Genomic DNA, 68,831 nt, shown 5'->3' with positions numbered 1-68,831 from the left:
TGAGGCAGGGTGAGATCAATGCTTTTTATAGCTTAGAGTTTGGTCCCTGCTGGTGGAGAGAAGATGCATTTTGTGAGAGTGTATGGTAATTGCTCTTCATAAGGATGATCTCAAAAGGTCAAGGGATGGGCCTTGAATAGCCCTAATGTCCCTGAAATAGTCTATTGTATAGCTATTGTCCATACATGTAAAGGAACCCTTCTTGACCCTATTCATACTTTTCTGCCTCTGGGATTTCCCAAGTGAAAACTGTATTCTACTTTATCCCCAGACCCAAGTCTACCTCTTTTAAGCTTCAACAACAAAATAGTTCAACATACATTTCTTGAGCTCCTACTATGTGCCAGGCATCGTGCTAGGTGCTGGGAATATAAATAACACACAGTCTCTTCTCTGGGGAGTCCACAGTCTAGTTTTTGAAAAATTTTCCTTCGCACTGACTTTTCGGATTTGGTAAATAAATCTGCATCTATACCCTTTATATTTTCATATGCATGGATCATAGTCTCAGCTTCCATCTTTCCACAATCTTTAAAATTTTGCCTCATATGGTAACCTCCATTTTCCCCTTGACCAATTTAGATAACTTTCTTTGGACCCTGATATGTCTTCTTAGGAGTTGAGTGACCAGAATTAGACACCATATTTCATACACAAATGCTATATGAATGTGTGTACAGGAGTAATGCTATGTTGTCTAACTTCCTTCATTTATCATTATTATTGCCATTCTTTCATACATCCAGTAGTTACTGAGTACCTATTAAGCACTATGTACTGTGCTGGGTGCTGAGAATGCAATGGTAAGTAAAATGGACACTGCTCTCATGAAACCTAGTCTGGGTATGTGTTGGGAGGACAGAAGCAAAGAATCCAAACAGTCACACAAATAGATATATAATTATAAACTGAGACAAATGTTATGAAGAAAAATGCCAGGTGCTGTAACAGTATAGAAATAAGGGCTTTGGTCTAGTCTGGAAGCTTCGGGAAATAGTTCCCTGAGGAAATGACATTTGACCTTAGATCTGAAGGATCAGTGGAAAGAGGTGAAGAAGAGAATGAGGGAAGAACATTCCAGACAGAGTAAAGAGTATGTGCAAAGATCCTGAGGTGGAAGGAACCAGGGGACTCCTGAGAATTGCAGGAAGGCCAATGAGGTTAAAGCACAGAGAATGAGGTTGTGTGGGATGGGCTGGAGAATTAACCAAAGGGCAGATCATGCAGGTCACTGCAGGCCAGGTAAGAATTTCAGTCTTTATCCTACAGAAGATCATGGAACCAAAGTCTTTACAGAAGAGCTTTTTTCCCCAGATTATTAATGCTGCTTATACTTGTCTTAAAGGAGAACAGTAATGATAGTCTGAACTATTAGGAACTTTCCCAGTTTCCTGGCATGGTGTGGCTATGTCTGGCTGGCCCTAGGGAGGCCCAAAGCTGATGAACCGGCCCCAGCCTGGCAGCCCTCAGGCAAGGGATGGCCACTGTCAGTATGGACAGAGGTGCAGGGGTGGAAGGTGGGTGGAGTGCTTTGCCTGAGGTATCAGCCCCACAGTGACATTTGGAACAGCCCCAAGCCTATGGCTCTTGTTCCTTGATAAGTCTATCATGTGTACCCCCCCCCATTTAAATGGTCTTCTCACCCTGCCACCCTTCCTACAGCAGCTGTGCGCCCCACCCAATCCGGGGAAGGCCTCTGGATAAGAACTCTGACTCTGCCCAGAACCTGAGGTCTTGGCCTTCTGGGTTCAGGCCTTAGTACTATCTGGAACCATGTATATACATATCCCTGATAGTTTTCCAGAGTTATTAATGGAAGCCATGGGAGAATAGGGTCATGATGGTTGGACTTGGTCTTTCTGAAGCCCTCTCTTTCCTTCCAGGCCTATCTTTGGAGAATGTGGTCTGGTGTAGTGACATCTACTGGCAAGGCTAGGCAGGTAAAAAAAATGACCAGATGCCCACTCATCCTCAAGTAATTTCCAGACTAGTAAGAAAATCATCCTTAACCCCTGAGATTGGGTTGGGTCAGTAACCTCAGTTGGTTAGAGCAAGACTAAGAAGAGCAGGGTTGTGAGTTTGGACCATGTATGTGCTGATTTACCTTAAATAGAGAAATTATTTTCCTAGTTGTAGCCCGCATCCCTCACCCTGGCAGTTGATTCACATTTGGGTACAATTAGTCACAAGGGAGACTGACTGAGCATGTGTAAGTGACTCAGAGAGAACCATTCGTAGCCCCAGTTCCTGGGAAAGCATCTCCCAACAAATGAAATGACCTTCAGTTTACAAACGGCAGAACGCAGGGTCATTTTTCACCCTCCTGAGGTTGACTGGTTTGCGAATTTTTTTCCTAGTACTCAGTTTCTCCTAGGTCATCAGGAAAATAGTGTCAACACGACCATCTTCAAAGTTTCTATAGTGGGCAAGAGTGACTACAGCTTTTAAAGCGGCCCCTCAGTTCTTGCTGAGGTAAGACATAACCTGCCTCCCCACTGCTTTCATCCATGTCATCTACACATTCTGTTCATAATATCATTCTCCTTCTCAATAGCATGCATACTTGACAAAGAGTTTACCACTAGAGGTAATAGGGAAGCCAGAGAGAAAGAGTGAGGAGAAACTACTAGAGAAATCATTATGAAGCAAATCTTCTGCTTTCTTAGTAACACTGATTCCATAGCTGAATGTGGCTCAGACAAAGCATCTATCTTTCATACAAACTTAAAAGAAAATCATCAAGACCTCAGTAGAGAAATGAGTAATACATAGGATTTCATGGAAGAGGAAACAGGACTAGTAAAGAAACACATGGAAGACTGAAGTCTATCCTAACTAGAAATAAAATGAAAAGCACATTTGAGGTGCAGTTTTCATTTTTTTACTAAACTTGCAAGATTTTATTAAGTGGTAACACTCAGTTCTGGGAATATCTTAAAATTGGTATCCTCCCACAATGATGGTGACACTTTAAATTTAGGCAAGTCTTTGGGGAAAGAAATAAAGCAATGTATAAGAGGCAGAAATAAAAACAGGAGAGCTACAGATGCATGCAGACTCTCACTGCAGCATTGACTTAAAAGACCTTCAATAATCCCAAATAGGGGAGTGAGAGCACATTATGTCACAGAGCCACATTGCAATGTCACATGGCAATTACAATTACAATTATGAGGACTACAGAGAAACATGGGAAATATTGAGAATGTGTAAAAAATGTGAAATTTCATGTAAACAATGAGTGCATTTATACAAAACATGTACATGTAATAAAATGTACACATGTGGAGAAAAATTGGAAGGCAATATGCAAAAAATAAAAATAGCTCTATGGCACCAGTGAGATTAAGGATGTCTTTTATTTTTTCAGACATTTATTTAGTGTTATTATACTGCGTTAGTAACTTTTGAAAAGGTGGAGGGGGTTGGTGCCGGTGAACGTCATACTCCCCCCGCCCCCTCCTATACACACTTGTCCTAAATCGTCAGCTGGAGGAGGAAAAGACCATGTGTGTTTATTCACAGTGTGCACTCAGCTCCTACCCAATGCCTAGCACTTATCAGATGCTCAATAAACGTAAGTTGAATGAATAAATGAAAATGCCTGCAGTCTAAAAAGTCTCAACCCATGATCACTGAGTACATTCCATCCTGGGGTATAAAGAATTTGGTTTTGCTAGAATTAAAAATAAAAAAAGAAGGCCCATCCATAACAGCAATTCCCTGGTTTTCTTGATAAGTGAATTTGGGCATGGAGAACCCAGGGAGAGACAGTCTGTTAAAGCAAACCCAATTACCACCCAGGAACATATGTTGCCCTGAGGCCTCTGCTGCCATAACAACGTTGCGTAACTATAACTACAGCCCTGGAGGCTTTGGCCCTGTCAAATAAGGAAAAGGATGTCTCCATTGTATGAGGGCTTTGTGCTCAGATTGGCTTCCCTAGGGAGCTTGGATTAGGGAAAGGGAGGTAGATAAGTGGAAGAAAGGAGGAGATGAAGGGCAGGAGTGGGAGAAGAACTGCTACTGAATCAGGATCAGAGTGATTTTTTTTTTTTTACTTTTAGCAATTTTCAAAATGCAGTTATTTGACTGTTTAGTTTTGGTCGTTATTTATAACCCCAGCTACAGAGGTGGGGAACGGTGACTGAGCCTGCTGGGATCTGTCCAATACCTTCCCCCAGGGCGGGGCTGGGGTGGGTGGTGGATAAGGTGATCCAAGAACCAAATTAACAAGTAACCAAGAAGGTAAGAGAAGTTCCAGGCCATCTCCAGCAAGAGTAAGAAAGGAGGGACCACTAATGACCTCACTGACTCTATTTTTTTTCAATTAAAAAAAAAATATTTAATTATTTATTTATTTCCACTGACTCTATTTTTAAGGCAGCTGTGAGTGAAAAGATTTTAATATGAATTATAGTCACATCAGCAAATTCTGAGATTCTTGCAGAGTGACAGAGACTAGGCCAATGCTTTTACTCAGAAGTTGCGAGATTGGCCTGGCTACACTAGCATTGTCTTTAAAAGGTCAAGGCATGCTTCCCCACCTTACAGGACAGTTATCTGCACACAGAGGAAACTGCTATCCCTAACCCCTCCTGGTCAAAAAGAGGCTTAGAGGTGAGAGGGTGGCTGGTTCTGAGCCAACACCTGGCAGTGGCCACCCCATTTACTGAGCCCTTTTAGATGCCAGCAAGGGAGAAGCTGGAGATGATGTGGCCAGCCAGGCAAGGCTCCCAACCTCCAGGAACTCCCAGGCCTTTGAAGCAAACAATGGACAACTACACTTTGTATTTGAAATATGGTACCCACCATTTTACTAGCAAGGGGAGCATTTGAAAGGAAGTTGAGGGATCTTTTAGGGAGCTTCAAATGTAACTAAGGAGACAAGATACAGGTATGAGAAAGAAACTTCACAAGAACATACACAAAAGATTACCCCCGCTACCCCTGCCCTGTTTGGTTCCTCCTCAGCTCTGGGTAAGGGTATTATTATGGAAGCGTTCTGACTGGTCTCCCTGCCACTCTGATCAGTCCCCCTCACAGCTTTCAGAAAGAGATCTCTAAAGTTCAAGTCAATCGTGGGAATCCTCTGATTAAAGTCCTTCAGAGATTCCCCCTCACCTCCAGCCCAGGCTCCTCAGCAGGGCATTCAAGGCTCTGCATGAACTGGTTCCCAAAACCATTCCTGCCTCTTCTTATGTCAACCACTCCAAATCCAGTCATGCCCTTAGTCACCCACACACAGTACTGCTCCACACCTCTGTGCTTTTGCACATGCTGTTCCCTCTGCATAGAAAGCCCTTACTCTCCTTGTCCTCTGGCAAACTTATTCGTCCTATGAAGTTCTACTTGTTTCACCTCCTCTATGCATCCTTTCCTAAACCCTCCTGATAAAACCGTCCACTTCCTCCTCTGTACCACACTTCTGAACCTTGCTCATCTTTCTATTTTTCCATTAATACTCTTATAGTGTTTTGGCACAACAAGCTTACTGGCCTGGGGAAACACGATGTTTTATCCATCTTGCTTTGACTCAATGCCTGATATATAATGCCTGGGTAATCATCTTGCTCAACAGACAAAAGCAAACAACCATCGAGACCATATAAAGCTATATTCACAAACATTAAGATGTTACTGCCATAACTAGGGTAACTGGAATAATAAATATCAGTAACAACAGCCATTTATTGCCAAAGTAGGAGCACTTACTCTGTCAGGAACTGTGCTAAGCTCTCTGTAACAATCATTTCCTTTAATCCTTATAACAACCCTGTGAAGTGGCTATTCACATCTCCACTTCACAGATGAGAAAACTGAGGCACAGGTAAAATTTTATAACTTGTCCAAGAGCAATGCAGACAGAAAGTGACAGAGCTAAAATTCAAATCCAGATCTGACACCAAACCCTGTACTGGACGCTAGAAGAGCTGATGCATAAAACAAATAGGAGTTACGTTCCTCTTACCTTTTAGGGAAGGAGAGAGGGAAACAGAACATCTACCAAACTGTATAAGGAAAAGTACACATAAAGCAGTAAGTGCAAAATAACATAAATCCCTATGCCCTAATACCTTAGGAAGAATAAATCAGGAAAGATCTTCTGAAGAAAGTAAATATTAAAGAAGGTTGCGAGATGCATCAAGGCAGGAAGAAAAGCCTGTGTGAAAGCATAAAAGCAGGAAGAGCAGTGGAGCTACCCATGTGAAGTCTGGCGGACGAGTATGGGCAGGGGGCAACTGGTAAAAGGCTTTGAAACGAACATCAGTTCCTGCTTTGAGCAGTAACTGTATCATGATGAAAATAAAACTCAAAGTAAAGATTATGTTTGGTTCAAAATAAGAAAGGAAGAGAGCAAAAAGCTTTTAGGATTTCCCCTTCCCCATTCTAAATATACCTAGCTAAAAAAAAAAAAAAAAGGGACTTCCCTGGTGGCGCAGTGGTTAAGAATCCACCTGCCAATGCAGGGGACACAGGTTCGATCCCTGGTCCAGGAAGATCCCACATGCCAGGGAGCAACTGAGCTCATGCGCCACAACTACTGAACTACTGAGCCCACATGCTGCAACTACTGAAGCCCATGCACCTAGAGGCTGTGCTCTGCAACAAGAGAAGCCACCACAATGAGAAGCCCACGCACCGCAACTAAGACCCAATGCAGCCCAAAAAAAAAGTATATATATATATATATATACACATCTAGCTGTTCGACTTTCATCTTCAGTACACACCTTTCTTACAATCACATTTCTACCTTCTTGGTGTTAGTTTTTTCATCTTTCTGCCAGAGGGTACACCTTCCCAGGACAAGAACCATGTCTAAAGGAAACTGTAAACTCTTTTAATGCTACCTGCAGTGTTTGAAAATTCAGTGTAAGGGATTAACTAATGTTGAACATCTGTAATGCTGGTGTTTGTATTTTGAATGGCTAAGTCAGGATTTTATTCTAAAACACTAATTTCTAGGGAGGGATACTTCACCATCTTTGAGTGCTATACATTCAGAGACTGTGAAACAGTAAACATTCTGATTGACTAGCAAGAATTTACTGTACATAGAGCATGGTCTGGGTACTATTTATTTATTTATTATTTTTGGATGCGTTGGGTCTTCGTTGCTGCGCGCGGGCTTTTCTCTAGTTGCAGGAAGCCGCGGCTACTCTTCGCTGCGGTGCGCAGGCTTCTCATTGCGGTGTCTTCTCTTGTTGTGGAGCACAGGCTCTAGGCGCACGGGTTTCAGTAGTTATGGCGCGTGGGCTCAGTACTTGTGGCTTGCGGGCTCTAGAGCACAGGCTCAGTAGTTGTGGCGCATGGGCTTAGTTGCTCTGCGGCATGTGGGATCTTCCCGGAACCCGGCTCGAACCTGTGTCCTCTGCATTGGCAGGTGGATTCTTAACCACTGTGCCACCAGGGAAGCCCAGCTCTGGGTAATATTAAGGATGGTATAAAAGAAATGAGATATGCTCTTAACATTAGAGCTCCTTACCAATAGTCGGGGAGCCACAACATCCAAGAGTAACCTCAGGAACACTCCAGTAAGTGCAAAATAACAGTAATAGTGTGAAATTAAACGCTTAAGTCCTGAGGGGATACAAAAGAAGAAGAAACAGGAGCCCTTTCTAAATAAGCTCTTATGTGCAATTCGACCTACGTAAGTTATTCAAAGGTATTTATAGTAAACACTAAAAGCTAAACACTAAATACTAAAAGCTGCCTGTGTTAACACCAGCCCAGGATATCTCCAAGGAGAGTACTAACCAAGGGTCTGGAACTTCAATTCTTCAGAGTCCTCTGTTCAGCACATTAATCAGATGTTTACCTTCTGCTGCTTTGTTCCTTAGCTCAGCTTCAGGGGGAAATCTCCATCTTACCTAGCCTCAGGTGAAACTGGGGTCCAGGATCCTAACTTAATGACTGAGCTGGCCTGGATTCCACCCCTGCTCTCTGGGCCAAGCCTTGGTCTTATCAAGGCTTTTCTTCCAGCGAGGCTAAATCCTCAATGCCTGCTGTCCACTTCCCAGCCTTTTCTTATGATTCTTCTAGCCTTACATCTTCCACAACTTCTCCTTTCAAGGCGCTCTCACTATTATTTAAAAATCAACGCCTTTCTGAGCTCCAGCTTTACTAAAAATATTCCTTCCTCTTCCCCCTTCCCCCAACTCCTGGCTCAAGCATCTGCATTTCGAGAGGTCACTTGGGCTAACGGGTTCAATGCTTCTCCGGCTCTGGTATGGCGCACACAAACACCCACACTCTCACCCTGCGGGCCACCCAAGGCTCTCAAACCCGTACAGAATGTGCTCACCACAGAACTAAATTGGCAGTTCTTTGGAGCTACAGCTTCTGGAGAATGGTTCTGTCTCCTTTCGCGAGTGAACGGATTAATTTACTTGCTGTTCGCTAAGGACAAGGACAATGTCTCCTCTACCAGACAAGAAACTTCCCGATGACAGACGCTACCCTTTCGTTCCTTTCACAAGCCCCCATTCTCACCACTCTGAGACACAGGATGGCTGTTAAAATATAGTTTCGTCCGCAAAATATCCCTTCCCAACTTTGAGTTTATGTCATAAACGGAAACGTCCTTTAGCCAATTCGGCGACGAAGGGGTTAAGCCTCAGCAACCTGATGGATTCTGGGGCTTTCCTTCCCCGACTTCCGTAAATTAAAACAACCGGGAAGGGAAATGTTGCCCAAGGTAAAGATGAGAACCGTTAACTTCAACTGTCGGGCTTCTGCCCCGAACAGGAATGGCTAGCCACGCCTACAAAGGGTGCCATTCCCCTAACTAAACACTGCTCACCCCGGTTTCCACCATCGGTGTCACTTCCTGACCAAGTCCAAAATGGCGCTCAGTAGCCTCACCAGAGGAACGAACCTCCCAGCATCCTCTCTGACCCGTAACGTCAGGTGACGGGAACCCCAGCCGGAAGTAGAGGAAAAAGCGCCTCAGCCCGCGGCGCCTGCGCAGAAGGTTGTAGACGCTGTGAAGCAGGAGGCACTTGGGATCGTACGCAGGATTGGGACTGCTACAGAGGCCGCCACGGAGCCCGCCGGAGCCACCGTTCCTACTGCTGCTGCCGCCGCTGCCCGAATCGGAACCGTCGGGCCGCAGCCGCCGGCAATGCCGCGAAGGAAGGTGAGAGGAACGGGACAGGAGGGATGGCGGGTTTCTAAGGACAGTCTTTTGAGCAACGTGACGCAGTTGGCCACGCCTCACAGTGGTTGGTTTCCAACTTCCCGCTACCCCGAACCTAGCTCAGCAACCCTCTCTTCTGTCCATACCCAACAGAAAAATGTGGGCCCGATCCTGGCCTCGGCCTATGCTTGCAACTATTCCCGCCCTCTGCTTGCCTGGCTCGGAGGCGTTCTTCTCGTTAATTGGTCGCTGAAACGTCTAGAAGCATATTGATTGGCTGGTGACACCGCCCATTTGGGCTCAACGGTCACCTCCCCGCGTGTGGGGGCGGTGTCTGGGCCCGGCCCCACCGCTCTCCGACTGGCGGTAGAGAACGATCCCTTTTCTCTTGATTGGCTGGGCTTGGCAGTCTGTCCTGTGGGGGCGCGGTTTAGCGGGGCCGCGATTGGGTGGCACGAATCCCCCTCCCTTCCGTCTGGAGATGCTCATAGGAGGAGAGGCGGGGTTTTGGAGCATCCTTCCTTTCCCCGCGGGGGACACAACAAAGCAGAGGACTGGGTGGTGGAGAACCAGCGCCCACTCCTAAGGGATCTCACTCTGGCCTTTTGCTCCTAAGCTGTAATTATTCCTTGTTTCCTTAGTTGGACAGAGCCTAGAAAATGCAGTTCGTAAGATCAGAAACTTTGTAGAATTAGATGGGACTTATGAGATCACCTATGGACACTCCCATCCCTTCTTTTCTCAGCTAAACAGAGGCTTATTGGAGTGCCCCAAGTTCCTCAATTAGGCAATGGCAGAGCCAGGACTACAGAACAAATCTAATTCAGTTCAACAAACGTTTATTGACTGCTTGCTACGTGCTGGTTGCTGGGGATTCAGAAATTAATTAGACATGATCTCTGGCTTAAGGAAATCAGAGTCTGATGGGGAAAACAGACATATAAATAACTGTAGAAGGATCTAGTAAATTCTCTACTTGGCAGTAATATACAAAGCTTAACGTCAAGGAAGTGGGAGAGCAATTAAGTCTGTTCTGGAATAAGATGGCAAGTAGATTGGTGAAAGCCAGAGAGAAGAACTGAGTTCCACGGTCAAGCCAGGAAGGGATGGTCAGAGATGATCAGAGATTCAGATATCTGGGTAATTGGACTAGATGACCTTTAAGATTCCCCTTTTAGTCTATCAATTTTCTGTGACCCTCTCTGGGGCCTCCACTCATTATCTGGGCAGATTAGACTTGAAATATTTGGAAAGTTGGGTGGTATTCTTGTTCATTTCTGCAGAAATGTTTCTCTTCACAGAGACTTTCAAATATTTACACCTTTTAATGTCTCCTAAAATGACGTACATTGATAGGTGGTATTTATGTTAAGGCTCACCAAATGCAGGAATAGTACTGGTGCCTTGGAATAGGCCCACAGTCCCCTTTCTGCAATTCCCAAATACAAAGAGCTCTTGAAAATGTAAATTTTTTAGTAACTTATTTGGTGGCAAAACCTGTCCTAAACTGTCCTGAGTTTTCGTGTGTCTCATTTAGTGTGATTGTTTACATATTTTGCTGCAGAAAGGGTGCTATTTGCAGGATATATGCAAATTATTCCCTTTCCAAAAATCTAAAAAGTTATGAATTCTAAACACAGCTGGTCCTAAGGGTTTTGAATAAAGAATTGGGGACTTGTAATTTGAAACTTTGGTGTTTTTTTATTTTTTAGCAAATACATTTCTCTTTCTGGTTTAGTAAAAGGTATAGTGTTAATGCTCAGTTGATAAAAGTTATCTTTATGGTTAATCATGCCTCAGGAGGCTAACAATTGACAATTATTAATTGAAAAGATGATTTTTTAAAACCTTTTGTTTTTGTATATCTATGCGTCTTCATGTGCAAGCCGCTCGCCCCCCCGCCCCGTTCTTAAAGCACTTTTGCCATTCATGTGGAGAAACTTCAAAAGTAGAAAAGAAAGAAGAATGTTACTCTTTTTCTCCTTAAGTTCTTTTGGGATCAGAGTTGTGGACCATGACATTTTGAATTAGTGTGTAGTTTTAAAAAATGTAATAGTTGTTCATGGAGACTTTGTACAAAAGCTACTCTGAATTTCAATGGGGTCTAGTGCTAACATTTGTCTCATTACCCTGGACTTTCTGTAAGGACATGGTTATGTCAACCAGACTGTTTTGAGTAGAATACTTTCCAGTTTGTGGTACTGACCTCCAGATGGACTTGTTTCAGAATTAACGATAATACAGTAAGAATTCTCTTTCTGTGTTTATTTAATAAGGGTGCATTATTTGTAGGTTGTTTCATTTAAATGCTCTAAATAAAGGAAAGTTGGCTGTGGAATCCTTTCTTAGGTTTGAACTTGGTGTTTTCAGTATCACAGTTCGTTTTTTTTCCAGTGTTAATTCAAACCCACAGAGTAAATGTTTCTGTGCTAATGTTTGGATCTATGGTGTTACAGAGGAATGCAGGCAGTAGTTCAGATGGAACCGAAGATTCCGATTTTTCTACAGATCTCGAGCACACAGACAGTTCAGAGAGTGATGGCACATCCCGGCGATCTGCCCGAGTCACCCGCTCCTCAGCCCGACTAAGCCAGAGTTCCCAAGGTAAAAGGCGGCTTCCTTCTTCCTGACCACACCTCACAGCTGACTGGACATCACATTATGGTGCTAGTTACTGTGGAAACTGGTCCCATGTCTTGATGTTGATGACAGAATCTGGTAAAATGCAGAGTAAATGACTGCGAAGTATCAGGTTTTAAAAAATGGTTCTGTTGGGGGTACTGTCCAATTTGTAGACCCAAAGGAACTATGTCTGGTTTAATAGGTGTGTGACACATGTATGTCCTGAGTCATTTAATTTTTTATAGATTAGTTTCCCTATCAGTAAAATGAGAATGCTGTCTTTTCACTTTCGTTAGAATGGTTTAGGCCTAGGGGCTTAAAATAGTCTCTTGAACTTGTTATTATAGGAGCCCCAATACTTTTAAAACCACGTTTAATTCTGTAATATAGTCAAGTTCAGGTAATAAATACAAATAGTTGACCTAACTATCAATTGTAAATACCGAGAATTTTGCTTTGGTAGTAAAAAATAGAGAATCTTGGTGTCGGAAGGTTCTCTAGTGCAATTAGCTATCTGGGCTTAGATTTGGAGGGTACCCTTAAACCCTCTTGGCTCTGCTCTGGGATTCCCTGGGGAAGAAGGAAAGTTGTAATGAATACAGAAAGCTGATGATCAACAGGCGATAATAAATTAAGAGGGAAAAATTATATTTAGATTAATTATACTTAGAGCACTTAAACAGTGTTGATTTGGTTAGTGCTTTGTATAAGCATGTTGCAAAATGAGAGAAAAACATCTCTTTTTTCAAGCAAGAAAGTGGGAACATTCTCTCTCAGCAACTGTTCCTGTATTTATTTATTTTTTTTTTAAATTTTTATTTATTTAATTATTTATGGCTGTGTTGGGTCTTCGTTTCTGTGCGGGCTTTCTCTAGTTGTGGCAAGTGGGGGCCACTCTTCATCGCGGTGCACGGGCCTCTCACTATCGCTGTCTCTCTTGTTGCGGAGCACAGGCTCCAGACGCGCAGGCTCAGTAATTGTGGCTCACGGGCCTAGTTGCTCCGTGGCATGTGGGATCTTCCCAGACCAGGGCTCGAACCCGTGTCCCCTGCATTGGCAGGCAGATTCTCAACCACTGCGCCACCAGGGAAGCCCCTTACTTTATTTTTGAATCTAATGTTTGAGCTGAAGTATAGATGTTGTCTCTTGATTTCTCAACTTTTAAGTTTTTATCTTTTGACATAATGGGAATATTGATAAATGGCTACTATAATTCAGGTACTATGCTATGTACTGGAATACCATGATACAAAAATCATACTTCTGCCCTCAAGGAGCTCACAGTTTAGTTCGGGATGTAAACTGGTATGGTAATGCATTGTGGAACGGGCTCTGAGAGAGGTTTGCATAGAGTACTGTGGAAGCCCAGATACGGAAATCTTGTGGGATCTAGTAGGAATTTACAAGTTGAAAGATGGGAAAGTGTTATTATAGGAAGAGGGTACAGTGTATGCAAAGGAATGGGCATAAGTGTTCTTAGAAAGTATAATTGGTCATGCCCTGGACACCTGAAAGTTGTAAATATTCAAAATAGCTAGGAATTACATGAGCTCTGGGTCTCTTTCTAGTTATACTTCATGACCACTGAGTCGCACAACTCCATGGGGCACCGTTCACAGTGTGGTCCATGTAAGATGACCCTCTCTAAAGCAAAATGTAGACTATCAATACATTGTGAATGGAGCCCCCTGGAGGTATGCAAACTGAAAACCTAGCTATGTGCTAACTTTTACACAAGAGTTTGAGAATTTCAGTTTTCTTCTTTGAAGAATCTGTAAGATATACATTTTAGGATTTTTTGTTGATTAAAATATGCTTTAATTTTAGCTCTGAATTTCTTTTATTCCTTTTTTGAGTGTCATCAGAGTGGAGATGAGAAAAGGCTACTGGGTGCTTCAGAATAGATTTCTCTATCCAAAAGAATTTTAAAAGTTGTAGTCTTGCCTTGCCCTTTACGAGTCTAATATTATTTTGCTTTAGGGTATCAGATAGGGTAATCAGGAAGAAAAAAAAGAGATCCTTAAGGAAAGGAAATATTCGTATATTGATATACCTTTAGTAGTAGAGCATCTGTTTTCTGGTGGGTTAGAGTAAGGGAAGAAAGAGAGGACGTAGCTAATATTTATAAAGCACTAGATTTAGCTACCTAGGGATTGTGTTAGGTGCCTTACATGAATTATTCCACTTACTCTCACACAAAATGTATGAGGAATATGCTACTAGTTTTTCCCCATTTTTTATAGATCAGGAAAGAGGCTTGGAGAGATTAACTTGCCCAAGATGCCACAGCTAGTTAGTATGATGAAGTGGAATTGAATCACGTTCAGTCTTGATTCCAGAGCCTAAACTATTAATTCCTTGCTGTATTGCATCTCTATACCTGATCTATTTTGCTTATATTTAGTTCAATAAAATGGATATTTTGAGGATTTGTTGGATTTTTTGAAATATGAAGAGGAGGGCCTACGTCCTAATAAGTCATACCGCTGGGAAATAAAACAGATTTCCTTCTTTTTTCTTTAATTGTTTTATTGTTTTTAAAAATCGGGATCAGATTCCAGTCCTGTTCGAAATTTGCAGTCTTTTGGCACTGAGGAGCCTGCTTATTCTACCAGGAGAGTGACGCGTAGTCAGCAGCAGCCTACCCCAGTGACTCCGAAAAAATACCCTCTTCGGCAGACTCGTTCATCTGGCTCAGAAACTGAGCAAGTGGTTGACTTTTCAGATAGAGGTGAGTGGGTGTGGTATGATTTGGACCCATTACAGAGAGGGTCTAGTCAGTTTCCTCTTAAGGGAGGCTTGGAGCCACTGCAGATAGATAGATGCCCAATACAAAATTCAGCTAGGTGAATGCTGTTTGTCTGATTCCTTTTTTGTGTCTTGCTGAGGTCAAGTTTGGTACTCTAGTACTCTTGAGGTCCAGAGTAGCTGGAGTATATTTGATTGGACCTGCAGTAGGCAAAAGGGACTGGGAACCTCTTACCCACAGATGAAGAAGGCTTAAAGCAGATTTTCTTATAGCCATGCTATAAATACATCTCTGAATTTCTGAAGAGGAGTGACCCATCAATAATGGGGAATGGTAAAGTATTGAGGTTGTGATTCAGCAGCCCAAATCAGAGGCCTTAGACCAAAGGCTTTAGGCTTTTAGCCTGCCAACACCCCACGGCATGTGTAACTTCCCCAACCAGGGATGGAACCACCAGCCCCTGCAGTGGAAGTGCAGAGTCTTAACCACTAGACCACCAGGGAAGTCTGGTCAGCAAAAAAGTTTTGTTGCCAGTATTTGAAAAAACAAAACAGTTCATGTAAAAACCTGAGTTATTAGTTTCTTTTAAAAAATGGAAAGCTCTGGGAACATTAGGTGGCCATTCACCACAGTAATAATTGGCTGGAACTGAGTAGTAGTTGTCCCCTTGAGAGGGACAATCAGCTCTCAGTTTGGCCTTGCTCAGCCCCGGTAGGCATTTGGTTTGCAACCCCTGATTTAGAGTTAGTCAGGTCCATTCACACTCTCACACCAAGTCTGTTCAGTGTCATCTAGAACTATTTTCATTTACCTTCCATCCTGTGTATCTCCTGGAAGGAGAGTGGGGTGGTAATGTTTTTTAAAGATTTATTCCCATCCAGTTTTGATTACCCATGATTTGGGGCTTGGGAGAAACACAGATAAGTAAAATGCATTAGGTAAACTCCAAATGGAATTTTAGTCAGGATTTAAAGTTGCAAAAGAGGAATGATGTTATTAGTTTCTCTTCATTTTCTATTCAGTTTTATGGCAGATAAGTGGCTAGAAGTTACTGGTTAAATCGTAGAAAGAGGATCTTGGAAAGCCCATAAGCTCTTCTGAATATAATAACCCTCTAAATAAAATAAACCCCATTCATGAGTTCTACCAATTGCTTTTACTTTAGAAACTAAAAATACAGCTGATCATGATGAGTCTCCACCTCGAACGCCAACTGGAAACGCCCCTTCTTCTGAGTCTGATATAGACATCTCCAGCCCCAACGTTTCTCACGATGAGAGCATTGCCAAGGACATGTCCTTGAAGGACTCGGGCAGTGATCTCTCTCATCGCCCCAAGCGCCGCCGCTTCCATGAAAGCTACAATTTCAATATGAAGTGTCCTACACCAGGCTGTAACTCCCTAGGTAAGTGTGCCCAAGCCTCATGACACCCTGTGATATGTGGTTCTCTCTCCCTCTGGAATTAGGATCACCCAGAAATGTTTAGTGTTCCATTGCGACTTAGCTTCTTAGGCTCTTCAGTGATCATGCCTCAGAATAACTCTGAATTGCCCGCTTGAATAAAAGCATCTCTGGGACTTCCCTAGTGGCGCAGTGGTTAAGAATCCGCCCGCCATTGCAGGGGACATGGGTTGCAGCCCTGGTCCGGGAAGATCCCACATGCCGCGGAGCACCTAAGCCTGTGCGCCACAACTACTGAGCCTGCGCTCTAGAGCCTGCGAGCCGCAACTGCCGAAGCCTGCATGCACAGAGCCCGTGCTCCGCCACAAGAGAAGCCATCGCAATGAGAAGCCCGCGCACCACAACGAAGAGTAACCCCCGCTCTCTGCATCTAGAGAAAGCTTGCGCAAAGCAATGAAGACCCAACGCAGCCAAAAAAAAAAAAGCATCTCTGCTTCTTGGACTCTTATCCATAGTAACAGATTTGGTTACAAGGAAATTAACTGTGATGGGCCATTCAGTTTATTGAGAGCTTTTCCCAGAGAAAAATTCTCTCATTTTTCCAGCGAAAACAAAACAGAAAACCAGTTATCTCTAAATATCTCATTGTGCGGTGCATAGTTCAAGCTTACTGAGGACTAATAGACTGTAAGTTAGTGGTGAATAATGGTTGTATGGCTATAGCTATTAAGGAAATGAGAGAAACAGATTTTTTTTGGTCAAGAGGCTCTGAAGGTAAGGAGTACAGGTGAGACCCTGGCCTTTTGTGACTTCTGTAGTTTTAGGTCTTGTGGCTTTGTGTGCTTTAGTAAGTATAAACTAGATAAGCATTTCTTCACAGATAGATGAATATTTCATTGTTTTCTTATGACTTATTTTTCCCCCTTACTGAGGGATTCTAGTAATGGTTTAAAAACCTTATTTGTGCTCCTTAAGTGAGATTAGGTGCAAATGTTGGGCTAAGCTTTTGTCTAGAGTTGAAAGGTGCTGATTGGAAGATAAGGGGCCTCTCTTTCTATCTACAAATTTAGCTTTGGGGGACTTCCCTGGTGGCGCAGTGGTTAAGAATCCGCCTGCCAATTCAGGGGACACGGGTTTGAGCCCTGGTCCGGGAAGATCCCACATGCCGCAGAGCACCTAAGCCTGTGCTCCGCAAATACTGAGCCTGCACTCTAGAGCCCGCGAGCCACAACTGCAGAGCCCATGTGCCACAACTACTGAAGCCCGCATGCCTACAGCCCGTGCTCCGCAGCAAGAGAAGCCGCCGCAATGAGAAGCACACACACTGCAACGAAGACCCAACACAGCCAAAAATAAATAAATTTAAAAAAAAAAATTTAGCCTTTGAATGTGGCCACCAGGTTCAGAAAAAAAGTAGAACGGAGTAAGTTGCTGCTTTGCAGACCACCAGTACATTTTCCCTAGTATTTTATTTATTTGGATCCTTTCCTGTTCTTAGCAGCAGTTTCTTAGGTAATTTCAAGCCATCAAAATGCATAAATAAGGCAAAAGTTCCCGTGAACACTATACCAGTTGTTACTCAAGGTAGTTGTTTCAGGCCTAAATCAATTTCCTTGAGATAAATAATGAAAAACTAAGAATAGACAGTGTATAAACACTAGTACAAGATATAGCTAATGTGCTTTCAGACGGTAAGAGGATCTCGTTGCCACACAGCAGAAGAAGGAATTTTCCTCAGCTCTGCTTGTTGCTATCCACGCATCCTTAGATTGTTACTTTTATTTTATGAACTATGTGTAATCAGTCATTCAATACTGATTGACTGTTTTAAATTCTGTGGGTGGAGTTGTGAACATGTCAAATTCCCTACACTCATGTAGCTTATAGTCTAACTGGGGAAGGCAAAACAGATGTGTAATAATACATCAACTGGAGATGTGTGCTGTGAAGGGTAGGATACCGCACATACACACAAGCGTGTGTGAGTTGGGAAAGCCACTCTGATACGCTGATATTTGAGCAGAAACCTGAGATAAGTGAGAGAGTGAACCTTTTGAGTATCTGGGGGATAAGCATTATGGGTAGAGGGAACAGCAAGTGCACAGGGTCTGGGGCAGGAGAATGCTTAACCACTTTGAGGAGTATTTTTTTTTGGTGGGGTGGGGGGTGCTGTGCTGTGCAGCATGCAGGGTCTTAGTTTCCTGACCAGGGATCAACCCGTGCCCTCTGCACTGGGAGCACGGAGTCTTAACCACTGGACCGCCAGGGACGTCCCTTTGAGGAATACTTTAGGGGCCAATATGCCTGGAGCAGATAGACCAGAATGGGGAGGAGGAGACAGACCAGAATGAGGTTAGAGTGGGGGACTGATTCTGTGTTATTTATGCCCTGGACTCAGCACCCTTAATGTGGTAGACCAGAGGGTAAATATAAATCTGTTGCATCACAGGAAAGGTTACTTTGACTTTTGGTTTTAATGTATTGGCAAAGTTTGAAAAGTATGAACCTGAGCTTCCAAAATTATTCTGGATCCTGTTCCACTCTTCATCTCAGGCAAAACAGTGTCGTTAATTTTTTTTTTTTTGGTAATTTTGATATGAAAGTGGGATGTGCTTTTGAAAAATTAAAACCCTACAGGAGGTCTTGAGTGCTAAGTAAAAGTTCTCCTTCACTCATATCCCCAGAACCATGCCCTAGATATAAAACTACTATTGGTAGTTTTTTATGAATGCTGATAAGTTTCTATACGTATGTAGCACACGTGTATATGTACATGTATTTCTTTTTTTGTTATTTATAAAAAGGAAAATATACAGTGGTTTGACATCTTAGATATTTTACTTATTGGCACTCACAGGTCCATCTGTTTAAAGGATATAGAGAATTCCATTATGTTGAAAGTTCAGAAATTATTTAAATTGCCCTGTATTGATTGACATTTATATTGTTTCTCATATTTTAACTTTTTTTTCTTAAAGCTATTTTGAACAGTACTGTAATTGATAGCCTTGTATGTATGTATTTTGGTGTCTTTCTAGAAAATCTGTTGGATAAATTCATAGCAGTGGAATTGCTAGGTCAACAGAACAGCTACCATTTTTAAACTTTTAATATAGACATATTGGTTGTAGTTTACATATTATAAAATAAAACAAACTTGAGTAATTTATTCAGAAGTTATAGATGCGTAGTATCTAAAAAGCTTGCTATAGCAGTGATACTTTACATTTTGTACATAGTGTTTGATCAGTGAGGGTAGTTTTTTGTGTCTAAGATAAATGTGTGGATCTCTAAGATTACGTTTTAAATAATATAGTCCTGGAGAAATGGCAGCCTGCATATCATATATTAACTCCCCTCTCCCCCAGTACTTGGACTGTTTTTACCCTTTATTTATTTATTTTTTGGTTGCGCTGCAAGGCTTGTGGGATCTTAGTTCTGCGACCAGAGATCAAACCCAGGCCCTTGGCAGTGAGAGCATGGAGCCCTGACCACTGGGCCACCAGGGATTCCCTGTTTTTACCCTTTAAAGCTTACTCTGTAAATCTTGTATAATTTTTAAATCCCTTTTAAATGTCTCCTTTACCCCAAGAAAGATAAAGGTTTTTGTAGATTTGCAATTTAGCTTAGCTAATTTATCTTTTTATCTAATTAGCCTTGGCTCACCATCCCTCTCAATCTTAGGTGTTTGATAAACCTTTTGATTGAAGGGACATATAAAAATGAAATAATCAATTCTCTGTGTATTTTCACAAACCACATGAGAAATAGAAAAATGAAGAGATACCCCTTTAGATAAAATGAGCTTTCTGTATTGTTTTTCCTAATATCTTCATCTTCCCTTCTTAAGAGGGCCTTGTGCAAACTGCCTGTTTAAAAGTTTGATTATGTATTTTATAAATAAATGAATGAATGAATAATATAAAAGTTTGATTATAGAAGAAGGCTAAATCTTTAAACAAAACCAGCCACCCCTCCAAAAGAATGAATATATTTAATCTGGTCCAAAATTATCAAGGTATGTTTCCTTATATGATAGAAAAGGCCACTTCCTTCTCCATTTTTCATAAGTTTCTTTTGATTTTTGAAAGAAGTTCAGGGGCTTCCCTGGTGGCGCAGTGGTTGAGAATCCGCCTGCCATTGCAGGGGACACGGGTTCGAGCCCTGGTCCAGGAAGATCCCACATGCCGTGGAGCAACTAAGCCCGTGCGCCACATCTACTGAGCCTGTGCTCTAGAGCCCGCAAGTCACAACTACTGAGCCTGTGTGCCGCAACTGTTGAAGCCTGCACACCTAGAGCCTGTGCTCCACAACAAGAGAAGCCCCCCGCAATGAGAAGCCCGTGCACCGCAACGAAGAGTAGCCCCCACTTGCCACAACTAGAGAAAGCCCGTGTGCAACAATGAAGACCCAACGCAGCCAAAAATAAATAAATAAATAAATTTATTTTTAAAAAAGGACTTCCCTGATGGCACAGTGGTTAAGAATCCACCTGCCAATGCAGGGGACACAGGTTCAAGCCCTGGTCCGGGAGTATCCCACATGCCGCGGAGCATCTAAGCCCGTGTGCCACAACTACTGAGCCTGCGCTCTAGAGCCTGAGAGCCACAGCTACTGAGCCCACATGCCACAACTGCTGAAGCCCACGTGCCTAGAGCCCATTTTCCACAGAAGAGAAGCCACCGCAATGAGAAGCCCGTGCACTGCGATGAAGAGCAGCTCCTGCTCGCTGCAAGTAGAGAAAGCCCGCGCACAGCAACGAAGACCCAACACAGCCAAAAAAAAAAAAGTTCAATTCAGATTGGGTAACATTGCATAACAGAAAGGAAAGTACTTACTATACATATGACTTGATCAATTTAGCATAGGAAAGTTAAATTCCACCAAAAGAAAATATTCTTGCTTGTAACTTTGTGCCTTTTATTTTTATTTATTTATTTAAATTTGTTTATTTTATTTATTTTTGGCTGCATTGGGTCTCCGTTGCTGCGCACGGGCTTTCTCTAGTTGCGGTGAGCAGGGGCTACTCTTCGTTGTGGTATGCGAGCTTCTCATTGCAGTGGCTTCTCGTTGCGGAGCACAGGCTCTAGGTGCGCGGGCTTCAGTAGTTGTGGCACACGGGCTCAGTTGCTCTGCGGCATGTGGGATCTTCCCGGACCAGGGCTCAAACCCGCATCCTCTGCATTGGCAGGCGGATTCTTAACCACTGCGCCACCAGGGAAGCCCAACTTTGTGCCTTTTAAATAAGTTTATGGGCTTAATGACATTTTGGAATTTGAGAAATAATTATCAGAAAAGAGGGAACTATAATTTATACTGAATATATGCAAATGTGTTCAAAGATGCTAGGTGCAACCTGTGGAAGAAAAGAATTTATTGTGGGTGCAAGTTATGACCCTAACAGTACTTACCTTTGATGGATTTAATCTGTAATCAGACATGTACGTGATAAAATGATACCGTAAAAAAAGGTAGAGGAAGGTAGAGAAAAATATGACTTTACAAGCTTAAATCTTTCATCTTGAGATTAAGTTTTTTCCTCCTTTAACAGGACACCTTACAGGAAAACACGAGAGACATTTCTCTATATCAGGATGTCCTCTTTATCATAACCTCTCAGCTGATGAATGCAAGGTAATTGTATTGTCATTTATTCAACATATACTTATTGAGTGCTTACCATTTGCCAGGCACTTTGCTAAACAGTAGGGATACAGTGTGAACAAAATGGGCAAGGTCCATGTTCTTACATTCTAGTGGAGGAAACATTATAAAAAACAACTGTGTTTTAAAAAAAAACAACGGACAAATGAATTATTCTACGTAATGAGTGTTTTGAGAGAAATTAACGATGAGATTATCTATGGAATATTTGGAACATCATCCTCTAAGTGCTTTGATATTTTCTGTTGAAAATTATCTTCAAAGATTGCTAGGGACCTTTTCCATAAGGAATAATTTGCATAAATATGTGATCTCAATATTTATGCATTAGTTTCTCTTCTTATAGATCTATGAGGACATTTTGCTTTTTAAAAGGTTTTCAAAATTCTTTTCCTCTTTCTTTGTCTGTTTCTGTGGAATACTTTTCGTTTTGTCACTCTCAATCACACCTACTCTTGGCTAATTCTTGTCTTACATTCTTGAAAAATATAGTTCTAAATAACCTTCGGGGTTTGGAATAATGGATTTAGGAGTAGAGCCTAAGATCCTGTTTTGTATGTTTCTGTATGGGTTGTTGCTACCAAGGAGGAACCAGGAAACTAATGATGGGCAAGCAGGAGTTGAAAATGTTACTAATTAAATGCATTGCTCAGGTAGTATTTGGGCAGGTTACCCATGTTGGTTAGACCAAAGTATTAATTGTTGTTTTTGTGGTTGTTATTTTGCTAAGAAGGCCAGGATAACAGGTTTATTCCTGTTTGGGCCAGTTTCCTCCTGAGAAAAATGAGGTTCCCCAGGTAACATTAATTCTCCCTGATACAGGAACGTGTTCTCTTATTTACAAGTAGACCACAGGAGGGAAAGTTTCGTTCTGTGTTGTGTTTAGTCTTTCAGCAAAGTAGCATACTTTCAATGCTTACGTGGATTTTGAGGTTGTGGATACTTACTCTTATCTTCCTTCATCCCAAATCTCTCATATAAGCAAGGCCGTTTCTTCTGCTCTCTGTAGAAGTGGTAGGTCTTCCCATTATCTTCCCATCAGTGTGAGACCAGAGCAAAACAGGAGCAGCTCTTCCAACATCTGCATCAGAAGCTGACAAGGCATTAGATGCTTCTTTCTCTGAAAATAACTGTGATCTCTGGTTTTTGAGACTTGTCCGTTACCACTTGTCTTTAAATATAACGATCTGATACTATGGATGGTTTTACATAAAAGTCTTCTTAAGGTATAACTTTTTAAATTGTTGGCTAATAGCAGTATGAACATGTTGCCTTAAGCAATTTATTTTTTAAAAAAGAAAAAGAAAATTTTCAGTGTGGGGAAGAAAATTCTGAAAAAAGGAACGCATGTCTTCACCTTTCCTCTTTTGTGCTCTTTTTTACAAGGGGAATCAGGCTCAGCATAATCCGTCTTTACTACTAGACCATGTGCTTGTGAGGATCAGGAGAATTTCTGAAAGATACATGTTTTTATTACATTTAGAATCCCAAATGGAAAGATTAGGCTAATTCCTCACATTTACTAAAAACCCCAGAGTTTTTAAAGTACTTGCATGTACAGAATTACTCTGAGTTTTCCAGTAAATGATTGCAATCAGTGATATTACCATTTTTATTCAGTCAAAAGACTGAATTCAATGAGTTTACGTTTTCATGGAGGAAGGCAAAATCAACATATAAAATTAGTAAGCAATTAAGAATTTCGTGTAGTGGTAATGTTCTGAGAAATGAAACGGGAAACAGAGAGTGACTGTTTTGGGGGTGACAGGGTATGGCACTGCTTCTGCTTGGGCTGTGGAGAAAGACATTTTATCTGAGTCATGGGTGACGGCAAAGAGGCAGTTAGTTGTGTCTAGGTCCTGAGTAGAAGGATGGGCAAACACAAAGGCCATGAGACAGGGATAAATGGTTGCATTTGAAGGGTGGAAAGTAGGCCAGTGTGGCTGGAATGTGATGGGAAATGAAGACGCAGGATCCATATCATGAAGGACCTGTAGGCCTTGGCAAAAGGAGTATGCTTTTGTTCTGACGGCCGTGGGAGGCATTCGGAGGGCTTTAACAGAGGCGTGGTGTAATATCATAAACACTGTTTAAAAATCACAGCTTGCTGGTATGTGGAGAGTGGACTGGAGGCGGCGGGAGTTGACACAGGGTAGACAGGCTGTGTCTGAGGCTTAGGCAGTAGATGGTGGCCTGGTCTGGTGTCATTGTCAGTGGAGATGGTCAGAATTGGTTGGACTCAGGATATGTTTTGGAGGGGGGCAGCCTGATAGAGTTGCTGATGAATTCATTGTGAGGTGGGAGAGAAAGAGAACAATCAAGCATGACGTTCAAGTTTTTGACCTGATCAGTTGTTTAGAAAGTGTTGCTATTTATTGCTACAGGGAAGATTTGGGGTGGAGCAGATTTGTGGGAGAGTGTCAGTCACTCTGTTTTGACCATGCTGAGTTTTAGTGTTGATGTAGAATAGGGAGTTGGATATGAGTCCTCACTGCCCAGAAGATGAATCTGAGACTTGGAGAGCTAATGTGATTTGTCTAAGGTCATAACTACAGACTTAACTTTCTCTGTAGACTTGATCCCAAGTATCTAACCTTTTCTTTGTACTTCTTTACTCTGTTCTTGCGCTTCCTCACACATACTGTTGCACAATGGAAAGAGTACAGAGGCTCAGAGTCATCAGACTTACTTAAAATCTTAGCTTTACCGCCACCTAGCTGTAATTATTTCACTTCTCTGATTCTCGGATAATGGCTGAGAAAACAGAATGTGAAGCTTGCCTTATCTATTTCTTATAGAGAGTGTGATAATAAATGTGAAGACCCTTTGAAAGTAAAAGTACAGTGTAAATTCAAGGGATTACTGTTGTATTCTTGCACTTTAAGTAAACATAGTCTTAGAGGCAGGTGGATTGATTGACGTTGTTGATGGTTGCAGGTGAGAGCACAGAGCCGGGATAAGCAGATAGAAGAAAGGATGCTGTCCCACAGGCAAGATGACAACAACAGGCATGCAACCAGGCACCAGGTACGGGCCTTGTTAAAGCTCTGGCCATTTACAGTTTGAGAGCCAAGTCTTGGATCTCCTCTGCCCTGTAATGGTCTTTAGGTATATCCATGCCTCGTTTTCTATGCTGTGTCTGGATAACGGGTCTTCGGTCATAAACTTAGAATCGTACTTTTTCCAAATAGTGAATTTTCAAGAAAAAAACTTCTACCTCATGAAAGAAGGAATCATGCTACCTAGAATAATAATAATAATGGTAATAATAATATTAGTAATAATAGGTAATCTTGATTATTTGAAAGATTATACTTGCTGCTCTATTTCCTTATTTGCATCCACTTTCTAACCCATTATAATTTACTTTCAGGCCCCTCTGCTCTGGTGGTATGTTTCCAATGTCACCAGTGACTTCCTTAGCATTTGACGCTTGTTGTTTATGTCAATTTTCTTCTACTTCTCTTTTCTGTTGGATTCCAAGATGGTGCTTCGCTCTAATCTTTCTGCCTCTCTGAACATTCATGCCCATTGATTACATTTAATTCCTTGTTCCCCGCTGAATGCCTTTGGTCTTTCTCTTGCTGTTTTTCTCCCTAGAACTCTATACTTATACCAAGAAGAGATTGTGTTTCTCCTTCAAGGCCTTGTGCAACTCTTAGCTGTTGTAGGAATTCTTCCCAAATCTTCTACCATTAATGAATTTCTTCCGCATGTATTCCTATTTGCAGTGTTCTCAGATTGTTAGTTTAGCCTTTGGCACATATTATATACCCATAGCTCGTCATATGGATGTCTGTTTCTGTGGTTAGATTATAAGTGGATAGCAGAGGAGGCATGGTGATGAGGGAGAAGTTTGACTTTGGAGCCAAACAGATCTGGATTTGAATACGGCGATTGTGTTACTCTAGCTGTGTGGTCTTGGGCAGGTCAGCTAACCTCCCTAAACTTTATTTCCTTGAATAATACCTACCTGGCAGTGTAGTCAGCTAAATTATGCATGTAAAGTACCTGTTCCCAGTGCTTGGCAGGTGAAAGCACTCTACACTTGTCTTCATTGTCTATCTTGGATTCTAAATCAGTTTTTAAATTTTTATTCATTTTCGTATCAGTACTTGGAAAACTGTAAGCATTCAATAAATGCCTATTGAATTGAAATGATCTTTTATTCCTGTTGCTTCCATCCTTAGTTTATATTCTGTTTGGATTAATATTAAAATATTATACATTTCCTGAGCTCGTATTAACTGACAGGGTAGTGTTCTAGGTGATGAAGGAACCCTATTTGGAGTTTTAAAATTACCGCAGTATTCACAGGGTGCCCGTAACGCATCTGGCGTCCCCCCCCACCGCCCCCCCAACCCCGTCTTTGGTGTATGTTACTTTCATTTAGAAACTTAATTACATAATGAGTTTTCTAGCTAACCTCAATTTTCTCCTTCTTTTTAGGCACCAACAGAGAGGCAGTTGCGATATAAGGAAAAGGTTGCTGAACTCAGGAAGAAAAGAAATTCTGGGCTGAGCAAAGAACAGAAAGAGAAATATATGGTGAGAAAAAGTTAAATATTTAATTACCATGAACTCTTGCTATCACATTTGATTCCTTTTGGTTACTGAGATTCTGCTTTTCACATTTGCCATTTGGTGTGCCCTGTAAGTAACAGGACTCTTCGCTGGCAGTTAGAATTCACTATATATACTTCCCCAATACGAGTGGAACTGGGAGTCCTCGAAAAACAAAATACTGTTAGAATTTAGATGAAAAAAAATTGAATCCTTTTAGTTTGTAAACCTCACTTTAGGTTTAAAGGGTTAAATTTACCTGCTCGAACAAATTTCATGATGTTGGAGATGTCTGTGTAAGGAAGAATATTCAAGCTAAGCAGTAGTGCATTTCCTTTAATGGAAGAATAGAATACCTACATGATAAAAGGTATTAATTGGGTGATACATTGTATAATAGGTCTTTTTGTAGTATTTTAATTTATTTTTCTAGTGTTAAAAGTAGTGCACGTTTGTAATAAAAAATATAGAACAATTAAGGAAAGTATTCAGAAATAAACACTAATCCTATTACGTAAAAATAACCACAGCTAGCATTTTGGGATATAACTTTCTAGCTTTTTACAATGCCTTATTTACATAGTTTGGATATTACTATAAGTACAGCTTTTAATTCTGTGTTTTCATTTACCTATCTTAAGATGATTTCCCCATTTTATTAAAAATTCTTCCAAAAATTTTTTGCACAAAATATTAATTTTTAAGTAAAGATTTATTATAAATATCTTCATAGCGTTTACTTTGAAAATACCAACTATAGGAAAGAAAAATTAAAAAAAAAAAATCACCCTCCCAGATATAAACCACTGTTAACGTTTTGGCATCTTCTTCTGATGTGTATTTTTATTTTTCCATGGAGTTGGACTCTTTGTTTCTTTAGTCATTAGAATAGATTATTAAAAGTATGGTTTGTGAATACTTAGCATGGCTTCATTAAGACAGAAATATGCCCAACTATGTATTTGCTTTTGTGGTAGTCATCACTGTCTTAAAAATGATATCCTTACGAGTAAATGGAGATGGTCCAGTTTGAGATGTGTGGAGGCTGTGGGGTGAGTTTGTAGCTAAACACCTGCTCCAGACTGTGCTGGGTTTGTAGAGAGAGGGAAGGCTCTAGAAGTGGGCTGTTGGGGGGAAGTTGTATGCTTCCCCTCTGTCTTGTTCATTTTTTTTATCTACAAGTTGGGTAGAGGTGTAATAATACGATAATACCATTTATTGAGTGCTTATGTGCTAGGTAGGCACTGTGGTTATGTTGCTCCCATAATCTTTGTTACAAAGATGGATGGTATTTCACCTGTTTTATAGATGGGAAACTGAGATTTAGAGAGGTAATTTTCCCAGAATCATACAGGTAGAGAGAGTGTCTGAAGTAAAAGCTGAAATTTACCTTACATTTGCTTTCCACTAGTTTGGGCTAGGTTATTTGGACTGAACCTTCCTGGTAAAAATGCTGGATAGGATTTTTTAAAGCTTTTTTAAAAAAATTCATGAAACTAGAAGAAATAACTTATACTTAAAACCCAAGTATTAGATAACAGCCCAAATTTAAAAAGATATCCATCAGATGGGGCCAGATTAAGCGGAAGAAATTTTAATAGGGGTAAAGATGCTGGTGGGTGGTTTCTTCATATGATAATATATGAACAAGTCTACTGAGTTCTTCCTGGGATGAGCCATCTGCTCCTCTAAACAACCATTATCGTCTATTCTCTGGGTAGGAGGTGGAGTCTAGGACAGAGTGGGAAGGGCTAGAATCAAAGGTTAAAAGCCAAGTTTCCTGTGTGGAATTTCTTGTGAAAGGATATTTGTGTAGTGACTGCCATGGTAAGATTTGTTACTTATTTAAAACTGGATTATTTCTATGATTCTAATTTTCTCTGTCTGTTCTGTCCCTTGTTCTTGCTTAATATTGAGTAAAACATTTCTCAGAGGCCAGCCTTTTTTCCAGTGCACTTGGGCTGGAGTTCTAAAGTGGGAGCGTTACGGTACCTTTGGTGGATCGTGTAGTGGTGGGTGCTGCAGCAGTTCAAGTGAAAGAGTTTACAAAAGACTGCTTAGTCCAACTGCCCCTTCCTACCTGCAGATTTTATTCAGTCTAAAATCTTAGACTCGAAGGCTTAGAGATTCTAGTTTTTATTTGGTTTTGTTTTTAAATGGGGAGTGTCCACCAAGGTTCCTTCCAGATCTCAGGATTCTAGGAACTGGTAGCGCCTTTGGGTTTGTTATATTTTATTTCTTTGTATTGTCACGCACATTTTCAGAGAAAGAAATGGAAGCATAGAGTTCCAAAGAATGAAACTCACTTTTGGAGAGATTACAAGAGCATTTCCTTTCCAGGTTCACTAGGGTGGGTAGTGGGTGTCTTCTGGAATTAACCTGTCTGATAAATAGTTTATTTTGTACTCAATCCCTAGTGCCTAGTATAATGCCTAGCAAATAGTAGGCACTAAATAAATAGCTTACGGTTGTTCTTGGCCCTCTGGTTGGCATCCATTGAAATGCAATAGATTAAGTTCTTAGAAGCAGAGAGTATCACGCTCTGGTTATTTTCCTAGGAACACAGGCAGACCTATGGGAACACTCGGGAACCTCTTTTGGAAAACCTGACTAGCGAGTATGACTTGGATCTTTTCCGAAGAGCACAAGCCCGGGCTTCAGAGGATCTGGTGAGTAGTAAAACCTCCAAGCTGAGGACCACTTGGGAGGGGCACTTGGAACTGCCAAGAAAAATGATGAGCAGTCAGTTTGATGGGGATTAAATATACCTTGCTGGTTGACTCTTTCCCCTTCCCCCAGCCATCCTTATTTGAGAATTTCTTCCTTCCCATTCATATTTAAAATTAATTACCCCTCCTCCCTTCCCTTGTCCCTTAAAGTTTTTCCTCCCCACCTCAACTCCTGGAAGGACCTGTTTGGTGGAGGTGGTTAGCTGGGTAAAACAACAGGTATCCCTTTGTGTCAGGTGGGTAATTTGCAATTCCGAGAACCTGTAGACTGGGAGATAACCCCTCTCTGTTGTCCTCTTAACCGAAACAGGAACTCCCCTTTGCAGGGTTGCCTCAGCCCTTCATTACAGCTATAAAAGAATAAAAAGAATGGTGAAAAGGAATAATGGACACAGTTGTTGTCAGATATTTTAGAATTATTCTTTGACACAGCCTAGTTTCATGTATTAAGATGGTTTCCTCTTCTGATTTTTATTTATAGTTACCATTTAGTTTTGATTCCCTAGGCAGAATTTTCAACAATTTTGCTTTAAGAAAATTGTGATTGAGGGGTCTTCCCTGGTGGTCTAGTGGTTAAGACTCTGTGCTTCCACTGCAGGGGGCATGGGTTTGATCCCTAGTCTGGGAACTAAGATTCCTCATGATGCACGGTGCGGCCAAAAAAAAGAAAATTGTGATTGAGTTTACCTCGGATTTAATGAATTAACTGTCTTCAAGGAAATTTAGCTTGTAAAGTGAATTTCATCTTCCTCTTTAAAAAAATTATATTGAATACTTTATTTAAAAATTCTCGAATAGACTTGTTGGAAGTTATGTGGGAGGCAGGGTTTGATAGCTGCCCTTGGCTAGGCTGGGTTGCTGCTGCTGGTTTTCTCTATCCTACCCTGGAACAGAGCATTTCCTAGGCCAGCTTTTCACAACTCTTTACCTGGTTATTCAGAATTATTTCTGTAGCCAACTCATAGCCGCTGAGTGGGGACAGGCATCCAAAAATATCTTCTACTTTCTAGCTTTAGATTCCAGAATTAAAGCATCATCCCTCTTTCAAAAATATTTTTTAAAGGACCTAAGTTGAGAAGATGGCTGCCATGGGTGTATGTCATGCAGATCCTCGCAGCTTTATAAAAGCTGCAGATATGTAAAGCACATTCTAGAGAATCTTTTGTTTAGTTTTAGAATGTTTCGTAAAGGTGTAGGGAGTATTTGTGATAGATTGCCTTTTATAATTCAGTTTGGTTCTGGCTGGTAAAAATAAAACTTTACCGAGGACTTGTTCTGATGTTCAGGAGATGAGGCCCAAAGTGTGGTAGGGAGCAGAGAAAAGCCACTATTGAGACCTGTGCTCTGGGCAGTGCAGATAGTACATTTTCTATAAGCTTCGTGGTTCTGGTTATCTGTGCTCCTGTAGTTCTCTTCAGTGCAAATTTCTCATGAGATAGAAGCCAAATGTGATATTTTTTTTTCTCATAACCTAGCATGGTGGCGTGCACACAGCTTAAAACTACAGAAATGATCAATTCTAATCCTCCTTGGACTTAATTTCTTGTCTACAATAGGAGAAGTTAAGGCTGCAAGGCCAAATCACAGAGGGGAGCAACATGATTAAAACAATTGCTTTTGGTCGCTATGAGCTTGATACGTGGTACCATTCTCCCTATCCTGAGGAATATGCACGACTGGGACGTCTTTACATGTGTGAATTCTGTTTAAAATACATGAAGAGCCAAACAATACTCCGCCGACACATGGTAAGTTGTTTGGGGGTCCATGACCATGGTGGTGGTAAGCTATGGGATCTCTAGATTTAGACATCTATCTAAGCACCTCTAAGTGGTCCACAGAACTGGGACGAAGGCACAGGAAATTGAAAGCCACATTTCAGAGTCGGGATATACAGCCTGTGGCAAGCCTGGGTGGCCCTTAACCACATCCTGTCATACTCATCTCCCTGTCTTTTTTCTTGCTGCCTGCTCTCGTCTGTTTCTCCCTTGGGATATGAATTACCTCTGCCCAAAGCTTTTCTGTGTCTCAACTAGATGAAAATAAATGGACTTCATTAGATAGACCTTCATTAGACAGAACTGGGACGCGACTAACCTTTTGTATCCCTAGCAGCTAGCATGGGCAGTTAATGCCCCATAAATGTGTGTTAAATGAACACTTGCTTAAGAAAGACAAATTACGAAATTAACAGAATGGGTCCTTAGGTCAGCCTCTCCCTTGAGTTGCTTAGTGTTTTCTGGTTTCTGAATGGTCTTGTTCCTGTGAAAATAGGAATAAACACTTGAATCTGATTTTTTTTTTTTTTTTTTTTTGTATATCACATTTTCTTTTTTTTTTTTTTTTAAACATCTTTATTGAAGTATAATTGCCTTGAATCTGATTTTATTGTTGACAAATGTGCTCACTAGGTATTTTGCAGTTTTAAGCCATTTTTCTTTCCCTAGTTACGGAATGAAAAGTCTTGTCTTAAAGGGAATTTCTGCCATGGCGCAGGGTTGGGGAAGGGTCAGAGGTGGAGATTAGTCTGTCAGGCGGGGAAACCTATCTTTTTGCTTATTTCCATAGTCACAATGTAATTGTGGCTCTTAGGCCTTTTAGGGTGTCTCTTTTCCCTTCCCCTTCCGTCTTTATTTCCCAGGATTTCCGCATGCTGAGAATCTATAACCCAGACTTCCTATGATTTCTGTCATAACACTCTTCTCCCCAGTTTGGTGATAACTGCTTTTTTGTGTTCCCAACTCTGGAGTATGTAGTGGCCCAGAACTGCCACTGCTAATTAAGCCCTCTAGACTCCAGCCCACTAGACGGGGTGGGGAAGGATGTGCGGAGGGGGGAGGGGGAGGGAGGGCAGGTGGGTGATGAGTGAGGACTGGACTCCATGATTGAAGACCATGGAGATAACCTAATTCAGGGTTTGCTATGTGAAAGACTGGTATTTTTATCGATATGAACTGCTTACTATTTATGCCCTTTTTCTTTCTGTTTCTGTTTATTTAGTGGCACTAACCAAGGAAGTAGCTAAAAGGCAAGAAATAGTAGTAGGGGGAGAAAACAAAGGGCCTAGATAAATCTGAGGATCAAGTAAACATTCTGAATATTTGAGGTTCTCTACTGTATTATATGAGTTATAAAAATTGAATTTCAGGAAATAAAAACCTATTTTAATTCACACCTCTGAAGATTCCTGTTGCTTTAGGCATAATCACAGAAATGGGCTTTCTTTGGCCATTTGGCCAACAGTTTGGCTTCTGTTTCTGAACAGATAATTGTTGTTAGTTTGCTTATTGTTGGGAAAAGCCAACATGAGTAAAGGTGTGGAGATAGGAACAAACTACAGGTGGAGCTTTCTTGAAACAAGACCAGTTACTGAATATGTGGCCTTACATGTGACAAATTGGGGCATGATTCTTGAGTTGACCAAGAGTCACAATAAAATTTAATAAAAAAATATTCCATATACATATGCCTTTTAAATGATATTTTAAAAAGTATTTTACATAAAACCTTTTAAAAATTCACCTATTTACAGCAGTGGCTTCCCGGCTGCATTAAATCTATTAGCGATTGAGGGTGAGGAAAGGAGTACCTTGTGCCCCCTTGTGGCCAGGTCAGTGTCCGTTGTCCTGTCTTCCTCCCCCCTCCGCTCCCCCTGCTTCCTGCTGCTCAACCAGGCTTCCTTGCCCTTTTTTTTTTTTTTTAAAGCCACAGAAGGACATGCTCCTATTTCATTATAGTATAACAAAGTGAACACTTGGAGAGGGGGGCACGGTTTTTATCACTGGGTCTGTTTTCTAATCTGAAAAAAAGAAGACCATAATGGTTTAGGTGGTAATGAGAAGTTTCTGGTAAAGGTGAGAGTACCTTTACTTAGCAACTCTCAGCTGCTGGAAATAAGCTGCTTAAGAATTTCCTGTTGGCACAAGGCATTTTATAATAAGCTAGGGTATTTTTTTTTATTTATCTTGCTTTTACGTGGTAGATGACTTTAATCTCCTGGGTTGGAACAGTGCCAGAATATAATCCAGAAAACCTGTTCCAAACTGCTATAAAAATACCATAAATATATTGCAGTGACTTTAGAAGCCTTTATTTGTTTCACTAAAAAGAAAATCTGTTTTGCTGTATGTTCTCAAGTTTGTCCAACTGTCCATCTCAGCTAACTAAATTTGACCTGTGATTCCTTTTCCCTTTTGAGCAGCAGTCTTACTGGGAAGGTTTGTTTCTCTGATGTGAATTCCATTCTCTTGCAGGCTAAGTGTGTGTGGAAACACCCACCCGGAGATGAGATATATCGCAAAGGTTCAATCTCTGTGTTTGAAGTGGATGGCAAGAAAAACAAGGTAAAAAGTGCTGACATCAGAAAAAGGGGTGATAGTGTTGTACATTCACAGGTTTCAGAAATTTGTTTTATCTCCATTTCACCTTGTAAAGAAGATAGAACTCTTCTATTGGCCAAAATACACAATTTCTGCTTCATTAACAATAATGGTATGATCTTTAAATTTTAGGCCTTTGTCTGATAAGAATAAGAATCACTGACCCACACATAAACGTTGTTTCTCTACTTCCAGATCTACTGCCAAAACCTGTGCCTGTTGGCCAAGCTTTTTCTGGACCACAAGACATTATATTATGATGTGGAGCCCTTCCTGTTCTATGTTATGACAGAAGCAGACAACACTGGTTGTCACCTGATTGGATATTTTTCCAAGGTCAGCAGGATCTGGAGATTAAGAAGCTGATGACCAGAGCAGGGTGATTGATGTTGGCATATGGTGACTCAGATCACTGACGGAAAGAGGCAGTTCCCTGGGCAATGATGACAGCCCTTCTCTTAAAGGGTGGCGGGGCGGGGGGTGGAAACACACGTATCAAAGATTATTCAATGAAAGTGTGCAATTCTTTATTAAAAGCTTCTGATTTATTCATTTCTGGACTTGTGGATTGAAGCTGCCCATTAATTACTGGCCAGGGCCCTGCCTACTAACCCACAAGCCCACATCTTGTAGTCAAGCCAACCAACTCTCCTGGCTTTGCTCTCCTCTGTGTTATTAGCTTAAAACCAGGAATACGTTCTTTTTGCCTGGTTTTCTAGCTGGGCTCCTTCAGTTGATAATGCCACTGTGCCTTTAAAGACTCAAGGCCAGATTTTGCTTATGACTTTTTAATATAACAACTTTATTGAAATATAATTCCCCTACCATACAATTCACTCATTTAAAGTGTATGGTGTAGTGGTTTTTAGCATATTCACAGAGTTGTGCAACCACCTGGCAGTCACCACAATCAGTTTTTGTTACCCTAATAAGAAACCCCATACCCATAAGTAGTCACTCCTCATTTCCACTGATTCCCTCCCAACCCCACTGTCTCTATAAGTTTGCCTGTTCTGGACATTTCACATAAATGGAATCAAGCAATATGTGATTTAATTGTGTTTTGACCCCTTTCCAGAATGGGGACTTACTGTTTGGATTCCCTCCCTTCTCCAGTAGGCAACAGTCTTTTGAAATACTGCTTTTAAAGAGGGCTGCTCTAGACTGACTCAGCGTTCTAAACCTTCTTGCCTTGCTCTGTGCCTGTAAGGAACCCATAGTCAGCCCCCTTAAGATGAGACTGGAAATCTTAGAGCTAGGGAAACCCTGGGATCATCATAAAGGGTGTGGATGTACCAGCTGTGAGCCTGACAGCCATTCCTCAGGACTAGTTAGCATATATTTTGCAAGCAACCTTGTTTTGTATCTGTGGGACTGCTGACACCTTTGGTTCCAGATTCTCATGACCCGCTCATCTGTTTGCTCTTGATTTTAGGAAAAGAATTCATTCCTCAACTACAATGTATCCTGTATCCTTACCATGCCTCAGTACATGAGACAGGGCTATGGCAAGATGCTCATTGATTTCAGTAAGTGAAACAGGAAAGTCATAAGTTCCACAATCAGGGACCATGTGAATATTGTTGTTTGTCTTTTTGTCCTGTGATCTGTCTATACAATTCCTGGCACGTAGTGGAATTACACTGGTATTAAGTGAATGAGTAAGTGGAAGAAATCTGAACATTGTCAGTTGGCCTGATACACATTGAACACTCAAATGAATACAGGACCCTGAGTTGGTACCTACCGGTGGGAGATACAGAGGATAGTAAAGTAAGCTCTTTAGGATTACCCCAGTTTGAGACTTATGAACAGCACATACATGCATAAGGCTTCAAATTTGTTCTTGGGTGTTAGGAATTTTAGTTTTGTAAGCTTTTGTCTAGAGGCAGTCGTCTTATTAATCATGGATTCTGTATTTGGGAATTTGCCTACTCGTTAAAATTTATTCATAAGCCCAAAATCAACCAACATGCCCATGTCAGCCAAAAAAAAAAGTCACCATGCATTCCCAGATGAGGTTAAACAAGGTGCCTTGTTTCGGCTCTCTGTGTTTAAGCAAGTGTCCTTTTCATGGTCTGTTAGTACCATGTCATTCATATTTTTGTGCCTTTTTTTTTTTTTTTTTTTTTCTGTATGTGCCTTTTTTTTTAATCTTTATTTATGTGGCTGCACCAGGTCTTAGTTGTGTGGGATCTTCGTTGCCTCGTGCGAGATCTTCGTTGTGGTGTGCGGGACCTTTAGTTGCGGCATGCATGCGGGATCTAGTTCCCTGACCAGGAATCAAAACCTGGGCCCCCTGCATTGGGAGCGCGGAGTCTTAACCACTGGACCACCAGGGAAGTCCCCATATTTTTGTGCTTTCCGTTACTGATTTTCTTTTCCTTTTTTTTTTTGGCCGCACCGCACAGCTTGTGGGATCTTAGTTCCCCGATAAGGGATTGAACCTGGGCCCTTGGCAGTGAAAGCGTGGAGTCCCAACTACTGGACCGCCAGGGAATTCACTGTTGCTGATTTTAAATGGTCCCTAAGCGTAGTGCTGAAGTACTGTCTAGGAAGGCTGTGATGTGCCTTACAGAGAAAGTGTGTTTTATAGATAGGTTTTATTCAGGCATACATTATTGTGCTGTTGGCTGTTAGTTCACTGTTAATGAATCAACCATATGTATTAAATAGGTATTTTTAAACAAAAGCACATAAAACGAGGCTATGTATTGATTGGTTGACAAAAATGTGACCAGCAGCCCACAGGAACCTAACCCTGTATCTCCCCTAAGAGCAGTGGTTCAATATTCGCTAATTCAGTGTTCACTGTGACTTTGTAGAATATAACTACTGTAAATAATGAGATTCAGCCGTGTTTTATTCGATATTCACTGTAACATGACATTTTAGTCAAATTAGAATTCTTAGAAACAGCTTTGTGATCCTTTTTTTTTTTTAAGCCATCTGGTAAGAGATGAATCAGGAAATGGCATAATCCACTAAGGGTGTGAGGGGATTGTATATCTTTGAATAGGTAACACCTATTTTATAAACTTAACTTTGTGGAAATTTTCAAACATATACAAAAGTAGCATAATAGTATATAATAAACTCCCCTGTAATGATTACCATTTTATGGCCAATCTTGTTTTACCTATAGTCCCACCCTCAACTATTTTGGCATCTCTAAAAGAATAAGGTCTGTTATACTTAAAAAATACCAAAAAACCAAAAAATTCCTTAATGTCATAAATTATACTATTCAAATTTTCCTGATTTTGTGATTTTGTTCTTTTAAAAAAAATTATTTTTACTCAAATCCAGATAGAACTGACATTGGGATTGATAGATGTAGCTTATAAATCACTTTTAGTCTAAAAGTTCCCACTCCATCTCTTTCTTTTTTTTCTTTGCTATTTATTTGTTGAAGAAAGCAGGTTAATTATCCAGTAGAGTTTCCTGGGGTATGAATCTTGCTGACTGCATCCCCATGGTGTTGAAAGTTAGACGTTTAGATGTTAAAACTAGCGACTTAGTGAAATTCAGATAGTATCCATCCCCGTCCCCCTCCCCGCCCCCCACCAATATTTCATAGGCAGTACTGAGATAACCCATTCTTAAAGTTCAAAAATCTGAAAAAGATTAATAGCTGTATAGTGAAATGGCTTCCCAATCTCTGTTCCCATCTACCCTGTTTTTTGTTTTTGTTTTTGTTTTTGCTTTTCGGCTTTTTTTTTTTTTGGCTGCGCCACTCGGCTTGTGGGATCTTAGTTCCCCGACCAGGGATCGAACCCAGGCCACAGGCAGTGAAAATGCTGAGTCCTAGCCACTGGACTGCCAGGGAATTCCTTATCTACCGTGTTCTTAACACATACCTACAGATAACCGTTGATAAGTTTCTAGTGAAGCCTTCCAGAGTTTTTTTAATGTCTATTAGAAGTAAATGTAAATACACATTCATCCCCTTTTGTTTGTACAAAGGCAGCCAACATAGTATTGCATTAAATGACTGAACCCTAATTGATATTGCAAAGCAGACTCTGCTCCTTAAATCTTTTTCCATGTTGGTACATTGTTCTTACTAGGGTGAGACACAGTATCTGTATTGTTCCCTGGCAGGTTATTTGCTTTCCAAAGTGGAAGAAAAAGTTGGCTCCCCAGAGCGTCCACTCTCAGATCTGGGGCTCATAAGCTACCGCAGTTACTGGAAAGAAGTGCTTCTTCGTTACCTGCATAATTTCCAAGGCAAAGAGATTTCTATCAAAGGTTGGTTTTTGACTCTTAGAAAATGGTTGTTCCTCAAGATGTTAGCTCCACTGAATATTCTGACTTTTCTATTTGGCCCTGTTCATGCTTTGTAACCTGCAAAGAAAATGCCCCATTCTGTGTTTCATCTGAATGGGAGAGCAGAAGACCCACTAATGTGGACCACTCACTAAAGGTGCCGCAGGATTCCAGAGTGTTTGGCCCTTGGGACTGGTTATATGAATTGGTTTCTTACAGAGAAAATGTGTTTTATAGATAGGTTTTGTTCAGGCATACGTTATTGCATCTCAAATCTCAGGTTGCTGACACTTTAATTCTCAACAAAAGTCAAGAAAGAAGAAAAACTTCAAGTCTTTTGGCACACACAGGAACTTCTGACATCCCTGAATATTTATGTGAGGATGGAAGAATTTAGTTTGGTCTGTCTTTGACCTTGATTTCTATAGGGGCCAAGTGGTTTCCTGCTGTAATATCCGTCTTCTGTAGTTATTTTAACTGGTCAAATGAATGCTTTGTAAATTTCTTCTGAACAGCTTGGGTCAAGTAGTGAAGATTCCAAATATTTGGAGTCTGCATCTAGATTTCCTCCAAGGGAGAGGGGGCCTTGGTGTGGCGGGGCGGGGGTGGTGTCTGCATTTTGGCCAAGTTCTCAGTAGCTCTTCTGTTTCAGAAATTAGCCAGGAGACAGCTGTGAATCCTGTGGACATTGTCAGCACTCTGCAAGCCCTTCAGATGCTCAAATACTGGAAAGGAAAACACCTAGTTTTGAAGAGACAGGTAAAGTTACTATCAGCCTCTTGCTCTTTGCTTAATGTCCCTTGAGGCCTAGCAGAGCAAAGTGGGGCCTTCACACCTTACAGGTAACCTTCCCTTCGTCAAGGAGTCTGACTCTATGCATCCTTTACTTGGTCTCATTGTTAGGCTTACCTTAAGCTCCTGTCTCAGATTTGAATGACAGACATGTAAGCAGCTCCAGTTAAGCAGCTTTATGTTGCACAGTCGTACTTCTATCCTTTGATGATTTTCTTAGATCGGATGAAGAGTGCCTATCTGTGGAGGAGAATCTTCATAAACTCCAGGTCCTGTGGAAGTGGTTTTAAATTCCTTTAACAAATGCCATCTCCACTCATGCCAATTTAAAATTTTTTTAAGTTGACTTATAATGTTTAATGATGGAAGACGAATAATGATTTTCAGGTCTTACCGAGGGCATAGTAGGAAGAAATGGATTAGGTAGGAGAGCACTAGGTAAATCAAAAGATAATTTTTTTTTATATACCTGTCTCACACCTTAGTATATTATTAAATCTTTGGCCATTTCTTCTTTGCTAATAATCATTTTGGAATCCACTTGTAAACATGTATAAGTTGAATGTATATAATAATATTTCCCATTGTTCTCCCTCAGGACCTGATTGATGAGTGGATAGCCAAAGAGGCCAAAAGATCCAACTCCAATAAAACCATGGATCCAAGCTGTTTAAAATGGACCCCTCCCAAGGGCACTTAATGTGACCGGTTACTCCGAGCCAGCGAACCCCAGCAGTAGGAATCCGTACCCTAGGGATCTGTCTGTCATTTCTGTTGCTCTTGTGATTGGCAAGTACAGTATCCTTTGGGAAGGCCATCCCCCTCAGGACTGTCCTGGCTCCGACCTTCGTGTACACTGCAGACGCTGGTTCTGAGGAACTGTTGTTTCGGCCTCAGTGAGGTTGCCTGGATGGGATCTGTATTAGACTTGAGTGCAGATCCCTCGTAGCACTGACCCAAGGTGTTCTGTTTTGGTACTGTACCTGTCCAGTCACTGGTTCTCTCCTCTGGCCCCATGAGGTTGTGTCGTGTCTTCTAAACTTTGTAATAGTGCTTCTTCTTGCTGCCCAGTCACCAGACCACCAACTACGGTTACCGCCACCAGGACCTTCCCAGTTACTCCTTACCTGTGTTCTTGGAGGGGCAGGGAAGAGGTAACACTTCTGAGTGTGTGTGTGTGCTGGGAGGGGTCCCTTCCCTTTGGATTTCATCTCACTTTAAGTTTTTTCCTCCATTTTTACTGAAAGACCTGTTTTTGATCAGTGTCAGGCTGACCAGAGCCAAATACTTTTGAAGACTCGCAGGGATTTGTCTTGGTTACAGCACATTATCTGAATGAGATGGAGAAAAGAATTGAGAAGTGGTGATTCTGTATTTGGATTTGAGTTCACCTGTGGGCAGTGGGCAACGTCTTGGTGGAAGGGAATGGAATGCTACTTTTTGCCTCACCAGAAAGTGCCCAGTAGTAAACGTTTTCTTCTGTTTACTCCCTGCCCGTCTTTACGTTTGCAGGTGCCAAAATAATTTCCAGTTCTCCCTTTCATGCTGCATGTTAAATGGTTAATTACACTGCAGAAACCTTTTCACCAGTATCAGTCTGATATAGCATACCTATACTTCCACATAAGTTACACTGCTTTTGTCTGAACATCCTTGGAGAAGTGACTGAAAATGACTTCCGTGTCTCAGCCCATGACTCAGCAAGGCATAATGGCCACCCCTGCCAAGGTTTGCTTCCCTTTTCAACAGTGCCTCACCATCCCTCTAAGACTGAAGTGCTTATGCCCTTCCAAGAACTCCTCCTCCATTTCCTTTTTGGGATTTACCACCATCTCCCCATTCTCTGGTCTCCTATTTTTGGTGGTGTTTAAGTGAAGGAAGAGATGCTCCCTCTAATTTCTCTCTAGCCCATTATAACCTGCTATCTTGGGGCAGCTTTTGATGTATGACATGTCACCCTTTCCAACTTGGTCTCCTACAACACCGCTGTCTTCATGTGGAACCCTCACCACAATCCCAACTCTGGTCATTTGTGCCTTTCTCTTGTCATCTTTGTACACTACTTGTATTCACTGTGGGTTGGGGGGGAGCTAATTTTAAGCATGTTCAGTGGCAGCTCCCTGCCAGTTTCAGTGTCACTGTTAAAATTTATCCAAAAGCAACTTCACTGGGGGTTTTCTTAAGGGGTAAAGGCCTTTTACAGAAGCTAATCCTTCCCCACATGTGGTAGAATGTGCTGTTCTATATCTACTCCTCAATAAAGCATGTTCTCTGCTCAAGTCTGTTTCACCCAGGAGCTCTCATTTGAGTACAGAATGGTGCCACTGACCTGCTGCTAATAGGTAATGCACTTGGGATTTATTTTCCTAGCAGTAAACTGACTGTTGAGGGATGTGGTTTGTGGCTGGGGAAGGTTGTTTCTTCCTCTGTGATGCAGGGTATCTGTGGAGGGAGTGCTTACTCTGAGCTTGTTTAGTTGATGGGATAAACTCTCCCTGCCACCCTCTGGTTCCAGATAATAGGTATGCATAGCAATAAGTAGTCTGTATTATCCATTCTTCCATTAAGTTCATTAAGTTCAAGGACAGAAAACCCAGCAGGAAGTTAGGATACTGTGGGGTACAATCGATAGCTGTGGGAGGTGGGAAAAGGTGGGTCCCTTCTTGTCTCCAGGCTTATTTGCCAGCAGTGAGCAGTGCCGCCTCTAATCATTGTCTCTCTCAGGTTGAGATGATTTCTTGAAGGAGCTGCATTTTCCTGTAGCATTTACCTAGAGCAGGAAGAGGGTGGCCGGGCACTTGGCTAGATGGTGGAGAGGAGGAGGGTGGAAATTGTACTTGCTGGGGCGGTTTTGCCCGCTGTGGCCGGCGTGCTGAGAACTCCTCCTGGCAGACGAGCTAAGGGTCCTCTTCGCTAAGGTTAGAATCCAGTGTGTCACTTGACTGGGGGTGGGGGATGGGATGGAGAGAAGCTCAAGCTTATAAAAAGACCCTTCTTACACATCTTAGAAAGATGTGCGCCCACATCTCCCTGTTCTAGGTATTCGCATCAAAGGGAAATTCTGCTCCCTCTCACGTTTTGAAAAACTTGAGGTAGGTATTGTGGACCACGAGCATGGATGCTGAGAGGTCAGGGCACTTGAAGCTTTGTGCCCAGTGCGGATCCCAAGCCTCCACTGATTGCCACCCCCTTTCCCTCACCTAGAAATCAAAGGAAGATTTCTCTGGTTTAAATCCTTACAGGTATGGGAACAGACCGTTCACTTCCTTGGCTACTTTGAGTCAGCCTGTCCCCTCTGACTCCTTTTTACCTGCACAAAAGAAGCTCAGCTGCTTAGGCTCCTTCATTAGAAGAGCAAAAGTCTGGAGTCGTTCCTGGATCTAGCTCCTGAAACTCTCTAAATGGAAGCACCTACTCTATTTCTGGAGGGAGGCAGAGAGCCCTAGCACGTGCTGGTTGCTTCCTATCTGCTCAGCACTGTGCTGGGTACCTTCACACTGCCGTGTTTGACCCTCACGTTAGCTCAGTGCCATGGAAATTCACACCGGTCTTGCAGAAGGAAACCTAGAGCACAGGGTGACGCAGGAAGCGTCAAAGACAAGTATTTTGGTCTGACCAGCTTGAGAACCTATATCATTTGCTTTCATGGCTTTTTTGATTCCTTAATGATTTATCATCTCCCTTCTAGTTAGATTTCCTTGCTTCAACTGTAGACCCCCATGCTTCTAGTGGCTTCCATTGCCAGAAAAATGACAACACTGGTGAAAACTTTAAGATGAAAGAATTGATTTTAGTTGCTCCTATAGGCAGCATTTGGAGGCCAGAGACCTAAACCAGGAAACAAAGATGTGCTTCATTCTGGCTCTGCTTCCGATGTAGGAATAAACTGTTTAGCAAGCACTGTCTGTCCCTTTACTTACATGGTTTCCTTCAGTCCTTACCACGCCACCACTGTACGGTGAGTACTGTAGCCCTTTTCCACATGAGAAAATGTGAGGCTCAGAGGTCTTGCTGCTGGGTTATAGAAACAGAACGAGAGCCTTGCTCCTCTGATTCCAAATCGCATGCTTCTGACAACGCTATTGTGAGTCATCTGATGCCTCTGTGCCTGCTTTCCCATTTCTCACAGGGGGAACAGTGGGTCATATTAAGTAACTTTTAAGAATATGGTGTGCCCTTTATAGGGAAGATGATGCTTTTGACATGTCCTTAGCTTTGGTTTGTCCCTGTAGTTCTGGGCAGGTTGCCTCGCTGGGGTTAGGAATGGCCTCTAATGGAGTTCATGTGAAGCCAGTATAGAAAAATACCACAGCTTGCTTACAGCACACATTCCTTCTGGAATATGAAACCAATGAAAAGCAGCTTTTTGAATGTATATTAGTAACTGTAGTCATAAACATGGCTGCCTTTTCCTCCTTTGAAGAGCAATTGATTTGCCAAACATTGAAGAAGTGTAGTTTGTATGAAAGGTGCTAGGATCAAGCAGTGTAGCTCTCAGTGATCCTTACCCTTTTTACCTCTGACCTTTTGAGAATCTAATCAAAGCATCAAGTCTTTTTTTAAAAATGTACATAAATGCAAATATGCACACGTTTGTCTACAGTTCAGGAAATTGAGCCTTTGAAGTCCATTTCTGAACTGGGGTTAATAAATAAGAAGCCCTGGTTTGAGAAAGCTCCAGTGAAAAGGCAAGAACCCCACCTACCTGCCGTCACTCCCAGCCCACGACTAGTTCTTTGTGTAGGATGACAGGTCCCGTTAAGTGAGGTACAGTGATGGCAGAGGGAGAAGGCCTGGCTCACTGGCTCAGCGTTAGGATCCTCACAGGTGCGCATATATGCACAGTGCTATACAGGGTTTTGCATGTTCAGAGAATAAGGTGAAAACTCTTTTGCCTAATATATATGATGTATGCTAGGAATTCTAGAAACTACTTTTTGCTATTCGTTGATACGGAATTGTAGAATTGGACCTCTGGGTTTGCTCCAGCACTTTCTGCTATAAGCTTGTATGACTGTCTCTTCCAGACTGTCTCCTGCTGATGGGGGCAGTTTAATTGCCCACTTCCTTTGTGGTATCTTCAACAAAATGCCAATGAACGTCACTAAGAAGAAAAAAAAAAAGACTGCCCAGTGGTGAAAAATGCCCCTTGCTGGAATATCAGTTTGTCTTTTCCGTCTTGTGCCATATGTGTAGATGCAGGTCATGCTGCTACCATTTTGGGGTTTGGGGGGTTGTTTATTTGTGCCCAAGAGTGGAGAAAATAACCTGTGCAGTTGCACAACTTTGGCTCCATTGCTCCTCCCAGATGTTCTATGTGAGATGTAAACACCTTTATCCTTGAAAAGTCATGTCCATTCCAAGAAGTCAGTCTTTCTCAACTGGGTATTTGTTTCTGGAAACCACTCGCCTTATGTTTAATCAGTTCCAAAGTTTTTAGGAACCTATACCCTTATCTCACAAAAAAGGTGTGGTAGATCACCTCCAGAGATGGCCACCAACAATTTCTCCCATCTCTGGATGTGTGTGCCGCTCCTTCCAGTAAGAGCTAATTTTCCTTTGGAGTGTGAGCTGGACTTTTTTTGGGGCAGGTGCTGGACCCTGGGAGGCCTGCTGTCAGGAGAAGGCTTGCATCGCCCCCTACTCCCATATTTCTGGACACGGGTAAGGTGTGAGAATGAGGAAGAGAGACGCCTCATGATGAACAGTCAGTCTTGAGATGGAGACTATTTCACTACAGGTCAAACAGAAGACTCTTACTGGTTGTGCAGACCGTCTGGCCTCTCAGGGCCTCTGCTGTCACTAAAACCTTCCCTGGCACCCAGATGAAGGGCCTGGCCTCTCCACCAATGCCTTCTTCCCCTCCTTTTAAACAGCCTAACCACCCCACCCCCAAAGAATCAGGCGCCCCCCAAGCCCCTAACCCATTTTCTTTTTGGAAAGAGAGACACAGAGAAGCTGAATGTTATGCAGCCCAGTGAATTAATGTATCGCCCTTTACCGCTGAACCCACACAACTCCCAGCTCAGTCTTTTGTTCACCTTTATGCTTATTACCTAGGTTTGGCCCCTAGGATTTCATTCTAGCTCTTTCTAAGTATCCTGGGGTCCTTTGTGTCCCACCTGCCTATGAACCACTGGGGCAGGACAATGGTCTCCCCATCAGAAGTGGGGGGGCGGTGGCGGCTCCCTGAGGTGGGACCTGTTTCCTTCCTCTAGAGCTCTTCCCAGTGCTGGGAGCATGACTAGCTGCCTGTGTCCCCAAAGCAGAGCAGTCCATTGATGGGCCACCTCATACACAAGAATTGATGAAGGACCTGGGACCCAATTCTCCTTGAGGTTATGATGGTGGGTAGGGAGCGGGTGTCTGGCTTTCAGGCAGGGGCTGTCACCTTTACCTGTGTCCCAAGCCTGTTTTCCCACCTCGGGTGGGGAGCACAACTGTTCAGTATTTCCCTTTACGACTCTGGAAAAGGTCTCCCAACTGCTGACATGCCAGGCCACTGGGCAGGGTGCAGAGCCCAGGCCATCCCTGCCCTCTGCCCTGCACCGGAGAAGAAACCATCCACTGTTCATTGGTTTATTGAGCCCCTGCTGTGTTCTGGGCACAGGAGATAGAGGAGCGGGGGAGACTCATCCTGCTGTGCAGTGAGGTCCAAGTGAGGGGGGGTGCGGGCAGGGTCACTAGCTCACAATGGTGACAATAGTGCACTTATGCACGACTGCTGCTTGAGACCGAGAGTCCTGGGAGGAGACCCAGTGAGTTCAGTGAGGGCCTGGTGGGAGGGACATGCCGGCGATGAGTACAGGAGACACGGAGGCGGGCTGGTTGGCTGTCATGTCCAGGTAGGGAGAAGGGTTTCATCCTCTGGGAAGCACGTGGCGGGGGCTCTCACTCTGACCAGTGGTCCTCATCCTCTCGGCCTGGGAAGAGTGCTGCACGTGGCCGGTGGTTAGGGGAGACTGGTCTGCCTCCTCCACCCTCGGAGGCCTTCCCTAGTCATCCACCCAAGGCCCTCCGCATCCCTAACTCGCGTTTCTCCAGCTGCAGATATCTAAGGCAAATTACAGGTTCATCTGGCATAGCTTCCATTTTTCAACCATAAACGCCTCCAGAGCATGGACGAGCCAACCCTCACTAATCCTCTCTAAAGAAAGGGAGTGGTAATCCACCACTCAAAATTCCAAAGGCCCTCCTGGGGCCACGGGAAGCGCCCTGGCCTAGGGAGCAGGAGACACAGTGTTTAGTACTGGCTCTGTTATCAGTTCAGTGTGTGACTTTGGGCAAATTGTTTCCATCCCTGAAAAATGATTTCTAAGGCTCCTGCTGACACTCTGCATGGAGGGACATTCATTTCCATATTGGCATTGGGTTGGGTTGACTTCCATGGCCCTTCAAGTGGAATGGCTCAAACACTTAGGAAAAACTCTTGGGGGAATATAGAGGACTTTCCCATCTTTATTCCCTGGCATCTTTATTCCCGAGAGCCTATGTTGGAAGGAGCAGGTATCAGGGAAGCTAGAGAGGGGTCCACAGGTCTGCAGCTCTGGGGGGAGAGGTCAGGATTAGGAAAGCAGACTTGAGCTTGGAGTCTTTGATCAGCTGCGACACCCCCTGCCCTTCCTCTTGAGCTGACTGGCTTGAGCTATGGATCCTTCCCCAGCTCGATTCGCTTATCTACTTTCATGCCTGTTCATTTATTGAGCGTCCCCTTGAACCCCTTTGGGGTTGTGGCCCCTGCCAGAAGGCGTTAGCTGATAACTACTTAGGGTGTTACCCCTCCCAGGGTGATTTGCCTTTATTTATAATTGTTGAAGACAGAAAATACCTTAAGACTTTCTAACAACGATTAGTAAGGGAATAAGGGGGATGTTCCAGGGTCTGAAAAACCACACACTACTCTGTAGCTTCAGCTGGCCCTGAGAGGGGGGAGCAGAGTGTGCCTGGGTGTGTGGGGGTGGAGAGGGTGCAGCTTCAGGGCTATGGCTGTTACAGGCCTGGATCATCAAAGGGATCATGATCTCCCTGCACCTCGACTGCTCTCTTCCATGGGGCCTCTGCCTAATAGCTTGTGGGGAGCCTGTTCTGTCTGGCCAGCTGCCTGGCCCCCACCGTGGAGACTGGCAGCAAAGTGTCTGGTCACTCTCTCATTATGCCCTTGCAATCCAGTAGAAGCTCTCATCTACCTTCTGTAGATGGTCCTCCCCTGCCCAGGTGGCCCTGGACTACTGGTCCTCGCTGATACCCTGGTGGTGAAGAGAGGAGATAGAGAAGAGAAAGAGAGAGTGCAGCAGAGGAAGGCTGTCTTGGGAACCAAGAAAGACAGGGCCAGAGCTGGGGCCTCATGAATGGAGTCATTTCTCAATCAACCTAGGAGCTGAGGTTCATTCATTCACTGATTCATTCACTAATTCCTTCCTCTTTCTCCTCCATTCTCCCCTTCCTTCCACAAACACCTCGTGGGCACCTCTAATAGAAACTGTGGGGACAGAGGAGATGGCAGACCTCTACCTGCCTGTGGGGTAGTTCCCGCTCTGGGGACACCAGCCATGTGACCCAGCAGAACAGTACAGGCAGTGTGCCAAGGAGGGCACCGTGCCCAGGCTATGGAGACAAGCTCTGGGTAAGGCAGGCAGGCAGGCAGGCAGGAAAGGAGAGGAGCTAGGAGTCCTGTCAGTGAGGGCGCCCGGGAGGATGTGGTGAGTCTTAGGGCGTTAGGTTTGCTCCTGAGAGCACTGAAGGGTGGTGGGTAAAGGTTGGTTTGTTTTCTTTTGATATTGTTTTCCCCTTTTCACCAAAAGGACAGCTTTTCCCTTTTAAGGTCCTTCTGGATTGATTAGTTTCTCCAACTCCAGGCTTTAGACTCAAGGTCATTTTGGACCTTTGGCAGAACTAGATTCATCCCCATCTTTTCCATATCCCTGCAGCTACTCCCCAGGTATGCACAGACCACCTCTCTAAGGAAACAACCAGGGAGCATGCGGCCAAACCATGCTGCCCCGGTCCTCCACAATGCCAGCCTGGTGCGCCCTGGCCAGAGCATCTCTCCCGCCTCCCTGGACAACTCGGTTCTCCCCAGGGAGCATGCTGGGGGAAGGTCTGGACAACACTTACCTGTTCTCTCTGGCTGGATGGGAGGTATTCCTGGGGGAAAGAGAGAGAAGGAATGAGGGCTGCACCGCTTCCCTGGGGGCCCAGTGAGGTGAAAGGGCTCGTGGCTCTTTGGGATCCCGCACCTTTGGTGGGTCTTCAGTGGAACTCCAGTCACTCCCTGTCGTCCTCGTGTGGCTGGGCCGCACAAGGTACACTCTGGGTAGGAGGCAGTGTGGGGTAGTAGGAAGCGCGCATACTTTGGCGTCATTGCGCCCGGCACCAGCTGGGCATCCTTGGGAAAGTATTTAGCCTATCTGAGCTTTAGCTTCCCTGCTGGTGGTAAAGGGGATATTGTGAGATTTAATCACATGTGAGCACAGTGTTCAATAAAATTTTTTCTTTTTTTGGCCGGGCCACGCAGCACGTGGGATCTTAGTTCCCCGACCAGGGATCAAACCTGTGTCCCCTGCAGTGGGAGCACGGAGTCCTAACCACTGGACCGCCAGGGAATTCCTCAGTAAATATTTCTCTTATAATCCCTTCCCCTGCTTCCTCATGGGTTGCTGGATCTGGAAGAGAGCTCTGAAAAGGCCCAGTCCAAAACTCATTTTGTAGAGGAGGAAACTGAGGCCCAAAGTGTTTGCTCACAGGTTGATTTCCTCTATTTTTGTGTGTGTGTGTGTGTGTGTGGAGGTGCTGGGAAGGTTTTCTCTATTTTTATACGCATTTTTTAAATTACAAAAGCAGTCTCTGGGGATTTCCCTGGTGGTCCAGTAGTTAAGACTCTTGTGCTTCCACTGCAGCAGGCACAGGTTTGAGCCCTGGTTGATCCCATGCCATGTGGCATGTCCCCCCCCCACAAAAAAAAGAAAAGAAAAGAATAAAAAAGCTGTCTCTGAATAAATGCCCACTATAAAATGGTAATGTAGAGGACAGTGTAGTAAAAGTCCCTCTTAACTCTCTCCCTCACCTCCACTTCCTATCCTAGGCATAAACACTGTAGACAGTTTGATATTTATCCTTCTGGAACTCTCCCTATGTTTTCATATATATATCTGTGTAAGTATGTAGTGTTTCTTTTTAAACAGGTAAACTCCTATCTTACATATTGTTATATAACTTGCTTTCTCCACTTAACCAATATCTTGGAGATCTTTATCTTTCCACAGATCTGCCTCATCCATTTTAATGGCCATAAAGGGTATGGATGTGCCCAATATATATATATATGTATTTTTTTTTTTTAAAATATAAATTTATTTATTTATTTTTTGGCTGCATTGGGTCTTTGTTGCTGTGCGCAGGCTTTCTGTACTTGCGGCGAGCAGGGGCTACTCTTCGTTGCAGTGCGCGGGCTTCTCATTGCGGTGGCTTCTCTTGTTGCGGAGCACGGGCTCTAGGCACACGGGCTTCAGTAGTTGTGGCACACGGGCTCTAGAGCACAGGCTCAGTAGTTGTGGCACACGGGCTTAGCTGCTCCGTGGCATGTGGGATCTTCCCGGGCCAGGGCTCGAACCCGTGTCCCCTGCATTGGCAGGTGGATTCTTAACCACTGCGCCACCAGGGAAGCCCAAAAGTGCCAGTTCTTTCATATCCTCACCAACACTACTTTAAAAAATATACAATATTGGCAATAAGAAAAAGAAAATGGCTCTCCGTTCGGACTGTTTTCTCCTTGTCCCCCCAGGACATGAATCACGCGTCAAGCGTGCCCTCAGGGAACATAGGTTCATTTTAATAATTCTATTTGAGCCAAACAGAATCAACTAGAAAGCTTAGCCCATGCCTTTACTCACATCTAGAGGCTGATCTTGAGCACCACCACCTCTCTCCACAGTCATCCATTGTATTGAAGGAAGGGCACCAGCAGGATGCAAAGCATTTGTCCCCACCCTTAGGGTGACTGCACTCCCCGGATGCTGGAGACAGCCCTGGTTTGCACCTGTTGTCTGGCATAATTACCACTCTCTGAAGTTTCCTGGTTTGGATGATAATTGACATGGACACTCTATCCCATCCCATCACGTGAGCGACCCCTACTGGACTGGAGTAAGAGCTGCTGTAAGCTAGGGTCTCTGCTTGGTGTAACAGAACCCACCCAGAAGCCCTCCTCACTGGGCACCCGCTCACTTTTGTCACTCACCTCCCACCTGCTTCCCCATCAGTCCAAAGAACTGGCTCGCTTTGCCCCTCTTCACTTCCCAGAGCTGGGGCTGAATGCTGGGGACAACATCTTCCTGAAGAAGCAGAGAGTTCCTTAGAGTTGGGGCAAGGAGACAGCCTGAGCAATAACAGTCTCAATAACACGAGCTCTGTGCTGGCACTGAGCTCTTTTGCACATTTTACACAATACTGTAAATAATAATAATAATAATTAATAGCTAACATTTTACCATGTTCCTAAGCACTTGCATATATTAATTCACTTAATCCTCACCAAAACCACATGAAGTAAGTACTACTACTGTCATCATTTTACAGATGGAAACACTGAAGCACAGAGCAATCACCAGCAAGGATGCGAGATGAAGCCAGAACTCAAACCCATGTCATCTGGCTCAAAGCTCAAACACTCCGGTCATAATCTCATTTACTCTTCACAACAACCATATGAAGTACGGACTGTGGTTTATCCCTGTTTTACAGGTAGGGAAACTGAGACTTTTGGAGGTTAAGTGACTTGTTCAAGGTCACACAGGAAGTGGTAGAGCCAGTAGAGCCAGTAGAGCCACTCAGGAAGTCTGACTCCAGAGCACAGGTTCTGCTCCATCTTGGGAAATGTCTCCAATATAGACAAGGAGGGGGCAGCTGATGAACTAGGGGTGGGCACCCAGTTGGCGAGATGAGACTGCTTCCCCTCCAACCCCCTCTCTAACTCCTGTTTTCCTCTCTTCCCCCGGCACTACCACCAGCGTCCTGGATTTATCCTGCCCTAGAACCTGGGTCTCCCGTGAGGATCATGGCATGTGGCCTGGGGTGGAGGCCGCTCCCCTGGGCAAAGGCATCTTCATCCTTGAGCTGATGGGTGAAAGTTCTGGACCAAGGACTATAGATTTAAGTTCTCATTCCTCCATTAACCTTTGTGACCTTGGCCAAAGTCCTCTCCTTCTCTGGCCTTAACTGCAGCCTCTGATGAAGGCCCTGCTTAGCTCTGCTGAGAGGGAGAGATGCTCGCTAGTGGAGAGAATGACAGTGGGTGACGTTCATTAGACCGTCTTCACATCTCTGTATCCCCAGTACCTGGCACAGTGCCTGGTACACACAGGAGCTCAGCATGTGTGGGATACAGGATGCTGAATGAAAGGCCCTTTCTCTGATAGTCTGGGAATAGGGAAGAGGATGGGGTCTCCTTTTGCAGGAAGGCTGAGACAGGTGAACAGAGCCCTAGAGTAACACAAGCCACCTGCCAGGAGGCTGGCAGCTGGGGTTGGGTCAGGGACTTGCTCTTCCATTCCCAGTTTCCCCAGGGGCAGAACTGGAGCTTCGGGGACCAGCAGGGACCTGGCTGGGGTGCAGTGGAGACCCCTTCGCTTCTCACCGTTCATCCCAACTTTTGGGATCAGGAGTGAATTGTTTTCTAAGCTTTGGACGAATTCAGTCACTTCCAACCTGTCTCCTCCCCAGGACATCAATGCCTGGGGCCGCTGTCTCGGCCTGGAGTCGCCTAGACTGGCCAGGAACCGGAAAAGTGTCTTTGGACCCATTTCTGAAAATCTTATGAAAAGCACTTTGCCTTGGTAAAAGGCAATCTTCAAATGCAGGCTGGAGAGAATGGCTTTTCATGAATTAAATAAGACTCACCTTTCTCCCACCCACTGGGTTTCTGGGGGGCCTTTAGGAGGCATCTTTCACTCAGGAAGGACTCTTGCCCTCACCGGAAGCCCTCCTTATCCATTTAACCCAAATCCCCAGCTCCAGGGCTAACTGCAGGCTGGGAGACCTGAGAGCTAGGGAGGCGGTCGGATCATCCCTGACAGAGGTACCGTTCCTCCCGTCACCTCACTTGGATTAATGGTTCCTGTATCCCAAGCCCTGTGTCTCGGGAAGCAGAGGGATGTTAAATGAGAGTGAGCAGAGAAGAAGCATTAGCCCCAGCTGCAGGGTGAGGTGCTTGCAGGCGCCCAGCAGTACTAGTTGAAGTTGATGATGATGTCTCCCATGTGGCCATGTAGAGGGCCCACCATCACACAGCTTCCCTGGGCCTGGGCACAGACTCCATGTCAAAGCTGGAAAAAAAACCTTGGGGATCATCTTCTCCCCCCTGCCCCCATTTTACAAGTGAGGAAACTGATGTGACCTTCCCCAGTTCGCACAGAGTCAGTGGAGAAGCTGAGACTTGAACCTGGGTCTCTCCAGCCTGCTGTCTTCTCAATGGCACACACTTCCACATTCAGACAAACCAGGAAGGAAACCTGCCATGAAGGAAACCCACCAGGAATGGCTGTTATTCGATGGCTCGTCCTGTGGTCCCAGTGTCCTCACCATCCCAGGACTTGGAGGAGCCAGGCCCAGCCCAGTCCCATCTGCCCTCCTGGAGGCCTTCCCTGAGCACTGAGCCTGTTTGTCTCTGATCCACTGGCCTTGCTCCCCTGTCTGATTAGAACTCCCCGAGGTCAGGATCTTTGTCTCCCTGACCAGACAGGGTGGGGCGCAGATGCTGTGTCTCTAACTTTGAGATTTATTCCCAGTGACAGCACTCAGGTCAGTTTAGTAGGAGAGACTGGCAATCAAACCAGTACTTGTCAGGAAATAAGAGTTTCTACATGTGAGACAAAACAGTGATCCCGCCCCAAGCTGACCCCCTTGAAACGAAATGCTGGACAATGTCCTCTGAGGCACAGATACACAGAATCAGACCTTGGGCAAGGTGTACAGTTGTGCCTTTTTTAAAAAAATTTATTTATTTATTTATTTATTTTTGGCTGCGTTGGGTCTTTGTTGCTGCGTGTGGCTTTCTCTAGTTGCGGTGAGCGGGGGCTATACTTCGTTGCGGTGCGTGGGCTTCTCATTGCGGTGGCTTCTCTTGTTGTGGAGCACGGGCTCTAGGTGTGCGGGCTTCAGGAGTTGTGGCACGCAGGCTCAGGAGTTGTGGCTCACGGGCTCTAGAACGCAGACTCAGTAGTTGCGGCGCATGGGCTTAGTGGCTCCGTGGCATGTGGGATCTTTCTGGACCAGGGCTCCAACCCGTGTCCCCTGAATTGGCAGGCAGATTCTTAACCACTGTGCCACCAGGGAAGTCCCTGTACAGTTGTGCTTTTGAAGCTGCATAACCTTGGAGAAACTACTTGACCTTTCTGTGCCTCAGTTTCCTTATCTGTGAAATGGGGATAGTAATGATACCTCCCCCACTGGCTGATATGAGGATTACAACATGGGTTAATATTTATGAAGCATTTAGGACAGTGCCAGGAACATAGTATATGTCAAATAAGTGTTTGTTAAATGAAGTGTGAGTGTGTGCGCGCGCGCGCACACACACACACACTGCTGCTTCCATATGCATGTACCTCTTTGGAGGTCTGCCAGGCCAGGGGCCATGACCTTGAACCTGCCCAGAGAGGGGAGGCAGACACCCTGCCTTGCAGTGTACAACCTGCTCTCCTGGCAGCCATAAAGGGGATCTTCTGCCCCCTCCACCATGTATCATCCCCTGCTTCTCCCCAAAGGTACCTACCTCCAGGGTCACGGTCACCCAGGACCCAGCTTCAGCATCAAGTGCCAGTTCCTTGTCACCTGCCACAGTGCAAGCAGACAGCCCCATCAGGAGAAGCAGGGTGAGGCAGAGCAGCATGGTGAGCACTGCTCTGTCCTGGGACCCTCGGGGAGCCCCTCTCAGTCCACAGACCGCCACTAGCAGGCTCTGTCCTCTCTCTCTGGCTCCTCTCGGCAGGTGGGGGAAACTCCACCTGTTCTGTACTCCCAGCTACTCGGCTTCTTCCTCCAGCTTATCTGACCCCCCGGGCCATTTCCTGTGACTCCCCCCCACCCCCGCCAGCTGGAAAAGCCAATGATACCACGAGCTGCCCAGAGAAGGGACCAGGTCTCCTCCACTGCCGCCCCCCAGCAGTTGACCTCTGTTGCAACACCGCCTCACCATTGGCTGCATTCCCCTTGGGAGGCAGGTGCACAATGGAGCAGTGTGTGGGGCCTGGTGCTTCCGGCTTCCTGACTGGAAGCCCCGAGCCGGCCGCGTCGTCTTGGAAATGGGAAGGGGGAACTGCCTGGCTTCTCCCTTGCCCTGTAAGAGAGGCCTCTCCCCAGAGCTTAGTATTCTACCACTAGTCTCCCCTTCCGGTCACTGCACCCCGTCCTCGGCATTCCCCGCCATCAGTAGTCCTCGTGTGAACATGGTAGCACACGTCTTGCCCTAAGAGGTAAGACAGTACCTAAAGAAATAAGGCTCCTCAGGCAGGAATTGGGATTTGCCAGAAAAATGGCCCCTGCTCAAGTGTCATCAGCTCTAAAATATCTTCCCACTGCTGGGATCTTTTCAAAGCCCTAACCTGACCTATCTCTCCCTGCTTACAACCTTCCAGTGTCTCCCCACTGCCCGTGGCGTAAAGTTCAAGCTCCCTGGCATGGCATTCAGGGCGCTTCTCCACTTAGTTCCTCCCTGTCTCCCATCCATCCATCTGTCCATCTGTTAGTGTAGAACAAGGGTCCTGTGGTCAGAGAGCCCTGAATTCCATTCCTAGCTCCCCCACTAAATAGCTATGTGAACTTAGGCATGTTACTTAACATTTCTAAACCTTGGAATCCTCATCAGTAACATGAGATTATTAATAGCACTTATTTCCAAAGTTGAGGATGAAATGGGATAATGCATGTGGAGCACTTAGTACAGTACATGATGGTAACTATTTAATACCCATTAACTATCATTCCTGTTACTATTATTGACACTGGGTGAGGCACTGGGCCACAGAAGATGAATAAGACACTGTCCCTGTCCCTGTCCTACAGCATCGCACAGTCTCTAGGAAAGGAGACCTCTGGTTGGCAGATAAGCTGTGTTCAGTTTGCTCTGTGCTGGCACAGGGGTGGGGGCAGGAGAAGGCTGTGCCCCCCCCCCCCTTCCTAGTCTGCCCATTTCCTGCCCCCAGACAGCTTCACCACCTGCTCCCAGACAGGACAAGTTTCCCTGCTTCTATGCTTTGTCCTCAGCTGTTGCCTCTGCCTAGACTTCCTTTTCTACCTGGTGAACTCCCACTCATCTTTAAAGGTCTGCTTAATGATCACCCCCAGTAGAGTTTCTCTGTCTCTTTCCTGACTCCAGCAAGAATTAGTTGGCTCCTTTCCTAGGCTTTCCCAATATCTCCTACTCATATCTCTTGCAGCTCTGCACAGGCTGTGGTCAGAGGCTGTGCAGGTTGTGTCCTGCACAGAGTAGGCTGCCGACGGGGGAGTGAAGGTGGAAACCCGCCCTCGCTCTGCTCACTGCGCCACACAGTCTGGCGAGAGGCTTCACCCCCTGCAAGAAGGTGCCTGGTTCCATTTCTCCCAGAGGGGCCAGCTGGGCTGAGGACAGCCCTGCTAGGCTGCTGTATTATGTCACAAATGCTCTGAGAGCGGGGCTGTGATATATGTGTGCTTAGCACACAGTGGGTCCTTAAGAAACGTGCAATTACTCTTGAGTCCAGGCCAGTGAAGGCAGAGATGAATAAGGACAAGTGTGGAGGTTTGGGGGAGGACAGCTTCATACACACCACGTCCACCCTCTTCCAGGAATCTCTTTGGTGAATCCCGACCTGATGGTTTCAGAATACCTGCATTTGCTAAAATGCAGGTTCCCCAGCTCAGCCCTTTTTGACACAGCCAACCCTAGTCTGTGGGTCTGAATCTACACAGCCCCTGGCTGAACTTTCCCAAGGGCAGGGCACTTAATAGCTCACAATCCACTTTGTTTTTCCACTGTTGTTAACAAGTTCTTCCTTACAGGGATGAACGGCCCCTTCACTTTACAGATGTGGAAACTGGCACTGGGTTTCACAAGCCAGCAGGTTGGGCTTGCTCTAGGTTACACTGAGAATTTTTGGCGGACTAGCATCCCGGGTCCCCAGTCAGCTGCTTCCCACCTTCCCACAAGGGCAAGCAGCACATGGGTGGAGGCAGAGTAACAGCATGGCCCTCTGGATAGGGGTGATGCCTTCCCATTCTGCAGATCCAAACCAGGTGACCTTAGGAGCCAAGGACCCTCTCTGAGCCTCAGTTTCTCCATCTGGAAGTTGGAGCCACCCCTTATCTGGTGGTGGTAAAGGTTTCATAAATGCCCACCCTTAAAGAGCTCAGCAGAGTGCCTGGCACATAGTATGTGCTCAATTAATCCGAACTTAAGTTTTGTGATTATTCGACCTCTGGAACCTTGGACCTCAGCGCTGGTCTCCTGGCCCCAGCTGCGCGGGACAAGGTGTGGGGGGTGCACAGCGGGGAGGGGGCGGGGCCACGGGGCAGAGGAGAGGGCGGCGGGAAGAAGGGAGAGAAAATCCCAAAGGCCCGGAAGGCCGGGAGGGAGGCCGGGCACGGGCTGGAAACCGCGGCTATTTGCAGCTTTGCCCTTGGGCTGAGGTCGGGCCGGCGCTCGCGGGCCCGGCTGCCGAGCCCGCTGCCCCGCCCTGTGCCCTCGGCCACCCGGGCTCGGCCTTGGCCGGCGGGTCCGGCCTCGCCCGGTCCTCGAGGCCTGGCGGGGTGTCGGGACGCCGCAGCCGAGCGGTGACAAGGCCGCGGGAGCGGATGGCGCGCGGGGCTGGGGCGCGGGCGGCGGGCGGGCCGCAGGGTGAGTTGCGGCCGCGGCGAGGCTGCCCGGGCGCCGGGTGGGCGCGCACGATTGCTAAAGGCTGCGGTTTGGCTAAGATTGCGGAGCCGAAAGGAGAAAGGGCGCAGGAGGGAGGAGAGCGGGGAAGAGGGAAACACAAGCCGAGGGCGGGATGAGGGCGGGAAGCTGACGTTTCCTGAGCGCCGACTGCGTCCAAAGGAGGTGGGATTACTGGCCCCACTTTACCGGCCGGCTCGGGGAGGCTGGGTGCCTCGGACGAGGCGTCCAGCTGTGAAGTAGCAGAGTCGGGAGCCTGATCAGCCTCTTTCCCCACGACTGAGAACGCAAACGCGAGCGGGCGAAGGGCGGGGCGGGCCGGAGCCGGAAGGGGAGCCGGGGGCGCCGGCCTTCTGGGTTTCCCCGCCCCAGGTGACGCCGCAGGGACCCTGCGTCCGTCTTCCCCGCGCCCTTCCAGCGCCCCCGTGTAGAAGCTCCTTCTGAAGCCCCATCTACCCCGCCCTCCCCGTCTCTGCGCGCCCCTTCCTAGAACTCGGAGTTGGCTGACCCGGGAGGGGCAAGAGCTGGGTCCGGTCTCACGGCCTGCCCCTTGGATAGAGACGGGAGGTAAAGGGGAGGCTGGGCCCCCAGAGGAGGTGAGCCTCCTTCGGGTGGGCAGCGCGGTCCTTCCAACGGAGGGGGCAGGGTGGTGGGTAAAAGTAGCTCGGAGTGTGTTAAGTGGGGCAATAGTCTTTGCACCCTGTGCTAGGACCCTTTCGGTGGCAATGGCTTAATTCTACTGCGAATCTTTGAGGTTACATTCATGCATTCATTCATTGATTCTGGATTTGCTGAGACCTTACAACATGGGAGTTGCCCCAGAACACAGGTGAAAGAAACAGACAAACATTATAACACTTTTAACAGTGTGGAAAGTGCCATGGCGGGGGTATCTGGGGAGAGAAGAAGAATCCTGGGCCCCCTTTATCCACATTTACAGTGTGGGTACACTTCAGACACTTGTCCTAGACAGAACACTTTGGGTTGGAAAAGTGGGTCTCTACACACAGATTGCAGATGGAGCAAGCGGAGCCATAATCCTCTGTGCCCACAGGTTGTGTAGGTATGGCAGACAATTTGGCTCAAGCCTGCCTTGCTTTTGGCATTTCTAGCCTCTTAATAATATCCCAAGTATCTCTGGGAGGGCCTGAAGATATAGGTAGCCCAGTTTCAGAAATTCTCAGAGTCCTGAGGATGATTCCAAACAGTCCCTGTCCTTGCCCTTTTCATCGGGCCCCTGCCCCCCCACCAAAGGTGCATCTTGTCCCAGGCCTATGGCCCTAGGAGGTTCTCACACCATCTCCCTTCCTTCTCCATCACCTTTCTTCCCAGGGCCCTGGCCCCCACCTACCTACATCCTTTTTGCAGTTAGATTCTATAAGGAAAGACAAACGTGCATGGTGGGGGGTTGTTTGTCCATAAGAAGGATTTAAGTCAAGAGTAGAAGCAAAGTGTATTGTCTAAGGATAAGACTCTGGGTTCGAATTCTGACCCCACCACTTACCAGTGTGTGACCTCAGGCACCTAACCTTTCTGATTTTCACCATAAGATAGGGATAATAATATACTTTCTTAAAAAGGTTGTTGAGACGTTTAAATGAGATAATGCATAAAAGAACTTCATGCGGCCTCAGGCACATTGTAGGTCTTAGTAAATGGTAGCAATTATTATTGCTGTTAATAATATAAACAATAACACTCATCCCTATTTTACAGGAAAGCCAGATTAAGAAAAATCATTTTCGGCATTTCCTGATATTTTGTCATCAGGTGAAGAGTTTCCTAAGGACAGGAACTGGGTCTCTCCCATCAGACTAGGAGCTCCCTGCAGCCAGGTCTCTCAGACAAGGTTCAGTGAGCCCAACCTTAAAGTTAGGGTTCAGAAGCTTCAGGCCTGGGTGCTGAGGGAGGCCTGTGGAGCCCCCCTTGTTAAGGGGATGTGGGTCCTGCCCGGCCCTTGCCTCATGTGTGGCGGTGAAGTCTCGCCTGTGTGCCTGTGTCTCCCAGAGCCTCTGTGCAATAAAGGCCGCCAGAGTCTGACCCCATTAGTGGGAGAGGTGAAGCTCATGATTCCAATCAGCCTTTTCTTCCTGGATCTTGGTTAGCGAGTGTGGCAGAAAAGTGAACGACTAATTGAAAATATAGTTATAATGCACTGTCCTTTGTCTACCAAGTGGTGCCTCCAGACACCACTGTCTGAAGAATAGTTTGTTTCTCAAGTCAGGGAGGATGCCAGAGCCGGCCACTCAGAGATGGAGATGGTACCCACGGGTGGGGTAACTTGGCTGGTGGGGGCGGGGCACGAGACTCACCATTGACTCCTGTCCTGCTCTCCCTGACCGTGGTCTGGAACACCTGGGCTCTCAGAGGATTGCTGAGTTCAGTGAGACTCTGTACAGGCTGCCTGGGGACTGGAGAACAAAGAGATGAGGCCTTGAATGCCAGGCTGGGGAGTGTGGCTTTTATCCGGCAGACACTGGGGAGTCACTGAAGGTTTTAGAACAAAGGCGTTATGTGGGATTCTGTTTTTTTCCCTTCATGGGTTCCCAAATCCTCCTCACCTCAAACATGTGTATGTTAATGTCTAGAAAAAGGGCTGGCAGAATACACATAGGTGGTTGTGGTGCTAACTTTTGAGATGGACAAGTAAGTAAAGGGAGGTGTCCATCATCTATTCAGTACCCTATATGATTTGAATATTTTACGATAAGAATATACCTTTACAATCTAAAACAAGATGAGAAATAATCTAAATGTCCATTAACAGGAAAATGGATAAGTCCATTGTGGTAGTGGAATACTACACAGCAGTGAAAACGAATGAATTAGAGTGTGTCTATCAACGTGGATAAAACTCATAGAATGTCGAGCTAATAAAAGCAAGTTGCAGCAGGATTCCTAGAGTATGAGTCCATCTATGTAGAATTGAAAAACATGAAAAACATATATCCATATTATAAATGGATATATACACATGTAGTGAAAATATACATGGGGAGGAGGTTGGGGAGAGAACACAGGTGGCTTCAATTTTCTCTGTAATGATTCCTCTCTTAAACTAGGTAGTGGGCTTCCCTGGTGGCGCAGTGGTTGAGAATCTGCCTGCCAATGCAGGGGACACGGGTTCGGGCCCTGGTCTGGGAGGATCCCACATGCCGCGGAGCAACTGAGCCCGTGAGCCACGACTACTGAGCCTGCGCGTCTGGAGCCTGTGCTCCGCAGCAAGAAAGGCCGCGATAGTGAGAGGCCCGCGCACCGCGATGAAGAGTGGCCCCCGCTCGCCGCAACTAGAGAAAGCCCTCGCACAGAAACGAAGACCCAACACAGCCATAAATAAATAAATTAATTAATTAAAAAACCCAAAAAACAAAACATAACAAAAAAACAGTTGCTAAGTTACTTAACTTGGTTTTAAAAAAAACAAAAAACAAAAAACAAACTAGGTAGTGAGGGAATTCCCTGGTAGTCCAGTGGTTAGGACTCTGTGCTCTCACTGCCGAGGGCCGGGTTTAATCCCTGGTCGGGGAACTAAGATCCCACAAGCCACGCGGCCAACCAAACAAAAAAACTAGGTAATGAGCGTTCAGGTTTGCTGTAGTATTATGTATACATTTTTATGTTCCTAATATAATTAACACATTTTGAAAAAGGCAGATCAGAAGAGAAATATAAAAATATGGGGAGAGGGGTTATAAGAAAGAGGGAAGGGTCAACAGTATGAAATGCAGAGCAAGTCCTGCAGTGACAGAGTTGGGGGCAGAGCCTGGACTGGCCTGAGGTAGGCGAGCTCCCGCTAGTGTTTTGGGCCCATAGGCTCAGGGTCTGCTTTCGGTTTTCCTGTTAAGAGTCCTGACAAGAGGGACCTGAAGCCCATCGTCAGCCAGTGGTCCACCTGGGGACTTCCCACTGTGGTCTCAGCCCTGCCGCCTCTGGGACACGCGAGGAGCCTTTGATGTTGCTGCTGACGATACAGTGAAGCTGTCCTCGTCTCTTACCCAAGAGTAAATGGAGTCATCACTCTGGGAGAGATTTGTTTGAGGACCCAAAGTGGTGACAGTGGCCAGGCCAGGCAGTTCTGCTGGAGGTGTAGGTTGGCCCCGAGGCAGGGGGATGACCATGCTGACTTTGGCAAGAGTCAGCAAGTCTCTGGTGCCCAGGGGGTGGGGGGGCGAGGATAGTGTTGAGGCCTGAAGGTTTGGGGAGGCAAAAGCCAAATCCTGGTGCCCAGGCATGGAGAGCGGGCGATGCCCAGGCTTGGCAGACAGCAGGCTGAAAGATGCCATGCCAAGCTGGGGCTAGGGGCTGCCAGGGTTGGAGATCAGAGGAGCGGATGGGGGAGGGCCGGGGCGCTGTCGGGGCTTGAAGCAGGAGGCCGCCAGGGGCAGGGTGGCGGTGGGTGGAGTGTGGAGATCAGTGAAGACAGAGGGTCACCGGGGGGAAGGGGGCAGTGCCAAAGGAGCAATGGGAAAGAGTCAGTGCCATCTTGGGGCTGGGGGGCAGGGGGAGGGAGCCCTCAAACTTATTCTTTCCCCAGGTCTCATTCACTTTGCAATAAAAACAGAGGCCTTTACTGGTGAGTTCTAAACCCTAGAGTTCAGGGTTCAGAGGGGCCTCTGGGGTCATCTTTTCCAATTCTTTCTTTGTACAGATGGGGACAGCGATGTCCACAGTGGGGCACTGGCCTTTCTAGGACTACCCAGTGAGTCTAGAGACATGAACTGGACGGAAACTGCCTGTGTGTCCAAGTCTGTGCCACACCTGTGTGGTGTAGGGTGGGGAGCTGGAAGGTGAGGGGTGCCGAGAGTGAAGGGCTCCAGTCTTGACCAAGGAGACCAGTGGTCCTTGGGGAGATGAGGCCAAACACATCCAAACCCAGGCAGCAGAGGAAGGCCATGTGCGCCTCTGGGGAAATGTTCTGGGTCAATAGTGGAGCACACCTCCTGTGAGCTGGGACCTTTGGGAGGGATTCCATGGAAACTGTAGTTTTGGTGGAACTCCAAAAAATAGGGAGGTATTTAAAACCATTAGGAATTTATGTTCAACGGAACTCAAATATCCCACAGTACTAGAAAGGATTTTACAAGACAAAAATACATCATGAAGGTGAGTGCTAAGTACCTGGAGCTGACCTTGGTTACTCTGCTGTCCAGGGGGGTCAGGCTGTGGGTCCCTCCTATTGGCAGATAATCCCAAGGCCTGCAGGTCTGTTGGGGGACAGAGCTGAGGGCTCTGTCATTAGCTGGAGGCCCAGGAACACGTACTGCAGGCCAAGGCTGAGGTCAGTTGGGAAGTGCCCCTGGGCGACATTGATCCCCCTCCTCTCATTTCACAGTGGAGCAGACTGAGGTCCAGGAAGAAGTAACATATTCTGCAGCATGACCATTTTTGCAACATTCCATTTATTTCTGAGATGTGTTTGGGAGTGCTTGGCATTCTGGGAGGGCGTTGGCCTGAACCAGGATGCCCCAGAGGGCAGGCGCTGCTCCTGGACGGGTGCTCAGAGGACTGGGCCTGGCTGGGCAGAGATGGAGGGGGTCATCTGCCCTGTTGTCCTCTGGTCAGGGGAGGGGCCGGTTGGGGCCTGAACCTCAGGATCCACCACGAACCCCCCCATCCTGTTTGCCTGGGAGTGCCTGATTGCTTTGGAAGGGCAGCCCACCGTCGGGGGTAGGGTGGGGCTTCCAGCAGCTCCTGAGGGCTGCAGGATCGGACCCGTTTAGCCTCCGCAGTCATCTGACCCCCATGACTCAGGCCTGGCCCTGCCCTTGGAGGGCAATGGGCCAGTCTGAGCTCATCACCACTGCCCGGAGCAGAAGTGGTAAACAAGTTTGCCCTCTGCCTCCCACCCCTGAGAGGAAGCAAGGAAGAGAGTGAGGTGGGGGCCCACAAGCACTCCACCAGGCCCAAGCCATCTGCATAACACAGGTGCGTGTCATGGGTGTCCACGGGGCCTGTAGGATGTGTGCTGGGCTCTTGCATGTGGGCGACATGTACAGAAGCGTGTTTGCTTTCACATGTGTCCTTGGAGGAGCTGTGGCCAACCTTTTCCAGGGACCAAGTTGGCCACGGAGCAAGGGACCTTTCACCCCATCCCTGGTGTCTGGGGGCCAACAGCTGAAGGCTCATGAGGCTGGGCCTTAGAACTGGGGGTCCCTGTGGAGTAACACCTCGTTTGACTTGCTGGTTCTCAGCCTCCTGACTTTCAGGTCTCATGGATCAGACTCAGGTGCTGGGGGTGGAGCTGGGGTCCTATGGCCCCTGGGAGCCTCTGAGAGACTGCAAATCTTCTTGGGCTGCTGTTCTGGGCTGTCGGAGCCCGCGGCAACATCTGAGAGGCACGGTCCTTGGCGTCCCCCCTCTTGCTGTGGGCCCCTGGCCCCATCTTCTCTCCTTCCATCTCAGTCCCTCCTCCCCTCTCTCTCCCTGATGCCTGTCTCTGTCTCCCTCCTTTCCTTTTACACCCACTTTTCTGCCCTCCCGTCCCTCCTCTCTCTCTTCTCTCAACCCAGTAACTAGCATTGCTATTTGTAGCCACCAGATGGCACCAGTGCACCACGTGTCCCATCCTAGATGAGAGTACCACTCCCCCCTCCCCCCAGCCCAGGGTGATTAAACACCCTTAACCCTTCACAACATCCACACCCTGCCCAACGCCTTCCTGGGACTTTAAACGTGGAGGAAAACAGATGCAACAAAATATGGGCAGGGCCAGGGTGGGGGCCCGGAGCTGGAGAGGCTCTAATGCCCCTCAGGGTAACACCTACCTCACAAAGGGTGTTCGCACACATCACAACATTTCTACCTCAAACCCGTGGGGTCCTGGGTAGTGTGCACTGTGCACGTGAAGAGAGTGAAACCCAAAGGAATGAAGTCAGTCGCCCAGGGTGGGACATCAAATGTGTAGTGGGAGGGAACTTGAACCCCAGCTTTGCAGGTTCCCAAAACTTGGGGTTCTTGGGCTGGCAGGAGTGGGTGGAAATGGATGGTGCGAGGGTCCGCAGAGCAGGTGAGGCCCTTGAGCACTTTCTCCCATGCTAAGGCCCCGTTACTGTCCCTTTAGTGTCTGTTGTTTTGTTTCTTTCAAACCTGACACAGAATGATCCTTCACCCAGGGAAGTGCCTGCTATTATCTTAGCCTCTGGGTCTTCTCAGAATTGAGGCATCTTTACACTAACCATTTTCTCCTTTTCCTTTTTGTCTCTCTATGTATATTCATGCTCTGTCTTTTCTAATAAGGCTGAAATGTAGAAGAGGCAGCCCCTCTCTGCCTTCTGGGGAGCCCCCAGGATAGTGGGAAACACAACCCTGCCCCAGAAGCCTATTGAAAGGGGGACACAGAGGTGTAGCTTTCTGGGAGCCCCTACTGGTATAGAGCCAGAGCCAGGTGAAGGTATTCAAGGGAGGCTTCCTGGAAGAGGCAGGGGCCAGGACTAGGGAAAGGTAGGCTGAGTGAGGGCAATGCCCTCCATGGCAGCTGCTGAGTGATCCTCATGTATGGGGAGCAGAGGGGGTGGGCTGTCACAGCCCTGGAGTCAGGGGAAGGGCCCACGTTGGCCCTAACTTGGGCTAAACTCCCCGACTGGCCCATCCCCCCGCCCCACCCCTCACCCCCTGTCCCACTGGGAGGCCTGCTGTGGGCTGGGACAGGAGGCCCAGGGTGGGGTCCCTTCCCCAGGGCCGAAGCAGGATCCTGGGCCGGCTGTGGCAGTGCCCAGGAGCCAGAGAGGAGCCGCCGCCCCCCACCCCCTTGGGCCCCTCTGTAATTAGGGCTATTTTTAGCCCCCTCTTCCTTCCTATTTCAGGCCTCTGGACTGGGCCGGAGAGTGGGCTGTCCTGGGGCCGAGGGCTGGAGCCGCTAAACTGGGCCTCAGCGTGGGAGCTGCAGCCACAGCACAGACCACAGCCTGGGGCGGAGTCCTGGCAGGGGGAGGGGAACGGGGACGTGGCCAGGCCTGGGGCAGGGCCCGGTGGGGTGGGGGCGTGTCCTTGGCTCATCTGACCCCTCCCTGGGCCCCTCACTGATCTGCCCCCCTGGGCCCATCCCTCTGCCCCCTCCCTGTAGCGCTGCTGATTTGAGGCAGTTAGCCCTGGGCCTGCATCTGTGTGTGTCCAAGAAGGTGCGGCCAGAGCACCTTCAGGACAGTGTCGTCCCAGAGGGGTGCCCAGAGTGTTTATAACCATTTATTAAGTGCTTACCGTGCCAGGTACCGACCCAGCACTTTACCTGTATTAATTCATTTACTGTGTACAACGACACTACGAGGTCCGCGCTATTTTATCCCTATTTCACAAATAGAAAAACTGAGGGTTGGAAGGAGCCCATTTTTCGTGTGCCGGGCTCAGGGAGCATCCTGATCTTTTCCGATGGTGGTTTGGGGGCGGGGTGCTGAGAGACACGGCTTTCTTCTTCATCTACTTCCAGGCTCCACTCCTTGGATCCCAACACTCTATCCGGCGCGGCTCCTGGGCAGCAGCCTCTCAATCTGCCTGTCCCTGGTCTGGTGGCCCATGGCCTGTCCTGCAGGCGGAAGGGTGGGTCTTGCCCAGCTGGTTCCAGTTAGGCACAAGAAAGCTGGCGAGGGGTATATTTAGCCCTGGTTTCTGGAGGAGCCAGAGGTCTTTCATCGTTGGAGGCGCTGGCCACAGCCGGACTCAGCTTGCCAACGCTGGGCTCTTGGGCTGCAGGGCAGACAGGCTTCGGGCAGGGAGTGGGGTCAGGGAGGAGAAGGGGCAAATGTGGCCGTGCCCATCTTTGGGGCTGGGGTCGGGGGAGTGTCAACGCCAGTCAGGACCACTCAGTTCTGAATGCCACGCTCAGGATGAGTCTGTAGGCTTGAAGGCTCCTACAGGCATTGGAGGGCAGGCCTGGGGGAAGACCTGCTGCCTGCCCCTTTGAGCCCAGGCCCAGCCGAGGCCTAGCGTGTCTGTGGCACGGGGCTTAGCTGGGCCTGGGAGTCTGGGGGCCTGTTCTTAATCAGGGAGGTGGGCAGGGGGCAGAGTTCCAGGGACAGGAAGGCGGTGGCCTTTCCATTCTCTCTAAGGAGACTGACACGTTTGGGCATCAATGTTTGGAGAAGGTGAGGGTGGGGGGCAGGGATACTGTGCAAGAGGGAAAGAGAGACGCACAGAGAGGCAGCCTCCTGGTGCCAAGTGGTGCTGGGTGCTGGGGGAGCTGGGCTTGCGGAAGGCACACAGGTGTTTGCCTCATTGCCGCGGGTTTCGGGGTGGTGGGCACTCACTGTGTGCTGGGGCCGGTGGGCTGGGACCCGTGTGGTGTGGGTGCCTGCATGGCTGGGCTCTGGTGGCACACGGGTGTGAGACGACCCACTGGTGGCTATGGCATTGCTCCACTGTAGGTGACTAGGACAGCATGTGACCCCATCATGATGTTTCTGTGGGGCAGCCTAGGAGTATGGTGGTAGATGAGGGACTAGGGCTGTTTTAAACTGTCCAGCTCTGATCTTGTGGGGCTGTGTAATTATCCCCCGGGATGTTGGTCTCTGTGTGTGAGCCTGGGAGTAAACGCATGTGTGGATGCAGAGTTTGGGACTCAGGCTGTGTGTGTGTGTGTGTGTGTGTGTGTGTGCGCGTGTGTGTATTGTTATTCTGGGTGTGACTGCGTATGTGAATGTGCAGCGGGGCTACCAGTCAGTCACCCACCAGCTTCCCGCTGCAAATGAGTCCTGTTCCCACTGAGGGTCATGCCCCACTGCCCTTCTGGGGACTCCTACCCCAAAGCCACAGGCCCTCTGGGCCTGAGGGAGGGAACCCTACAAGTCGTAAGCGCCTGTCTCTCTCCTAATCCTCTCACCCCCACTCCCTCCGACCATCCCCACAGACGGCAGGCTTCTACCTGCCCCAGGGCGTGAGGCAGGGGAGAGAAAGAGGAGCCTGCCCGCCTGCCCGCCGCCCCTCTGTCGTCTCTGCATTCAGACAAAGAGCTCACCCTGGTCTCTGTGGGCGTCTGGGAGACGCTGGGGGGATTAGCTGCCCGCGCCGCCCTCTCCCCACCTCATGCCAGCCCACCCGGCTGGCACCGACACCTCTGAGCCCAGGGGGGGTGCCCTCACCGCAGCCTCTCCAGCCCCGGAGGGTGTGTGTGTGTGTGTGTGTGTGTGTGTGTGTGTGTGTGTGTGTCCCCTGCCCCCACACCTTGGTGCCCCCATGAGAAGTGGGTCCTGGGGTACACACACTGCTGGCGGGGCCGTGTCTCCCCTGGGTTTCTACTTCTCTGTCACTCAGCACGTGCTCGGCAGGCCTACATGTGTGTCGGCACCCCTCTGTCTTTGAACCTCTCATTCCTGGCCCTTGCGCCCCTCCCCCACAGTTGACTGCAGCTCCGACCTCCCATCCTTCCCCTTGCATTCCTGGGGGAAGGCGTGATCTGGCCAGCGAGCACTGCTGAGCAAGAGAGAGAAGGCAGTGGGCGCCCCTCTGGTGAGGGCTCGGCGCACCCTAGCGAGGCGAAGCTGTCTGTTTCGGTGTGGGGTCAAAGGAGCTCGATGCAGGAGACTTGGGAATGACATTGGGTCTCGTGTTTCTGTGGCTTCTCCATCGGGAGCGTGACTAGTCTGTTAGTCGTGCCTCCTGACGTGAGGCTTTAAGTCTAGCCTTTTCTTTGTATTGTGCAAAACCAGAAGTGATTTTCAAAGTTCTTTCACGTTTACTCCCATGGATTTTCTCAACAGGTGGGGCAGGTATTGCTGTGTTTCCTATTTCAGAGGTGTTTAGATCAAGGCTCTGTTAAAGGATTTACTCAAAATCACACAACTGGTGAGCAACAGAGCCAGGACGGAGCCCAGGGTCTTGCTCTGTAAGTGTCAAGGGAGACCCTTCGGACCCCTCCTAATCCCCATGGCTGGGCCTCTGCCTCCTCAGTACCCTGTCCCTGCCACCCTCGAAGAGTCTGCTGTTTCAGGAAACTGTGGAATGGAGATAGGCCAGTGGGAGCTGGGTGAGATGACCTGGGCCCGCCTTGAGTCACACCCCATCCTGAAGCAATCAGGGCCCCATGGCATGGACAGTCCTTGCATGCATCCTGTGTTTTTGCAGGTATTTATGGATGCTCTATCAAAATATTATTCTGAGGTTTAGTCCCCTCCTGTCTCCTTTTATTTGGTCTTCAGTGGAGGCAATGAGGCACCAACCCCATTCCTTCCATTGAAGGGAAGCTGCCAAGCATGCCAAGAAGGAAGCTGGGCTTTCCCAATGACTGGGAAAGGGCATGGAGGTTAGGGACCTGGCTCCGTGCCTCCGGTATAAGAGATGATCAATATATGAAGATGGACATATAGTGGTGAGTGGGTGGATGAATATACAGAAGAGGGTGAATGCACAGGTGAGTTGGGTGGGGGATGCATGTGTCAGCTGGCAGGTGAATGGATGGATGGATAAATGAGCAGGTGGAATATGTGGATGGGTGAGTGGGTGGTGTTAGGATGGATGGGTGGGTGGGTATTTAGATAGATGGATATACGAGTGAATGGCTGAACGGATGGATTATTAGGTGTGTGGAGGATGTTGGATGGATAGATGGATGGAAGAGTAGGTGAATGGATGGATGCATGGAAGGATGGATAAACGGATGGAAGAGTGAATGGATGGGTGGACAGATGGATAGATGGATGTGTGGAAGGGTAGAGATGGGAAAGTGGGTAGATAGGTGTGTGAGTGGATTTGTGGTAGAGATTTGGGAGCCTGGAGGAGCCTTTGAAACACAGGCTATACACAGGGAATGAATTTTTCACAAGTATCTTGGTTTTGGTCAGCCCTCAGTTCATCTGAACTGATGGAGAGAAACCATGTTGTGGAAAAATCTAGAGGATGCTGGTTGGTTGCAACCTGATTTATATCACACTCAGGGGTGGGTTTTGGCTCTGCCCTATGAAGTCTGAGGGTCTGAGCATTGTGTATGACGTGTCAGTCATACGCATAGGTATGGCTCATCTTGGGAGTCCAGCTCCTGCTTTCCTCTCAGCCTGCCATCATCTTTCTCCCTCCCGTGCTGGGCAGGACGGCGTCTCCTCTCAGACAGTTACAGAGTGCAGTCAGTGTACTGTGATTCTCCTGTAGCTCTCCGGTGGGCTCACTCCTTCTCTAGGGTCAGGGACAGTGGCTGGACTTCCTGAGGGTCTAGGGCTGTTCCTTCAGGTTTCTCTGAGGCTTAGTCAGCACTGGAGGAGTCCAGGACCACAGAGATTAGCCTGGCATCTCTGCCAGGTGGTGGGATGCTGACATGAACTTGATAGCGGCAGTGCTGCCCTGACAACAGAAGGTGGGCACTGACCTGCTTTCCCGAATGAGAGGAGGCAAACGGAAGCTGTAACAAGACACATGGAGGTTAAATGCCAGGAGGGGGTGTGCTTGCCTGGGGGATGGGGGGTGGGTGGGCTGTGGAATCATGTCTCTGTCCCTTCCCAGGTATCAGGCCTATTCTTGGCTTCAACAGGATTCTCTTTTGCCCTTCTCTTGGGGAAAATCTTCCCTTGGGGACTCTGGATGGCCTGGCTTCCATGACAATTATAGGAGCCTCACGCATTGAGAACCTGCTGGATGCCAGGCACTTTACATACGTCATCATGTTTAATTCTCACCATATCCTTTCAAGGCAGGGAGTAT

The 68,831-nt window shown here is 46.1% G+C and overlaps 2 protein-coding genes across 4 annotated transcripts; one reads left to right on the top strand and one right to left on the bottom strand.

Moving 5' to 3' along the window:
* Positions 1 to 8,951: 8,951 nt before the first annotated feature.
* Positions 8,952 to 40,590, top strand: KAT7 (lysine acetyltransferase 7). 3 transcript variants are annotated; one of them, XM_068529664.1, is made up of 15 exons: positions 8,952 to 9,142; positions 11,651 to 11,746; positions 14,319 to 14,495; positions 15,679 to 15,918; positions 21,467 to 21,549; positions 24,517 to 24,606; positions 26,029 to 26,127; positions 28,701 to 28,811; positions 30,428 to 30,619; positions 33,125 to 33,214; positions 33,446 to 33,586; positions 34,686 to 34,779; positions 37,355 to 37,501; positions 38,172 to 38,278; positions 38,910 to 40,590. In XM_068529664.1, the coding sequence occupies exons 4-15, from the start codon at positions 15,807 to 15,809 to the stop codon at positions 39,009 to 39,011; spliced, it is 1,368 nt and encodes a 455-aa protein (XP_068385765.1). In that variant the 5' UTR covers positions 8,952 to 9,142; positions 11,651 to 11,746; positions 14,319 to 14,495; positions 15,679 to 15,806; the 3' UTR covers positions 39,012 to 40,590. The 3 variants fall into 3 exon arrangements, with proteins under 3 accessions (XP_068385765.1, XP_068385763.1, XP_068385764.1); XM_068529662.1 differs by having other exon boundaries at positions 9,001 to 9,142; positions 11,599 to 11,746; XM_068529663.1 differs by lacking the exon at positions 24,517 to 24,606 and having other exon boundaries at positions 9,001 to 9,142; positions 11,599 to 11,746.
* Positions 40,591 to 49,539: 8,949 nt separating this feature from the next.
* On the bottom strand, positions 49,540 to 53,195 carry TAC4 (tachykinin precursor 4). Its single transcript, XM_068531819.1, has 2 exons — positions 53,097 to 53,195; positions 49,540 to 49,641 (listed from the first exon to the last, which is right to left on the bottom strand). Exons 1-2 carry the CDS (start codon positions 53,193 to 53,195, stop codon positions 49,540 to 49,542), a joined length of 201 nt encoding a protein of 66 aa, XP_068387920.1.
* Positions 53,196 to 68,831: the final 15,636 nt, after the last annotated feature.

Source organism: Eschrichtius robustus, chromosome 20, assembly GCF_028021215.1.
Source record: "Eschrichtius robustus isolate mEscRob2 chromosome 20, mEscRob2.pri, whole genome shotgun sequence".
Lineage (NCBI taxonomy): Eukaryota > Metazoa > Chordata > Mammalia > Artiodactyla > Eschrichtiidae > Eschrichtius > Eschrichtius robustus.
Note: the sequence above shows the minus strand (reverse complement) of the source record. Positions and strands in the feature narration are given on the sequence as shown.

What these genes read in the sequence shown, in the direction of transcription:
- KAT7 (XM_068529662.1), top strand. An exon ending in TCTCAGCTGATGAATGCAAG is followed by an intron (nt 21,550 to 24,516) that starts GTAATTGTATTG and finishes TGATGGTTGCAG; the next exon opens with GTGAGAGCACAGAGCCGGGA. An exon ending in AACAGAAAGAGAAATATATG is followed by an intron (nt 26,128 to 28,700) that starts GTGAGAAAAAGT and finishes TTATTTTCCTAG; the next exon opens with GAACACAGGCAGACCTATGG.
- TAC4 (XM_068531819.1), bottom strand. Translation starts at nt 53,195, where the DNA reads ATGCTGCTCTGCCTCACCCTGCTTCTCCTGATGGGGCTGTCTGCTTGC. An exon ending in ATGCTGAAGCTGGGTCCTGG is followed by an intron (nt 49,642 to 53,096) that starts GTGACCGTGACC and finishes CTGCTTCTTCAG; the next exon opens with GAAGATGTTGTCCCCAGCAT.